The sequence below is a fragment of the Leopardus geoffroyi genome, chromosome C2 (genome assembly GCF_018350155.1).
Source record: "Leopardus geoffroyi isolate Oge1 chromosome C2, O.geoffroyi_Oge1_pat1.0, whole genome shotgun sequence".
Taxonomy (NCBI): domain Eukaryota; kingdom Metazoa; phylum Chordata; class Mammalia; order Carnivora; family Felidae; genus Leopardus; species Leopardus geoffroyi.
In genome coordinates this window covers 74,568,529-74,638,675 of record NC_059333.1, presented here as the reverse complement: position 1 = coordinate 74,638,675, position 70,147 = coordinate 74,568,529, and the positions used below count along the sequence as shown (strand labels likewise).

At 50.5% G+C, this 70,147-nt stretch overlaps 1 protein-coding gene and 3 long non-coding RNA genes across 9 annotated transcripts; 2 read left to right on the top strand and 2 right to left on the bottom strand.

Moving 5' to 3' along the window:
- Positions 1-2,428: 2,428 nt before the first annotated feature.
- LOC123611072 lies at positions 2,429-22,581 on the bottom strand. Of its 6 annotated transcripts, none has more exons than XR_006718410.1 (6): positions 20,386-22,581; positions 18,309-18,403; positions 17,189-17,313; positions 14,569-15,322; positions 5,935-6,059; positions 2,429-4,219 (listed from the first exon to the last, which is right to left on the bottom strand). It is a non-coding gene; the product is annotated as an uncharacterized LOC123611072 (long non-coding RNA). The 6 variants fall into 6 exon arrangements; XR_006718414.1 differs by lacking the exon at positions 2,429-4,219 and having other exon boundaries at positions 5,212-6,059; positions 14,569-14,838; positions 15,223-15,322; XR_006718412.1 differs by lacking the exon at positions 5,935-6,059.
- A 17,637-nt stretch (positions 22,582-40,218) lies between these two features.
- On the bottom strand, positions 40,219-52,555 carry LOC123611071. The gene is made up of 3 exons (XR_006718408.1): positions 52,423-52,555; positions 48,613-48,678; positions 40,219-40,885 (listed from the first exon to the last, which is right to left on the bottom strand). It is a non-coding gene; the product is annotated as an uncharacterized LOC123611071 (long non-coding RNA).
- A 124-nt stretch (positions 52,556-52,679) lies between these two features.
- Positions 52,680-56,158, top strand: HES1 (hes family bHLH transcription factor 1). Its single transcript, XM_045502567.1, has 4 exons — positions 52,680-53,987; positions 54,124-54,219; positions 54,485-54,572; positions 55,234-56,158. Exons 1-4 carry the CDS (start codon positions 53,880-53,882, stop codon positions 55,782-55,784), a joined length of 843 nt encoding a protein of 280 aa, XP_045358523.1. The 5' UTR covers positions 52,680-53,879; the 3' UTR covers positions 55,785-56,158.
- Positions 56,159-59,516: 3,358 nt separating this feature from the next.
- Positions 59,517-61,352, top strand: LOC123611069. Its single transcript, XR_006718407.1, has 2 exons — positions 59,517-59,760; positions 61,099-61,352. It is a non-coding gene; the product is annotated as an uncharacterized LOC123611069 (long non-coding RNA).
- Positions 61,353-70,147: the final 8,795 nt, after the last annotated feature.

The following is a 70,147-nucleotide window of genomic DNA, read 5'->3' as shown; positions in this document are numbered from 1 at the left end:
CTGCTTAACTTGCTGTGTGATCATGGGAACATTACTCAAACTCTCTGGTCTCCGTTTTCTTGTTTGAAAGATAGGGGAGTTAACGCCTACCCCAGTGGGTATAGCAGCGATACAATGAGATACTTTGTGAAAGAGTCAGCACGTTTGGGGACTTAAAGTTTGGGGTTTCTTTCTGTTTTCGTATTTCACTGTAATTAATCCTTAACTACAAACATTTTAATGATACTGTTTTAAAGAGATTGTGCAACTCTCCCGAGTCACGCACCTAACGAGGAGCAGAGGCGGGAGTCCAGCCCAGGTCTCTGCTCCTCTTCCAGCCCTCCGTGCACACGGTGCTTCTGGGCTGCAGAACCTTCTGGCTCAGGGCACAGCAGTGGACTCCACCCACTCGACCTTCCATGTCTGCAGTTTCAGGAAAATAGCATAAGAGGGCCAGGTGCAGGAAGGTGGAAAGGCTCTTGTCTCACACAAAAACAGTGAAATTCCTTTCACACCCTCCTACCTCCCACTCCTTAATGAGTCTCTTATGAGCGTAAAGTCTCCTTGACTTTTCAAAGTTTTATAAAGAGTTCCTTGTAGAACTCTTAGAAAATGAATGTGAGGCACTTGTAAAACTTCACACAATACACATGGTTTCCTTTTGCCTTTCTATATTTTATTCACACACCCTTTCCCATAACAAAATTCGCTGGTCAGTGCCTAGTATCTCCCCGCCCCTCCCACCTTCCTTAACTTCCTTCTGTCCCGCTCCCTCTACTGTAAAACGGGCTCATTCCAAAGTCCTCTTTAATTGCCTCGATGCCCAGAGTTAATGTTTCTTCAATCTTCTTGCTCATTTGACTTTCCTTCTGGCCTAGTCATTGTGCTCCAAGACAAGTACCATACTTTCCTATCTCCATGCCTTTGCTCACACATCTTTCTTCACACTTTGCCCATCCTCCAAACTCAGCTCAAATGCCAGCTCTCCGTGAAGGCTTCGCTGATGTCCTCTGCTCGAAGGGATGTCTCCCTTCATCTGAGCCCCACAACGCGTTTCCAAATCTCCTTGTTAATAACACTCGTCCCTGTGTCCCATGTAGCATGTGGATGAGTGAGATGGACAGACGGGCAGACGGGTGAGTTGGTGGGTAGATGGATATATGGATGCATGGATGCATGGAATATGTATGAATTTTTGAGCGGAGAGACAAACAGCAGGCCGGCAGCATTTCCCAGAGCTTTGGGATGTGGTCATATCTGGACGTCTGCATTGCATTAGTATATTTTCTGATTCAATGGTCATTCAACAGCTTCTGTGTCTTGTCTACCTACCCACAATCTAATTCTGATCTCAGGAAAACACATTGGGAATATTCAATTCAGACTGAACCCCAAGTCTTATGCAGTCAATATTTGCAGATGACAAAGGCCCAGATATATTTTAGTGTGTCCCTAACCTGAAGCCTGACGAGTTTTTACTGGCATTCTAAAGTGGCTGTCAATACATGCCTTGTTCCTGCTTTTTGGGCTGCAGCTGAATCTTTGGGCCCCACGGCAACCAGTGCAACTGCTCATTTTTCAGATGAGGAAACCAAGGTTTCCTCAAGGGAACATGGCTTGCACAAGATCAGATGGAAAGTAAGACCAAAACTCTGCCTTGACTCCCAGCGTCTCACTCCATTCTTTATACCTTACAAGCTAAAGCCAGTGGGCTGGCTTATCTGTTCCAGGTATGTTTCAAACCTTGATAAAAAGCATGAAGATTTGGAAAGAAAATCCAAGACTTCTCTAAAGAGTTGTAAGATTTCTCACCATGGACTCTTTCTGTGCTTAACACCATTGGATTTGGGGCCTTAGCTTTCCAAGGTTCCGTTTGTACGATGAAAAGAAAAATGCTATGCCCCTGCCTGCTTCCTAAGAGCTGCGGAGGATTCCAGATTTATGTTTGCGCAGGTCGCTCCAATGACAAGGAAAATGAAGGTTTGGAGACCTGCATGCTGTAGGCTCTGACTTTTCTTAGTCAAAAGTCTCACATCCATTAGGACATGGCAGCATTTTGAAGACCTCCTCTGTTATCAGTCCAGTAAGTGACCATTTCTCTGCTCTGGGAATATAATCCCTTTCCATAGGTTTTACTGAAGAACAAAGTATTCAGGTAAGCCTCTGTGCACCACTCATTTTTCTGAGTTATCTAGAGAAGGCTCTGGCTTCTCTAATCCCCAAATAGAAGCTGACAACCCTTTCCAGGAGTTTCTAAAACTTTGATCCAAGGTTTTCAGAAACACCAACGGTTCTACTTTGGTATTTATGATATGATTTCTTGGTGACCGTGACTCAAAGCCTCAGCTCCCCTCCTTTAAAACACACTACTATCTGCCTCAAAACTCTGCACGAAGCGCAAAGGGCACAAACTGCTCTGTGCCTCATAAATATAGCCAGTGACTACACGTGGGCATGAACATTTCTCTTTAATTGTCATTTTCTCCCGGAAAGCCCAGAGATAATAGGAAGAAAGTGGGAGAGGCGCCAGAGAATGGGGGCATCAGGAGAGAGTGTTGCTGCGGGAAGCTGACCCCCTCCCCAAGCGCGCAAGCAGCAATTATCATTGGTCAGCCAACCCGAAACGCGTCCTGCCTTTACGAATTTTCAATCAATACCCCAAATGCCAGAAGTTTCTTTTCAAATTAAAAAAAAAAAAAAAAAGTGAGGAAGGAAGAAAGGAAGAACTCCAAACAGTGGACAAAAACCAGGCGCCATGGCCCCCACTCCAGCTTGTGAAACGGCGACAATGGTGAGAAACCAATGCCCAGAAGCACAAGGCGGCTTTCAGACACCTCTTGACCTTGTCACTTCCTGGGTAATTAAGAGGCACTACAGTTCCGTGTCACTGTCAGGGGCTGAATGTATATCGATAGATAGATATATATGTTCTTAAAAAGATTCTTTTTCTACAGCCTTGGTCAGGATCCCGCCAAAGAAAAGGGGGGAAAGAAAGGCATTTTGTCCAGAGTGCAGTGAAAGGAAGCATGAAAGCAGAAAACCTAAATTTTTCAGCACAGTCTGCTCCTGACATGGGAAAATGGCGCAGACAAGAATAGATGGCTTGTTCGCTGTTGTTTTTTCCCTTCCTTCCCTTGACAGAGTATCTCTGTGAATGTGCCGCAGGCGGCAGGGCCCTCGTCCGGCTCTGTGTTCTTCTTCGGATACCTTAAAAGCAATAATGTAAACCCTTAGTTCTCCAAGATAGGCTGCATCCCTGCTTTCCTTCTTTGGGCCTCAGTTGCCACAAATGAGGGAGACTGGATTAAACCCTCTTCGGGGCCTTTTCCGGGGCTGACATTTGCCGAGACTGTGAGAAATGGTTTCTGTCTTCTGACCCTGCTAAGGATACAGAGGAACACAGAATTCTGGGAGAGCAGGCACGGGCCTCTCCCCATAAGCCTGTCAAACACCAGCTACCAAGGCCACTCAGAACCTTAGGGAGTCTTGAGGCAAGGATCCCTCAAGAAGGTTGGCCCAACCCACTGGAGAGCAAAGCTCTAAAGACACTTTGCCAGCTCTGAGTCTGATGGTTCTTCGGCACGTCTGTGCTCTTTCCCAGTGGCTCTGGTCTGGGGGGCCCCACCGAGAGGGCTGGTGACGGTCTGCTCCGTCATTGGACACGGGTGGCATCTCCATCGTGGACTGTGAGCTCCCTGGCCCTCGGCCCTCACGGATTATCTCTGGATCCCTCTCAGCACCGAGCCCGGTGCCCAGCATATGGGAGGTGCTCTGTGGATGTATTAAGCCAACATCTGGATTCAAAGACACAGGGGAAGCAGGAAGCGTGTTGATGTTGGATGCAGAGTAGTGAATCACTTCCGCGTAAAACGGAGGTTTTTATTTCAGCAAAACTGGTCACTTCGCCAAATTCTAGGCAGCTGATTTTATGGCCAGAGGACAAGAATCTGTGTCTGTCATCTCTCTATGCCCACTACTAACAGTGACCAGGTATACAAGCCACTACACTTTGAGGGATGTTGCAGGCGAATGATGTGGCCCACGGAGGCTTTCGTCTTTGGTGTCCCTTGGCATGGGGTTTGGCTATATCGTGACTGCCCTGGTGTCAGTGGGGTCCTGCAGTGAGTGACATTCTCTGCATGCTGTCCTCACGGCATTACACAAGCATGGGCTCCCAGCCGGCTAAAAAATACCGTGGAAGTTGCATTGGCTGCCCCACCAAAGATGTCCCCTTTTCTTCCTGGAATATCAAAAGGATGCACGTAGTAGTAAATGTAAAAGGAATTACATTTACCCGGAAGCAAAGTACAATACAATGTACTATGGTAATAATATGTTACGATATAACTCAGATGAAGCTTGTCTAGACGATCTCTCCAACTCATCAGGTAGGTGCTGTGTTTTAAAGCGTTCTGGCTGAAATGGAGAAAAGCGCGCCCCCAGACAACTGGTTGCCTTCGCAACCCCACCCGAGGGGAGGGCACCGGGTCAAGTGTGATCTGTCCCAAGCGAGGGCAGCCTCTCCCCAGGTACCAAAAGATCATTATCACTTTCGCTATGTGGGATCTCGGCTATGTTTTCTTCTGGCCAGCCTAAAGCCCTTTGCATTTGTTCCGACAGAGGTTTGAGAGGCAAGATGGACAATATCACCAGCCCAGGGAGAGCGGGGCACAGAAAGGCCAAGCTGATGCAACAGTGAAGGTGGGGCTGGGCCTGCAGGGTATTACCGTCAACACTAACAGCTCGAGTCCTCAAAAAATTATGTGAGGAGACACCAAAGAGGGGGGGTCATTTAAGAAGACCAGACGTAGCAACTCTTTAAAAAATAAAACGCTAAGAACAAATGGCAACAAAGCAACTTTCTGTACCAAAGCTATCCAACAGAACATTCGGGGCTGATGGGACCGTTCTATTCTGCACTGCCCAATGTGGTAGCAGCTTGCCACACGAGGTTAGCACCCACGTGAAATGCAGATGATGTGACTGAAAAACTGAAGTTAAAATTGTATTGTCTCTGGGGCACCTGGGTGGCTCAGTGGGTTAAGCGTCCGACTTCGGGTCAGATCATGATCTCACGGTCCGTGGGCTCGAGCCCCGCGTCAGGTTCTGTGCTGACAGCTGAAAGCCTACAGCCCGCTTCGGATTCTGTGTCTCCCTCTCTCTCTGCCCCTCCCCTGCTCACGCTCTGTCTCTTTCTCTCTCAAAAATAAATACACATGAAAAAAATTTAAATAGTGAAAATAAATTGCACTGCATTTAATTAACTGAAACAAATGTAAACGCGTATGTGTCTGGCAGTTACCATTTGGACATTTGGACAGCACAACTCTACACTCGCATGCATCATCTGAAAACATGACAAAACTTCAAGTTCTTGGGGACTTGTAAAGCCTCGAAAGGCCTGAATAAGACAATAAACAAACCAACCAACAGGAGGAAGAGGCTTCTCAGCTGTCACTTGGTGTCCACATGGGACTGTATCTTCTAAGCCGAGGCGGGCGGGCCAGAGTTGGTGACGGGGACGGAGCTGCCCTGAGCCCGCAGGCGGTGGCACGCCCGCCCCCGGACGCCTCTGCCCCCTTCCCGCAGCCCCCAGCCATCCTGGCGATGACAAGACACAGGTCGTCTGGGGGCAGCAGCAAGTCCATCAGTCCGGAAGCTCCCGGAGGGCAGGGACAGGGTCTCGGCCACCACTGAATACCTCTCTCTAGCTCCCCAGGCCCGTAACACGGCTGGCACTCAGAAGAGAGTTGTTTTGAACAGAATTCTCAATATTTGTTACAGAGGTTGTCACGATTACAGGATGGGCTGTGGACTGAATGTTTGTGTCCCCGCATAAATCATACGTCGAAACTCTAATCCCCAGTGTGATGGTACTCAAAGGTGGGGCCTTTGAGAGGTTAAGTAGGTTTAAATGAGGTCATGAGGGTAGAGCTCCCATGATAGGATTCATACCCTTATAAGGAGGACATCTCTCTCTGCCATGTGAGGACACAGCCTTCAAATCAAGAGGAGGGTTCCCGACGGACAGCGATCTGGATGTGCTGGCACCTTGATCTTGGTCTTCCCAGCCCTGAAGACTGTGAGAAATAGATGTTTACGGTTTAAGCCACCCGGTCAATGGCATTTTTTTATCGCAGCCCAAGGGGGGCTGAGACGGGGTTTGGGGGGAAAAGGAGCTTTTGGCATCCGTTTTTTCATAGGCACTCATTAAAAATAAAAACAAAACCAACCAGACCAAAAGAAACATTACCAGGCCCCTCCCATGGGAACTATGAAGCCAAGAAAGAAGACTCCTTGCTCTAGAAAGGACCCTGGCAATAAGAGACATGACCAAGCACAGGAGTAATTATGACCCCAGGCATAAAGCGACTGGTTTCATCTGAGCCACAGTGATGGAGACTTTGGGCCCCACCAAGGCAAGAGGGATACATTACTGCCAAAATGGGGGAGGGGAGCAGAAGGGGGCAGCTTCCTGGAGAAAGTGGTATCCGGGCCAGGTGTAGAGGGATATAACGGATGTGCTTGTGCAGGAGACTGGGATGGGAGCATAGAACAGAGGCTACAAGGCGGGGAGTGGGGGGGGGGGGACCCTAGAGACTAGTCTAGCCCTTTGTGCAGCAGTGCTATGCAGGGAGGCCCGAAACTCTGCTCTGGCAAGGTAAGGGGTCCCCTTGGAGCTCTGGCTAAAAACCGTAAGGAACTGGGGTATTTGGAATTTCTAGCTGCTAGGCTCACTACCGCTGAAATGGATCCCCCACCCCAAGCCCCACCTCTTTCGCAAGGAGAGAGGGTGGACAGCTGAACAACCAGTGTGGCCTCCCAAGTGGCTGTGGGAAGGGGCTGGGTTGTCTGCTGCCCCCACTCTCTTCCTCCTGCTGTGAAATCCGCATCAGCTGGAGATGCCCAAGAGATCCGTTTCCATCTGTTCTGGGCATGGTTGGTAGGAAAGCTGCAGATCCAAGAGGCAGCTTGGCCTATCAGCATGACAGAGGCAGCCTCCGGTGGGGGTAGGGAAGGAGCCCACTGCAGAGACATGCTCAGCCAGCCCTGGGAACAGCTGCCCAGCCGTGGGGCCGGGAGGCTCCCAGCTTCCCAGCCGCCCACAAATCCCCCATTTTGTAGCCTGCTTGCTAAGGTTGTCAGTAAGTTCATCAGAAGCACATCCGCCCGGAATGATAGCAACCGTGGGCACGTTCTAAGGGAAGCCCACGAGAGTTAGGGGACTCGGGTGACCACACCAGCAGGGCTTGTGGTATCCCCAAGAGCCTGGAAACGACCCCTGCAGATTTCATCCGTCTCTAACTGGACCAGGAAGTATCCTCAGCCAAGACCCCAGGCAGGCTCGTCTACAGCTGTGCTGCTCTCAGCATGTCCCAGGGTGCCCTACCACCCGCTACCCTGGCCCTCGCGAGCCCCTCGCGGCTCTGTGAGGCTGGGCGGGGGACATACTTCTGAGCAAATACTAGATGAACAGCTGTTCTGTTCAGCATGTGGTCTCAGCAGTTTCCTCCAAAGGCAGGGCTGGAAACAAAAGTTCCCATCCAGGTATTCATTCTGGTGATGATCCCAGGGGGCAGGAGCGAGATCCAGTTGAGAGGGAAACAAGGAAGAAGGGAGACATACAAGGATGCATTCCTGAGGCGGCTTCCACCTGGCACCCTTCCTGGGGAACTCCTGAAAAGCCTTGTGGAAAGCATCTCAGAACTGCCCACCCAAGCACTGAAAGGGGAAAGCACTTATCGCTACATTCCTGTGCCCCCGCGGTCACGGGCAGTCCCGTGCGGTTCCAGAATACACACTGGTAAATGTCAATGCTACAGAGCAGACAGTCCCGGGACAGGGAGTGAGAGGTTCGTGAGGTGGCCCAGAGGGAAGTGCAGTCAGAGCATCTCCACAACAGTGCTCAAAGCCTCTGGCACCTGCGGGCTGCACTAGAGCCGGAGCAAGAGGGGGTTTCCGGAAAGCCTGGGAGAGTTACGTCTGCCTTCACCATGTCTGTCCCTGAGTCCAAGGCACAGGCTAAACCCTTCTGAGGCCTGCTCCTGGCTAAGATGCTGTATTAGTTTCCAATTCTCTGATGGCACTGGCGCTCAGAAGTCTGACATGGGTCTCACTAGGTGAAAATCAGGGTTTTGACAAGGTTGTGTCCTTTCTGGAAGCTCTAGGAGACCATCTGTTTTCTTGCTTTTTCCAGCTTCTAGACCAGGGGGTGGGGGCGGTAGGGTCTGTTGGTCCCTTGGTCTTGGTCTGTGGTCCCTTCCTCCATCCTCAAAGCCAGCAGTGGCCAAGCAAGTTTTCCTCACATCACATCACATCACTCTGACACGGTCTCCCTTGCCTCCCTCTTCCCCATTGAAAGGATCCTTATGGGGCGCCTGGGTGGCTCAGTCGGTTGGGCGTCCGACTTCAGCTCAGGTCATGATCTCACGGTCCGTGAGTTCGAGCCCTGCGTCGGGATCTGTGCTGACAGCTCAGAGCCTGGAGCCTGCTTCGGATTCTGTGTCTCCCTCTCTCTCTGACCCTCTCCCATTCATTCTCTGTCTCTCTGTGTCTCAAAAATAAACAAACATTAAAAAAAGAAAAGGATCCCTGTGATTACACTGGGGGCCCCTTGGATAAGCCAAGACAATTTCCCCATCTCAAGGTCAGTTGATGAGCAACCTTAATTCCACCTGCAACCTTAATTCCCCTTCACATGTAACATAGCATATCCACAGATTCCAGAGATGAGGTGGTGAATGCCTTTGAGGGACCATTTTCCCACCTACCCCAGATACTATTTCATCTGTTCCTGAAAAGAAGAGTCCAGGGCACTTCTGCAGTTAATTGGGATGGACCTGTCTGGTCCACAGAGCCAGAAAGGAAGAACCTGCCTGTCCCCGAGGCTGCCCCTGTGGCCCCCACATTTTGCCGGCACAGCTGCCTACTTTGCCAACGACAACTAAACCCAACAAAGTCAGGAGACAGATGACCCAGAGGCCCCAAGGTGATCCAGACATCATAGAAAGGGCCTGAACTTCACAGACAGATGGACTCAACTCTGATCCCAACCTAGGAAAGACTGGTCAACCTTTCCAAGCTTCCAGATCCCAGAGCAGGGCCAAAGTCCCAGGGGACTGTCAGGATTGGAGATCACTTTTCCAATCTCTACAAAATAGCTGTTGAAGAATTACTATTCTTCAGACCAGCTCTCTCTAGGCCCTAGGGCTATACCAGGGACAAGACCAAGTCCTGACCCCCATCAAGCTTATGTTACACCCTAGACGATGCCTGGAACATAGTAGTTGCTCGGTAAATTGAAGGCATCATTAAGGCTTTCAAGGCAGTAATTCTCAAAGAAGTAACTCTACTCTTTAGTTATTTACTGATTTATAACATACAAAATATAATCATAACCATTCCCTCATTTGATTCTCAAAACAACCCAGAGAGGTAGATAGCAGGCCACTCCATGGTTCTTCCTGTGGCCTTGGTGAGACTTGTACCCAATCCAAGCACCCCCATCCATGCAGAGTGGGTTACCCCTGCCCTGTTTCCATAATTTCATTAGGCAAAAGGCCAGGAGAAGGAGAAACTGAAGCCTAAAAGACTTAGAATCGTTCTTCTCTAGAGCTCCGGATGCAAAAAAATATCTTAAAGCCATTTTCTCACCTGCTGTAAATGGTTGAACCATATTTGGGGGGTGGGGTGGGGAATGTTTGCACCTCTCTTCATGCATTCGGCCCAGGCTGCCTTGCGCTAACATGCATGTTTTCTTGTCTCTCTCTCCCACAGAGCTGTGAACTCATCACCTAGAGGTGGCAAGGTCTCAGTGAAGGGCTTTGCAATTATTTAGTAGCCCAGAGGAAGCATTTGCTCAATCTGCCCCCTCTCCCATCCCCCAGGTCTCAGCAGAAGCCTCAGGTGACGACTGCATGCATGACCGATTTCTATGTCTCTATGTTACACTCGGGTTGTCAGGCACGAGCTTCCGCTCCTGGAGGGAGCTAGCCTCCCACGGGCAGAGCGAAGGCAAGGATGTTCCTGAGCCTGCATCTAGCTTCGCTCTGTATCCTCACCCTCAGTTCCTGAAAGGTAAGCTTCCCCCCAACAGAACGTGAGGGGGCCAGAAGGGATAGTCTGCAGCACAGGGCATAGAACGGTTGTCCCTTGTCTTTGGCTGATCTGGCGCGTGCCTCTGCCTCCGCTGCCTGCCCTTTCCCACACTCTGCTTGCTCCCTCCTTCAGTTGTCAGATCTCCCAGGCTCAGCAGGCAGTCTGCCATAATTCTCAAGAATAAAGAAAACATTTTAGGGTTTGACAAGCCCAACATTTGCATGTCTGTTTTCAGAGAAATACCCATCTGGGGGGATTAAGCCTTTTTTTTTTTCCTCCCTCCCCATCCGACCCAAAGTATGAAAACATTCTTGACATAGTTGCCTGAAAAAGGATTTCTAAAGAGAAAAATACCTCCCATACCCTGTGATTTCAGTGACTTGGTGTGAAAAGCACCCGAAAGAAAGGGGATGAAGTGGAGAACAGAAAGGAAAAAAAAATCTCTTTAGTCAAATAGCTTGTTAATCTTAAAGTAGGCAATGCATTAGCTTTCCTCTCTAGTCTCAGGAAATACACATGTTGGTGTGTATTTCATCCCCAAGCAGCACCTCTTCACGGAGGAGCAGGGCCTGTGCACCCATAGGCCCAGGGCACCAATACTATGGGGGAAAGGCAGAAACCCAAGGCCCAGAGTCCAGAGCCACTGAGCAGAAGGGGGGGGGGGGGGCGCAGAGAGCACTTTTTGGGGTATGCACCTCCCTCTTGGGGAGGTTCTCATCTTAAAGCAAATTTGTGGGTGGGATTCCTAGAAAAAGGCCAAGTAGGGCGACTCATCCTAAATCATTAAAGATTTTAGCTGAAGATGATTTGCACAAAATCCAACTGCACTCAATCAGGTCGGGAAGCCAGTGAACTTCTGATGTGATGAACTTGGCTGCCATTGCCCCAAGGAAGGCAGAGTTGTGCCCAAGAAAGTGATGGAGGACTGAGCAGCTGGCTGGTCCAGGTAATGTAGCAAAAGGCAACTTTAAGGTTTTGGAGGTGAAGGGAACGTGACATTGCCCAAGATAAGAACCACGCACCCATCCATTCATTCAACAATGGAACGTCTGCATTGGGCACAGCACTGGTTAAATGTTGATGCCTTTCAACCTCAAGAGGGCACATGGGCCCATGAAGCCCTGGAAAGGAAATATGTTGGGAAGAAAGGAAAATTTAGAGACCCCACCCCCACCCCCCCCCACCCCCCCGCCCATCCCAATGAGTTGATTGCCTGTGAAAGGGCCAGGGCAAGTGTCCCAATACAAACCCCAGAGACAGGGCCCAGCACATGTTGCTGGAGACAGGTGGCCCAACACACACACAGGATGCTCAGAGATTTCCTGTGGCCTGAGTTCCAAATAGCACAGGCTGAGGTGGCACATCTCGTGTGCCAGTCAGGAGAGCAGTTTCTAAATGAAGCCGAAGAAGAGAGACCAGCAGGAAAGGACCCCCCACCCCTTCTCCAAGGAGTCGGGGAGCTCCAAGGGAGTGCTCAACCTGGTGGAGGAGGAGAGGAGGGGGACCCATGCCAGGACACAATGTCCAGAGTGGAGGAGCTCTGGTCAAGATTTGGGGGACAGGGCCAGGTGAGGCCAGGGCGTGAGGCCCCTTGGGGACATAGGCTGGGCAGTAATGGTCCAGGCGTGCCCTCGGGGGCCACCACAAAGGGTGGTTGCCTAACCACCACTAGAAAACAGAGGGCTGGGTGCTCCAGCCTGCAAGGGGTCAGTGAAGAAAGAAAGGGGATGGAGTGAGGTGGGCTGTGAAGCCAGACGCCTTGCTTTAGAGAAGTATTCCCTCCAGTCCCCAGAAATCCTAGAATCTGCAGCAAGCTGCCTAAGATAAGTAGGGTGAGAAGCCAGGAGGCTGTCCGTCTGGGATGCGTAGCAAAAAGAACACTCCCCACCACCATGTCATGCCTTCTCCCAGGAATAGATTAATTTCAAAACTTTTTCCTAGGTACACAGTATATCATACAAAATGATATATCCAACCATCCTGCCTCAGATTCCACTCTGGGATTTCTCCATGAGCATTTGGCTTTCCCGCTGAAGGACGGAAGAGGAGGTTGGAGAAGTTTGCTTACAGGGACAACAACCCAGGGACACGTACTCTAGGAGACACTGGAGCCTGGCATCTGGGTAGGACATCTGACCCTCTTTGCCCCCCCCCCCCTTAAAAGAAAGCATGGAGACCCAAAGGCATTTGAGCAGAGGGCAGAGAGGCTAAAGCCCCCTCCACACCCAGCCCATCTGCCTCACTGCCACCCCAGCCCCTACTCGGCCACCCAGTTCTTCTCAGTGCTGAACTGATTAGTCATTCATAACGCTCAAGTCATTAATTGAGGAAGGAAGCCACGCTACGGGCCTTGAATCACACTGGATCCAGGGGAGAGCAAGGCCAAACTTGCCTGACTGGGTTCGATATTGCATTACTGAGATCAGCGCACCAAGGGAGAGGTTCACAGGTTACCAAGCCCCACGGAGCCCACCCACAGCCGCAGCCTTGGCTGACCCTCGATGGGGAGCCCTGCTGCTTCTGGGGTGTGGGGAGACTCAAGGGTTCAGAGACAGGTTGGAAGGACACCAGATCGGCCCAGTGTCCCCCTTGACACATAGTGAAACTGAGGCCCAAGGAGGCAGGCACTTGCTGTAAATCAAATAGCAAATTTAATATAGATGGGATAGAACTCTCATATCTCAGTCCTGTAGCCCCAGCAATTTCCACTGCACCAGACTACTCCTAGGCAATCGTAATATTAAGGCTTGGATGGTAAGGGGCGATGTGAATGGCAAAATAACAAAATAACAAAAACAACCCAGTGTCCATCAGTAGGCAAGTAGCTTTAAAAAATGAAATGGGGGTGCCTGGGTGGCTCAGTCAGTTGAGCTTCCGACGTTGGCTCAGGTCATGATCTCATGGCTCGTGGGTTCGAGCCCTGCGTTGGGCTCTGTGCTGACAGCTCAGAGCCTGGAGCCTGCTTCGGATTCTGTCTCTGTCTCTCTCTGCCCCTCCCCTGCTCGTGCTCTCTCTCTCTCTCTCTCAAAAATAAATAAACATTAATTTTTTTTTTAAATGAGATGTAGGTTAGGTAAAATGAAATGTGAATCAGCCATGTAGAAAGATTGGCATGACTCTCTGTGTTCTGGTATGGATCGATCTCCCTGATAGAGTTTTATAAGCAAGAGAGTACGACCTAGTACCTATAGTATGCTGCCATTTTGGAAGAAGGGAAGCACACACACATACACACACACACACACACACACACACATACCTGTGTGTGCTCTTGCCTTTGCATAAACCACCTCAAGGATGCATGGAAAACTGACAGCAGTGGTTGTGTCTGGGAGAAGCCCTCAGGGGCAGAGTATAGAGAACAAGAGGGGACGGGCTTACTTTTTACTCTTCTTTCTTACAACTCGGATTATCTACTATTGGCCTGTGTGATCAAACTGAAATCTAAAACACGCACCTCGCCCGAGACTCAGAGTCAGCAATCCTGACTAGCTAGAGTGGGTACTAGTCTCGGAACATATAAGCATATAAGCTGAAAAGGCAATGGACTGATGACCAGAAAAATGAGTGAATGAAACAAAATGTTGTCTGAACCCCAAGGTAGTAATTAAATATATGGCGTCACGTGTTGGACGAGACAAGGAACATATCACAGTACTTAAGAGCCAGAAGAAAGTATCAAGATTATGATGGGCAGCCTCTCATTGGGCAGAGTGGTGGGAGTCTGAGAACGTGGGTTCGAGTCGTTGGTCACCTAAAATCTCAGAAACCTCAGTTTCCTCATCTGCAAAATGGGAATGGTAATATCTCCTTCCTGGAATTTTCGTGCGGATCAAATGGGATCGTGGATGGGAAAGAACTTGGCAATGTGTAATGTATAGAACGGCCCGGGGGACTATGGCGAGCCCTGTCCCCCTGTCCCCCTCCTCTCCACCTGCAGGTCTGAATGCTTTCCCCAGCCTCAGGCACTTTCAGCACCTCAGTGCCCAGTGCCTCAGTTTCTACGTGCTCAGGAAAAGCTCTAAGGGAGTCTTCTTGGGGCGTATTCTACCCTCTCCCCTCAGGCAACAAAGGCCGCAGACACAATTTGCCTGAGGTCACAAAGGGACAGCCCCAGGAAGAGAATGGCTTCATTCCTTCACATCTTAAAAGATTTCATTCTTTGTAAGTGGTCTGCTCACACGTAGAGAACTTGAGAGGAGTCACACATCTCGAGCTGAATCAGCTACCTCCTCATTATTTACCCACCAGCCTCCCCCGGGATTGAGTGACATTTCAGGGACAGCAAAGCTCTCAGGAAAAGTGCCCTCGCATGTGGCCACAGGAAGCAAATCCCCCTCCAGCTGCCCCCACTCCAGGATGAGGGAACAGGGGCTGTCTGAGCCGGATCTGGTGGGCACACGGTGAGAAGCAAACCCCTGGGTTAGGACCAAGGCTGTGGAGAAGCCAGAAGGAAAGAAGCACGCATCACAAAACCTCCCCCACAGCTACCTGGAAAAGGGGCTCCAGGCACCTCTGGTATCCTCTTCCCACCTGCCAAGGAGCTGCCGTCCACACCATCGGTGGAGCCTCGGGGAAGCCCAAACATGGTTCCCGTCTTGTGGGTGGGGAAACTGAGGCTCAGGGAGAAGAAGAGAACCTCTGTCTAGGTTTACAGCCAAAGTCTCCCCACTCCGTTCCAGCTGTTTCCATCTATCCCTGTGGAGAATGGTGCTTGGAAAGAGTGGGACACCCATCACTTGGGATGCAAATAGTTGTTGTCTGAAAGGAAGAAGAAAGCAGGGCAGTGCTGTTGGAGACATGAGGACCTGCACGGAAACACACTTGCTCGTTCCGGGCCACCGATCCGGTGCTATTTCTGGCTACTAATTATGCACAGGGGCCAGCAGAGGCCCGATTTCTGTGGCTGGCTGCACGCTGCGCCCTGGCGCTTACACCCACTCCTAATTTTCACGGCTTCGCCCCGCCCGCCCCCACCTACTGTATTTCCCCCTCCTTCGTCACCACCGCAGACTCCTTCCCCAGGCACGGGCCGGGCTCACCGCTCCTACCACCTGGGCATGTCTGTGCGAGGAAGGAGCTTTCTAGAGTCCTCCCATCTTGCGTGAATGTGCTCGCTCGTTCATTAACTCATCAAATACGCACCAAACACTGATAGGCCGGACACCCCACCAGAATCCTTGCATGACTCGACGTAATCACGCAGACTTTGGGATGTCTTTCGTAGACAGCCAGAGAGAAAACGCTGTTGCAAAAAAAAAAAAAAAAAAAAAAAAACCAACTACAATGCGATGATAACAGGATAACAGGAAAAAGCTTGAGTTTTTGTTAATGCATTATTATTTATTAATTATGTTCCTCTGTCTTAAATCTTCCCTCGGTCACCAGAGTGGGATCAATAAATGGCAACATTTTCCCATCTGATGATTTTAAATGAGATTACAAAGACATGGAGTTTTAATTTCACATGCATTAGTTTCTGGGTCTTGGGTCTCTTTTTTTTCCCCCCCTCAAAGCAGATAAATGAGGTTCTAAACTTAGGATAATAAGGCTTAACAGTGAGGCGCTTTTTAAAAAGTGAATCATTTCTCAGTTCTCCTTTGCTAATCTCTCTTGGTAACATTAATTATGAGTTTGTGCAGCGTGCCCCAAGGCGAGCTCGGCTTTCCCAGGACAATTAAAGTTACTTAATTATTAAAAACTGTGTGTGCTGCTTCCCAGAGAGAAAGAGGCAGCCGGGCCTGGCTCCCAGAGCCCCCCACAGGAGTGACCGGACACTCTGTGGGAACTCGGCTCCTTTCCCTCACCATTGTAATTCTTTCAATATAATCTATGAAAACCCCCTCGCTGACCCCTGATAGCAGTAGGACATGTCGCCCCACACCCTGAAAATGGCTAGAAGGGGAGAAGGAGGGGTGCCGCGGCCCAGCTGCATTCGCAGCAGACATTCCCAAGAGTGCTACTAATTTGTAACAGCCTTTTTGTTCTGGACGGGGCTTTGGTTGTGGTACTGGGTCTGCCACCGACACCCCAGGGAGACTTGGGGCAAGGTCACTCCTGCAATTCTGAGTCTTGGATTCATAGTCCCAGGCACCCTTCGATCTCTAGGGGGCCTCCAGGTCCTGATTCTTTGATGAGGCTAACACTTAACCTGGAAAGGGAAACTCCCAATTTTCATTCCACTTCCTATTCTCGTTCATTCATTCATTCATTCATTCACTCAGCAAGCATCTGCCCTGCGCTGGGCGCTGTTTTAGCTCAGGGATAGAGAAGAGAGGCAACATTCTCAAATCCTGCCCACCATCTTGCGCACAGAAGGAAATGGAGACTGAGAAGGCAGGAGGCTGGTTCTGGGGCTCCCCAGAAAGTCACACCGAGGCAGGCGAGAACCCAGTCCTCCTGACCCCTGCCCCGGGGAGCTTTCAACACCCTGCTGCCAGCCATCTGCTTCCACTCCTTAGCTCCCTCCCCTTCTGATCTATTTAGCTCCTTCCCACCCCCAGCCCCCTCCCCGGGGCTCCAAGTCTCCAAGGAAGCATAGCCCCTTAGAAACATCCTGGCCACCTATAAATGTGAGCCATCTATATAATTTTACATACGCTAGTAGCCACATTGTTAAAAAAAAAAAAAAAAAAAAAAACACTTAACCAAGATAATTTTTAAAAATCATATTTTAAACTTGTGATAAATATAGACATGTATTTACTGATAAGATATTCGACACTTTAAAAAAATTAAATCTTTGGGGCGCCTGGGTGGCGCAGTCGGTTAAGCGTCCGACTTCAGCCAGGTCACGATCTCGCGGTCTGTGAGTTCGAGCCCCGCGTCGGGCTCTGGGCTGATGGCTCAGAGCCTGGAGCCTGTTTCCGATTCTGTGTCTCCCTCTCTCTCTGCCCCTCCCCCGTTCATGCTCTGTCTCTCTCTGTCCCAAAAATAAATAAACGTTGAAAAAAAAAATTAAAAAAAAAAAATTAAATCTTCAAAATTCACTGAGGATTTGACAGTTACAGTACATCCCAGTCTGACTAGCCATGTTTCAAATGCCCAAGAGCCACCTGTGGCCAGTGGTTACTAGCCTGAGCAAGCAGCACAGGAGTAAGGTTCCTCTCACCTGTAACTTTCCATCAGTCCTCAATACTCAGTACAATCCAGGAAGAAAAGTGTGAGATTCATGCACACGGCATGACAGGGGAAGTCTGGAGCATGGGGTCCCCAGGACACCGACCCCGCGGAACACTACATAACCGAGAAAGTAAAATACACATCATTAAGTGCAAAGAGCAAGATAGAAACAGTGTATGTGGAATTCTGCCCCTGCAGAGCACCTGCATATCTCCTTGTATGTGCATCAACTATCTCTAGAAGGATTCCTAAGAACCAAAACCTTCCCAAAGGAGAACTGGCTGGATGGAGGACGGGGCGCAAGGGGGACGTTCGCCGCCCGTGTGTCCACACTTTTGGACTTTGAAATATGTGGATGCGTGACCCATCAAAACCTAAACTCAGAACTCTTCAGTTAGCGGGCACACTGTGGGCACAGGAGGCCTGCCAGCACAATGCTTGCTCCCAGTCCCCAGGGCAGTGCACCAGCAGGGGAGCAAATACAGGTCTCTGCTGTCCCTGCTGCTCCACAATAGGAAGAGGGAGGCTTGGCAGAGGCCCAGGGCAGGAAGACATGATATCAAGTGACTTTAAAGGGCTCTTTTGTTTCCGGAAAGGCAGCGGTTTCCCCTCTGCATCCCTGCCCCCCTCTCGGAGCCTGCTGTCTCTGGGATCCCTCCACCACCTGCTACCAGAGCATCATTTCTCCCCCCCGGAAGAGCCTCTGGGCTTGAGGTGGGGAGGGGAGGGAGGCACTGGCTGGGAAGGAGCGTCATCCTGTCTTCCCAAAGGATGTCATTCATTCCCAGATGTCATTTCCAGAGGCATGATGCCACCCTGCCAGCTGCCCTGTAAATCCTGGCATATGACACAGAGCAATGGAACAAGAGAGCAGAGCCCGAGCATGGTCGCACCTGTGCGTGTGTCCACCTGTGCACATCCGGGGCCGCGCTCTGACACTCACTCACGCACTCATTCGGCCTTTTAACAAATACTAGCTGGGCATCTACTATATCCCAGTCTCTGTGCTAGAGCCTTGGGATCTGGCAGGGACAAGGCAGATGAGGTCCTGTCCTCAAGGAGCTTACCGTCCAGCAGCAGAAACAGGCATCAAATTGAAAATAATTCACTCATAACTCTTGTGGTAAGTACATGAAATCGGGGTTCACGGTCTAGTCTGGGAGGGCAGGGAAGGCTCACTCGAGAACTGGCACTTAAGTCGAGTCTAAAAAATAAATAAATCCAGAGGTGATGTCACAGGTGAGCCTTATGTGGATAGGGGCCCCACTATCAACTTGCTATGTCCTTGAATAAACCACCTCCCCTTTTCAAAAATCTTTTTATTTGAAAATAAATTTAAAACCTCAAAATATTGTCAAAATATTCAAAACCACCTGTATGTTTTTAGCCAGGTGATTCACTATTAACATTTTACCCCATTTGCTTTATCAGTTGTTTCTTCTCTTCCTCTCTCTTTCCATCTCTCTCTCTCCCCCTCTGGCCCTCCTTCTCTCCCTCTCTTTCTTTCTCAACAACGTGACGGTACCTAACACACACTTTTGGTCCTTTAGGACCAAACACTTCGGGAGCCCACTCCCTTTCTGAGCTCAGCATGGGAAGATGGTCCCCTGTCCCCTCTCCTCCCAGGGCGTCACAGGGAACGAACCTGTGAAAGCCTGCACGAGCAAATCTCGGGCACATGGAATAAAAATCATTACTATCCATTTGCTGAGCACCTCTTGGGACTTAGAAATGAGATTTAAAATGACTTCCCAGAGAGATGTCCAACGTCTCAAATCCTCCAGAAGACAGCCTGCTCTTTAGCCAGCCCTGGAGGTTGGGATGGGGGCACGCGAGGGGAGGCGGGCAGCAGGGTCTGTCCACAGACCCTCTTCTCGGCCGGGTAGGCCTGAGCCCTGGGGAGGACATTTCTGGCTGACCAGCTCTCCCCACAGCTGAGGGGAAGCATCTCAAGGCAGCAGACAATGCTCGCCTACCCCTGGGGGAAAGCCTCCTTCTCCATGATGAAATGGAACAGAGCCAGCCCAGAAACCCTCTCCTGGCCGGTCAGCCCGGCATTCAGGAGCACAATAGCGTTGGTCCTCTCAGCGGGTTTTGAGAGCCATTCCCTTAATGAGAACGATAAATTCACAAGAAAAGGCTGGTTGCCAAGCGCAAGGAAGGAAAGTGCTGCCTGGGCCTCACCGGCCCCAGGGGACCACCCCTCCAAGCGTGGGACCTGCAGAATCAACAACCGGACAGGGATGAGACCCTGACTACTGACTCATACGTCTGGGCTCAGAGCCTGGCACCGTGTACTTTTCAAAGCTTCCCAGGTAACCATCTGTCAGTTTAGCAACCGCTGGCCTAGCTACCCTCAGATCCTTCCAGGGCCGAGGCACCCCCCCCCCCCCCATGGTGCGGCTGGGCAGGACCCGGAGCCGGCTGAAGGGCACAAGTCGGCCGAGAAACTTCAGGCCCTGTGCTGGCGGCCCCTGCATCTGCGAAGGAAGCGGATGCAAGGACGTCGTGCAGCGTCTCTCATCCTTGGTTTACCCAATCGTCTCTGATACAGGCCGCGTTCTACAAGCTCTCCCCGAGTGGGCGGCGAGAGGCAGAAGAAAATCAGTGAAGCAGCCAAGTTCTGCTCTGGCTGCCCTGATGAAAGCTGGCTGCTGGCGTGGGCCGCTCGCTGGAGCACAGCTGTGGGCAAGGCCAGGTGCGGTGGGGCGGCCTCTGGGTGAGCCAGCTGCCCGGCTCCTGACTCATTCAGCCCTCTCAGCAGCAGGCCCGGGCCTCCCCCTCTGGCTGCCCTGCAAGCTTCTCCCCTCCGCGTCCGCCCCTCCCCCAAGCACCCTCTTCCCGCCCCCCCCCTCCCCCTCCCCTGCTCTGTATGGCCAGCTTATTTTCTTTTACTCTAGTTACCCACACCCCTCAACGGGGTCACCCTGCCCCACCCTGGGGGCTTCTTGAATTTCTAGGCAAACACTGGGACCCTGGGGCCCTGCAACCTTATCCCTCCCATCATTAAACACTGAGACTACCCGGGGGCCAAAAACTGTGTCAGAGTGGGCCCCCACCTCCCCATCCCCAGCACTCAGCACTGCCCTAGGCAGAGAGCAGGCACTCAGGACACGAGGGAGGGAGGAAGGAAGGAAGGAAGGCTGCAATAAATCTGCAATAAAATCCGGTTCTTAATTGACCCACCGCATCAGACCTCTCCCCAGGGCCTGTTCCAGGAAGGTTCTTTAGTCGAACCCAGTTCGGAGTGACTTCCTCTCCCGTTCCCAGTATTCCGGGACTTCTCTTGTGCGGGGACAGTGAGAACGAGGATGAGGCTGGGGACTAAATGGATTTTGCAAAGATTCACCAGATGTGGGAAGCCAGCCACACAGCCAGCAGAAGGGACAACTGACGGGAAGAATAGACATCTCTGAATGTCCAAATCTGGCCTATTCTTCAAGACCTGGAGGCAAAAGCCACCTCCTCAATGAAGGTTTCCTGGATTTCTCCAACCGGAAGTGATCCCTCCCTCCTCTAAAACTGCACGGCACATTATCCATCCTTCTTTCACGGACCCTCTGCAGTTTTCCATCTTGTGAGACAAGCATTATTACACACGTGACAACCATTGTATCACACGTGGTGATATAAAGGAACCAGTCAAGGCTTTGCAGTCAGGCTGCCCCAAGTTCAAATGCCATATCTCCCTCTTACTAGCCGTGCAAATGTGAAGGAGGAGCTTAACCCTTCTTATCCTCGGTTTCTTCGTCTATGAAATCAGAATAATAACTATGTGCCCTTTAGGACTTTCTTTTTCCTGCCTGCGTGGGGAGGCAATGTCACGTATGCAGCACCACATGACCTCCCACAGTCTGCCTCCTCTAACAGGGCAATGACGGGAGTTGGGGTCCTCAGGTCAGGTGTTTGCCACAGGAGATCGCATCTGGAGACTTCCCGTAAAGGGACCCTTGAGCATTCCTCAAGCTTCCTCACCACCCGCAAGGCACACCCCATCTGGGAGAAAAGCCTGAGGAAAGGGATCACGTGGAATTCATCTGTTTTCCAGTCCTGGAAACTCAGGGGCCGTTGCAGGGGGCTGCTTAGCACAGCCAGGAATGACCTAGTTGAGGCTACACAGACCTCAACCCAGAATGGGGCTGAGACCTGACGTGGGCCGCCCCTGTCAGGTGCATGGGGCTGTGTCGCTTACCAAGTACTTTCACATCCAGTACCTGCTGTGGTCCAGATAGCAACCCGATGAAGTTGCCTACGCTGGAATCATTATCGTCCTCATTTTACAAAAAAAGAAACTGAGGCCCAGAGCAGAGAGAGAAACGTTTCATCTCTACAGCATTCAGAGGAGGAAGATTCAGATGTTGATGTCAGGAACTTGCTCAGGTGTTTTTTTTTTTTTCCCCCCCCTGCCTTCTGAAGGGGGGCCTGAGAGCTCCTTTGATGGCTTCACATCACTTTAAGGACATCCTTTTTCCTCCTGCTGCTTTGCACTCGTGATGAAACAGGCACATGGCGTGTTCACTCAAAAACTCCTCAAAGACTGCTCCTCCCCAGCTATAACAAAACAAAAAATAAAAGAAATAGAGAGGGAAGGAGGAAATGCCACCCCGGAAGCCAACACAGCACCCAGAAGAGGGAGGAGGCTTCTTCAGCGGCACCCAGCTGCCGGCCCCACTGACAGGGGCAGCGGGTGCACCAGGGGCCGTAAAAGTCGTGCCATGGGTGTTTGATCGGAGTTACTTTTGAGTGGGTTCAAGACAAGAGCAGGGAACTGGTAGGGGTCAAACCCAGAAGGGCAGGGCAACCGGAGCTGGGAGAGCAAGTGCCAGGTCAGGCGGAGTGAGAGTGGGTGTCGAGAATGAGTCCAGGAAACTTGAGGGCGGCGGGGCTCCCTCTTCTGTGGTGTCTGTGTGGGTCTGAGGGCAGGTGTGGTGGCCACAGGGGCCCTGCAGGGTGGGGCATTCCTGGCTGCAGTTTCCTTTTCTGGCTGCTGCAGGGCTGACGCTGGGTTCCTTTGTTTGCCCCGGCTGACACTGAAATGGCTTTCGTGAACCGAAAGCCCTCCATCTCTAGACTCTAGAGAGTCTCCATCTCTAGACCAGTGGGGCCTGGGTCACACCCAGTGGCGAGCAAACCAGCAAGCACAGCAGCTGTCTCTGCACTGTGTCCTTTGCTCCCCCTCCCCCCAGTCCAGCAAGAAGGGCAGGTCACTCCTGTGGTACTGATGGGGAAACTGAGGCGGGAAGCGGTAAATTACTTTCCCGAGTATCACAATTCATACGTGGAGGAGCCCAGATTTGAATCCAGTCCCACCTGGTTGCAAATCTCAGGCAAATTCTCCGCATGGTGCTGCTTCCCAAGCTTATGGCGAGGCTCCACCCATAGCAACAGCCCCCTAGGGTCGTCCTCTTACAAAGTTGGCCACCTATGTGTCAACGGAGAACTAAAAGGGACCAGTGGTATGGGACACTTCTATCATCTCTTTCCTTTGCCCAAAGAGAATAAACACTAATACCGAGGGCAGTGGGGCAGAAAGCCATTTGCCCAAATGTCCTTGCCAGAGACAAACAGATAAACCTTTTTGCAAGCTTGGTTATATATTAACTCAGCACCCAAGGGCGCTGTCCCATACAAGCAAGACGGTGTCCCTGCCTTTACCTCTGAGCTGAGCAAAAGGAGCCCCAGCATCCAGCCACTCTCCCGCTATACTGAGGAGCCCCCAGAGCACCCAGCGCTGAGGTCAATCCCCCTCCATCATGGAGTCGCATTCAGGCGACGCAGACGCACACAGCCAGTCCGGACGAGCAAGAGTCAAGCCTCATGTCAAAGCTGAGAGTCTCCTGACCCAGGAGAGCTCAGTCCACACCCTGTACCTGCTCTGCTCTGTGCCTACTTCTTTCTGCACGCATCCATATGGCGTCACCCACTCACTTCTGGTCTCACCCACCGTGAGCAGGCAGAGCCCAGCGGCATCATTGGCTGCTTCGGGTGAGAGCCGCCTCTTCCGTATGTACCAGAGTCTCTGCTATCTCTACTCTGTCATCCGCTGGTGGCTGAGAGCCACATATGTCGTCCTGAGCCCGTGACTGCTGTTGCTGTGGACGCAGTGGGGTGGCAGCAGGGGAGCAGGGCAGTGATACGTGTCACTGGTGCTGCAGGAGGGCTTTGGCCATTTCCTAAACTGCTGACATCTCAATTCTTAGCATAGGTGCCAGCTCGCCCTCCCAACTGGGTCATAAAAAGAAAAGGCATATATCTGGAACCTACTTCCGTTCCTTAACTAATCCCCCACTACTCCACGTGATGTTAAAATCTTAAGATGTAGGGGCCCCTGGGTGGCTCAGTAGGTTAAGCGACCGACTTCAACTCAGGTCATGATCTCATGGTTCGTGAGTTCGAGCCCTGCATTGGGCTCTGCTCTGACAGTGCAGAGCCTGCTTGGGACGCTCAATCTCTCTCTGTCTCTCTCTCCATCTCGAAATAAATAAAACTTACAAAACAAAAAGATTTTAAAATCTTCAGAAGTAGAACATGGGTGTTGGCAGTAAGCCATCACCTCTTAGAGCAGGTGAGGAATAAAAAGAAAAACAAATAAACAGACCAAAAAAAAAAAAAAAAAAAAAACCCAAAACGATGTCTTCCTCTTAGGCAGTTAACAGTGTAGGCCAGACAATAACTTTCAGGCTGATAACCCCAACACAGGACTGGAACCTAAAATAAACCAGACAATGGGCCCCAAAGAAACCAAACAGGCAGCAAGACTCCCCCCATCCCCACCCCGTCCATACTTACCAGTCAAGTCACGGGACCCTCTGCAAATACATTCTCACTCTGGTCACTCTCACTAGACCTCAAGACTAAAGGCCACCCCCAATCCCCTCTGCTCTTTCATATATCAAAGCCTCCATCTAGAAGGACCCTCTCCTCCTTCACCTGGTTCATGCCTACCTAAGCTTCATGCTACCCCCTCTGCGAAGCCTCTCCTAACCCACCCAACAATCATAATAGACTGTTGCCCACTCTTACCCTCTCCTGTATTGAGCATAGCTATTTGATAGCACTCGTCACATTTTGTTGTAGTTATTCCTCATAAAATTCAGGCTTGTAGGGGGTGCCTGGGTGGCTCAGTCGGTGAAGCGTCTAACTCTTGATTTCGGCTCAGGTCACGATCTCACGGGTTTGTGAGTTTGAGCCCCGTGCTGGGCTCTGTGCTGACAGCACAGAACCTGCTTGGGATCCTCTCTCCTTCTCCCTCTGCCCCTCTCCCACTTGTGCCCGCGCGCTCTCTCAAAGTAAGTAAGTAAAATTTAAAAAATCAGACTTTGAGAATACTTCAAATTGTTCTCAAACAGGAATGATATTGTACAAACCCCAAGCCCGCCTTATAGTAGCTTCTCGGCAAATGTTTACTGAATGGACCCATGAGTGACCAGATAAAATATCTTTATAATTACAAACTTCAGTTGACCTTTGAACAATGCAGGGTTTAGGGGCACTGACCACCCCCCTCAAAGTTGAAAATCTGAGTGTAATTTTTGATTCCCCAAAATCTTAACTACTAATACCCTACTGTTGACCAGAAGCCTTATGGGCAACATAGTCGATGTATCGATATTTTGTATGTTATATGTGTTACATACTGTATTCTTACAATAAAGTAAGCTGAAGGAAAGAAAATGTTATTAAGAAAGGAGGAAGAGAAAATACATTGACAGTGCAACACTGTATATTTACTTAAAAAAATCTGCGTATAAGTGGATTCAAACCCATGTTGTTCCAGAGTCCACTGTATTTCTTTATGTGATCTCCCACCACCCGTCATATAGGAAAGAACAAATATCATCATCCCCATTTTGTAGATGAGGGCAAGGCCACAAGGTTCACTCTCGTCCACTCACTCAACTAATGCTTATTGTATGCAAGCTTCGGTCTAGAGCTGAGCTTCTCAAACTTTTTTTTTATTATTACTATTTTAACATTTACTCATTTTTGAGACACAGAGAAAGACAGAGAATGAGCATGGGAGGGGCAGAGAAAGGGGGAGACACAGATTCCGGAGCAGACTCCAGGCTCTGGGCTGTCAGCACAGAACCCGACGTGGGGTTCGAACCCATGAACCGTGAGATCATGACCTGAGCTGAAGTGGGGCATTTAACCCACTGAGCCATCCAGGCGCCCCTGAGCTTCTCAAACTGTAATGTGCACTCGAATTTCCTGGGGAGTTTGGTAAAAAAATGCAGATTTGGATTCAGCCTGGCTGGGGTGAAGCCTAAACTTCTGCATTTCTAACAGGCTCCCAGGTCACGGCCATGCCCTTAGTGCCGGAGACTCACTTGAGTCTTGCCTACCTGACAGGGTGGTTGAGAGAAAAAAAAAACAAACATCCAGTTAGCTTGAGTATGTAGCCGGAACCAGTCTGCTTTAAAATGTTTGGAAGGAGAAAGGATAGAAAGCATCATGCCCATTTTTTAGAGAGGGAAACCAAGGGTCAGAGAGCCTGCATGACGCCTCCAAGCCCTCATCCCACCCTCGGATGCCAATTCAGTGCGGCCTGGACTGGGGCCCACTGCACTGCATGCTGGGAAGCGTCAGAGATGAAGGTGCCAGGTTCCACCCTCAGGAAGACGACAGGGGAGATGCACGTGTACGGGGAACTATAACACAAAGTCGACCGAGACAAGAGCCAGAAGTCCAGAGGCGGGTGAACACGTGCCAGCCACATTTTACCCCCAAAATGTGCCACATCTTTGTTTTCTGCCCACAGCCCAATTAGACTGCAGATGGGGGTCTTCTTCCATCGACCCAATCCCTTTAAAAGAGAGAGAGAGAGAGAGAGAGGGAGAGAGAGAAACAACAAAAAAACAGTGGCTTTAGGATTTTTCTTTTAAGCCCTGAACCTCTTCAGTGGAAAGTGCTGCCCTTCCGACCTGTTGATGTAATTGCCATAATTGAAGATTCCAGGCCCCCATGTGGGTGGACAGGGCCCCATTCATCCATCGGGTCAGCGAAGTGTAAACCTGCTGAGTCCTTCAGATGCCCCGGCCCTCAGCCTCCCCCTCCCACCCCCCTTCAGCCCTGCAGGCTGGGCTCCCCGCGACGCCAGGCAGCCAGGCCCAGGCTGGTCCCTCTCTCGCTCTGGGAACAGTGCCTAATTAAGGGGTCTGTTCTCATCTCCATGGGGCCCGACTTAAGGCCTCCTGACAGTAATGAGAGCCACACGTGTGGGGGTGGGGGACAGAAAGGCCAGCCCCCCTGCTGTCTTAGCACCCTATTAAACAGCAAGTCACACGCACGCACGCACGTACATTGCAATTCTGCAGTAAATCACCATCATATCTTTACAGCCGCTCCAATTCTGAAAGAGGAAGGAACCAAAGAGAAGAAAAAACTTGCCCAAGGGCACACAGTGACGCTGGACTCAGGCGTCCTGTTGCACCTCGAAGCACAGACTTCCCCTTAGAGGGTGGGGCTCTCCATGCAGCCCCCGGGGAGCAGATCTGAGGGAGGAGGGGCGGGAGACAGGCTCCCAACTCGATATTCTGGAGAAGCCAGTTTCAGAGGGCTGGCCACCTCAGAGCAGAAAGGAGCAGTTCGCTGGGGCTGGGGCTGTTGGGGCTCCGAGACAACCTTTGATCAGACGACAAAGGCAACCTCAGAGTGGGACATTCACTGCCGCAGGTGGATCCATGCCTAATCCTGGTCCTCGTGGTGTGAAAAGGAGCCAGCCTTGGTAGTCCCCTCTGGCGTTCTTTGTGTCCCTGTCTAACCTCCCCCCCTTCCCCTCCCCCACACCCTCCCTCCCCGCCTCCTCTCCCACCTGAGACAGGGAGCACCTGAACAAGCTTCTCTGCCACCGCTTCCTCGGGTCTCCCCAACAGAGGGACTTTGCACAGCACCCAGAGCATAGTTGGTTCTCAGTAAACATTCATTAGCTATAATAAAAGTCAAGTCGATGTTTGCTCCAACTCTAAATCATGTTAGCGCATGGTTTTAATCACAGCTTTGCTTAGAGATGGGGCCCTGAGGTGACATACAACAGAAATGCCGAAAATCACATGCGCCAAACATCAGAGATACTGGCTCATTAATAAAGACAGTGAATGAAAGGGACAGAATAGTTCCGTTGTGTCTAATTCCAACTCCAGGGCCCAGTGGTGAATCCCAAGAAGGAAGTCAACAACATCCTGCGTACTAACAATAAATCGGGAGACCCAGGGTTCTTCCAGAAGCCACCTCGCAGCCTCTCTACTCCCATATTCCTCCTTTCTACCTCCCAAGCCCCTGTGCACACCAGTTATAGACTGGTGGATCCTACCACTTGTATCATATGACACTCCTGCTCAAAAGCCTTCAATGGCTCCCTATTTCCTCCGCATGAAATCTTCACTGGACCTCCTCAGTCTGGCTCAGCCTTAATTCAACACCATAATTTTCCATTGCTCTCTAGAGTACTTCTTCCCTTTTAGTTGGATTGGTCCCCTCATGCAGCCCAGAGTGTGGAGGACAGAGGGTGGGGTGAAGACGAAACTTAGAGCCAGAAGACACGTATGTCCCAGATCTACCATTGGAACTCTCTAAGCCTAGTTTCCCATGGGCAAAATGGGAATGATAATATCCACTCATGGGCTTGGCGGGAGGATTAAGGGGTATAATGGATGTTAAAGTACTTTACAAACTGTAAAGGGCTAAAGGAATGGCATTTGTTCATATCTAGTCATGATTATTCGTGCCTTCAACACCGCCTGTGATCTCACAACTCTTACACCCAAACCCAACTTGAGCCCTGCCACCTGTAGAGAAATCTTGATAACTTGAGTTGCGGCTGACCCTAGCTTTTAAGCCCTTGCCCACAAAGTGTCTTTTTTTTTTTTTTTAACATTTTTTAATGTTTATTTATTTTAGAGGGAGAGAGAATGCGCGGGGGGAGAGCAGAGAGAGGGAGACACAGAATCCAAAGCACACATCAGGCTCTGAGCTGGCTTGAACCCGCGAACCGTGAGATCACGACCTGAGCTGAAGTCAGACGCCCAACCGATTGAGCCACCCAGGCTCCCCAAAGTGTCTTGATTTGATCACGATTTCTTACACACGTTAGCCTTAGAACTCTAAGCTGGTGGTTATTTACTTGTATGTAATATAATACAGAAATTTATGTTGCTTACAATTAAAAAACAAACACACTTACAATAGCAAAGCTCAAGAAACAAATGGAGGGAAAATTCAGAAAGATCCCTGGGGGAAGAAAGGGACAATTATGTTAGACATCCAGGTTAGCTGGCTACTGCAGTTAAGCACCCCAGGGGTAAACCTCGTTTTCTCTCCTCCTCCTTCCTATGGAGGAGGGACTTGTACACTGCAGCCCACACAAAGGGAGGGTTGGAGCGGAACCTTCCCGTCTCTCTTCTCCTGGGGAAGAGAGTAACTAATGAGATTGGTGAGGACCACCAGGAGGTAGCCACGGAATCGGGGGCACGGTGATGCAGTCCCTGCCTTTTGCTCCCCGGTCTCTTCGCAGCAGAACAGGCTCCTGTTCTCTGCCCCCTCCCAGATTTCTGCCGTTGGCCACCCGCACAGGGATTCACCCCTCACTGCCCACCACCACCACTGCCACCAAGCAGGACGGTCGCCCTTCTCCTGTTGCTACCACTCTCCCGGCTTTCTAGCGACAAGCCCACCATCTTTCCTTATAGCAGCTTAACTACACGGACTTGGGGTCTGCTTGGCAGAATATGCAAGCCCCAAAGTCTAGTGCAGGGAAGAGGGAGGGGGTCCCACCTCACTCCCCAATACAGGGGTTAAAAGAGAACCTGCAGTTTGAAAGCTTACCTCCTCATCAGTTACGCTGATACTTGATGTGCATTTGGCTAGTGGTCCCGGAGCCCATTCTCCAGCTCCCCGAAAGAGGGGAAGAGATGGCTTTGGAGGGCTTTACTTCCCACAAGCACGGATGTGAACTCTGAGCTCTTGAGAGCTAAGGTATCATCATTTGATTAAAAAAAAAAGAAAAATGGAAACAAGGCTGAAGTGAAAAGAGTTAATATATCCTGATACAAGGGACCTTGAGTAGCCCAGTGGTTGGGGTTCTCAATGATGGTTTAGCAGGTGATGCAAAAAGCACCTTTTTTGTTTTGTAATGACACATAAGAAAAGTTAAAGTCACGTCTGACTTAGAGTTCAAAGGGAAGGAATGAAACTAACGTAATTCAAACCTATTTCTTTGTGTTGACTCTATCAGATACAAGGATGGGGTTGAATTCATTCTCAGTCACGTTTTGGGCAAGAGACAAATAGCACATAATTTAGAATTAAACTCATTTATTCCCACATACTATGGAAATGAAAACTGGCATGACCTTTTGATAAACAATTTGGCAATAAGTATTGAGAGTCTTAATAATGTTCTTCTCCCTATAACTAGCAAGTCTACTTTGGGGAATTTATCTTCAGGAAAATAAGTGTTTAAAAAGTTATGTGCTCAGGGACGCCTGGGTGGCTCAGTCAGTTAAGCATCTGGCTCTTGATTTTGGCTCAGGTCGGGATCGTGCGGTTCGTGAGTTCAAGCCCCATGTCTGGCACTGTGCTGACAGTGCAGAACCTGCTTAGGATTCTCTCTCCCTCGCTTTCTGCCCCTCCCCTGCTTGTTCTCTATCTGTCTCTCAAAATAAATAAAAATAGGGGTGCCTGGGTGGCTCAGTTGGTTGAGCGTCCGACTTTGGCTCAGGTCACCATCTCTCAGGGACAGTCAGGGGAACTCTCTCCACACTCCCCTATAATCCACCATTGACTTGGTTCTCTTGCCATACAGATCAGGAATGCCATGAGGCCAGGGGCTGCATTGTTCTCGTTCACCCAAAGCTCCTACAACTCACGCAGTGCCATGGAAGGGACTCCATAGATTTCTGTTGAAGAATTAAGTGGATGGACAGGGAACCCAGCGTTCAGCTGAGATCCCCACCAGCAGTGACTACTCACTGAGCCAAATGGCACATTACGTGTAGTGGTGTTCAGCCTGCCCCTTCACTGCCCTTTCCCCTGGTTTTTATGGAGAGCTAAGGAAAGCCGTCGTGAACCGGCGGGGCTCTCTCTCCTGGGCTGAAGATTACCCGGACACTTAAGCGAGAGCCCTAACAGGTGCTCCACAAAAGGAGCCCCAGAAGGGAGTGTCAGTCCTCCTCAAGCAGGCAGCCCAGCAACAGGCAACAGAAACCATTCACCCCAGCGGTCCCCTCGGAATGGTCATGTGCCTTCCGATCTCCTTATACAAACAGTGTCCTCAGGAAAGACAGGGAGAGAAATCGAAAAAAGGCAGATGTTCAAACATTTTGAGACAAAATCGGTTATGGTACACTGAGACTCTCTCCTTGCATGTTGCAAAAAGACGTCACAGGCTGTCCTTTGGTCAGCGCTAGGTCTCAGTTATGAATGAATTTACAAGTACATGGAGCTCTGGGCTTCTCTCCCAACGCCAGACTTACTGGCTTGTACATACCCTGGCTCCAGATCTCACAGGAGCCATCCTGTTTGATGTACTAGTCCGATACATCCTAGAGCAGACATTCTCCAACTTAGTACCTAAAAATCGACGTGCAGATTCCGGGGACCCATTGCAGAGATTGCAGAGACTCTGGCTCCGTAGGTCTGGGGCCAGAGTCTGGAATCTGCATGTTAGCAAACTCCTCCAGGTAATTCTGATGTCCAGCCCCCTTCTGCAGGCCACTGGCTGATCTCTCTCCTTCTCCAGAACTTTCTCAGCCCCCCGGATGGACATCTCCTCAGGCACAAGTCATACACCGGCATCACTGAACTATGCATGACACTGTCTTTATTTCCCCAACACATCACACCGTGCATGGCCTATAACTGACACTCGTCTGTCGAATCAATGAATGAATAAGTGGATGCATGAGTGAACAAACTCATGAATGGAACATCGCCGCAGAATAATTGCCTCCCCTTCAGTTTCCCCCAGTTCTTCCACCTCTTGGAGATCATCCCTGGTTCTCCTCATCTTTGTGGTCATCTCTCAGAGACATTGCCTGGGAAGCCAGGGGCAGTGTTGAAAAGTGATTCCACAGAGACAACCTAAGGGAGGTCCTCTGGTCATCCACTGAAACGCAGCAAAAACTGTTTTCCACACCAAAGATGTGAGGAGCAAAGATACCCATAGTGTTGCTACTATGGTACCTATGCTGGAAAAATGGCACCAGAACCTTCCCTTTCCTGCAGGAAAGCCCGGGCCAGCCAAGTCAGATGTGGGGAAGGGTTGGGGGGTGGGAGGTGGTGGGGCGGGCTTCTCCACACCTACTAGGGCTGGAAACCCAGGTTGGGAGGTTAATGGTGAATTTTGAATTAAAATACAAAATGCTGTGCATTCCTTCTATTCACATCTTTGGTTCTTAAGGCTGAAAAAAAGACACCCCCCCCCCCTTGCCCATGCAAGACTGCCCTAGGCTTAATCAGAACCTTAAGCTGCCGACATTCACCTGAGCACAGTGACAATAATCAGGTTAGGTGCTTACAAGAGTGTGATGTAGGTGGGGCTTGGGATGAGGGTGTCACTGACAGATGCCAGCCCACACCAGGGGATCCGCTGGGGCTGTGAGGTCATTTGGCCCCGCAGGTGGGCAGCTCTGTTTGCTTAGTCCTGACATTCAATGCCCTGCCAGTTAAAAGTCAGGGGGGGGGGTCCTGTAGATTCCTGAATCTCCTCAGGAGGCACCCGAGGAGAAGCCAGAACTGGCAACCTGCGCCCAGGAAGATGGTCAACGAGACAAAATTCAAGGAAAACATGCAGAGGCAAGTGGTATCATTTCTGCGGAGGAGTGAACGAGTGACTCCCCATCCAGACAGCCCTGCCTGGAGAGGAAAGTGAAACTCATCCCCAGACCAAACTAGTGTTCAAGTTCTCACGTCGAGCCGAAGCAGCCAATTCTCAGCAAATATGCCTTCGAAAAGATGAGGGCTGGGGGTGGAGCTTTTCGCTCTGTTTGGAGGGAAGCCATTTGCTTTTTTGATCTGTTTATTTGACAGCACCGTATACGCACACACATGACCCAATATGCAAAGCCTTTAGAGCTTAAAATACACGAAGTATTTTGATAAGAGACTGTAATTAATTCTTCAAAACAGTAAATGCAAGCCACACCTATTTTCCCGTGAACACTTCATAGAGGGCAAAGGAAAAAGAAGCCATAGATTTTCCTTTTAAGCATAATATTGGGGGGGGGGGGTAGGGTGATGTTATTCATTTTCTGGGGCTGCCATAACAAAGGACCACGAACTGGTCGCTTAAGACAACGGAAATTTATTGTCTCGCAGCTCTGGAGGCGGAAAGTCTGAAATCCAGGAGCCAGCGGAGTCCTGCTCTCTCTGAAACCTATAGGGGAGAACCCTGGCTTGCCTCTCCCAGCTTCCGGAGCTTGCTTGGCATTCCTTAGCATTCCTGGCTTCTACGCGCATCATTTCCATCTCTGCCTCCATTGTCACGTGGCCGTCTTCTCCCTGCACGTCTGTGTGTCTTCTCCTCTTCTTACAAGGCCACCAGTCACACTGGATGAAGGGCCCTCCCCACCCCATCCAGCACGAGCTCCTTTTGGCTTAATGACACCTGCAACAACCCTTCACAAACCTCTAACAACCCCTATTTCCAAATAAAGTCACATTCTGAAGTAGCGGGGGTTAGGACTTCAACATCTTTTTTAAGGGGACACAATGTGACCCATAACACGGGCTGACCCCCGAGAGCTGTCACCAGCTCAGCACCTCCAAGGAGCACACAGAGCTCACAGCGGCCACATAGCTCCGGTCAGTCCTGGGAAGGCCCTCACTGCGGGGACATCTGTGATTCCTCCCAAGGAGGGGGACAAGCCATTCGTCCATCAGTACTTTTAGCAAATAGTTACAAGACACCTACTAAGTGTCCTACACATGCTGGCTACGGTTGAGAGACATACGACAAGGCCCCCCGTTCCCGGGAAAGAATATTAGAAGTAAGGCACAGTGTAGTATCGTGATATTTTATTCAACTATCTCCAGCCCACTCCACTGCAGTGTAAGCAGTTTGAGGGCTGGGTACCCTGTCCCAGGCAACCTTTGCAACAGGCCCCACACGCTCATAATTATCTGTGGAATTGGCTTACGAGGAGCCTTCGGAAAGAGGGAAACAAGGATACAAGTAGTTGACACATAACGCACTACAAGGTAGAAGAGACAGAGTCCAAAAGTTAGGGAGGCATACGGGAAGAATCATAAGATTCTAGTGCTGGACAGGGTTTTCGAACGCCTCCAAGTTGGTGGTTTCCAAGCTGAAACACAAAAAGCGACGGAACGCTTTCTTTGAACAAAATCGTGTGAGGACGCGAAACGAATGAACAAGCGAAAGCCAAGTCGTTCTGGTAGAAGGATCAGAGGGCTTGCCAAAGCCCCTCCAGCTTGGCATCCCCCGCCCACGTTCAGACTCTTTACTCCGTGGGGAGGAGACTCCTCCGAAGGCATTGGTTGAAAACCATTAGACTGCTGATGGGGAAAATGAAGCCCAAGAGGCAGTGATGGCTGCCATCTTGAGGGACATACACCATGAGTCTACAAGAGACAGGACTAGAACCCGGATTCTTCTCCAACTCCGAGGACAAAGCTTTCTGTACTGTCTCGTGTTCTTAGCGTAGAGTAGACCACAAGATGAACTTTCACGTTCTGATCTCTGTTCTCATCCAGACAGACCCTCCTTTCCTACAGCCTCCCCCTGTCCCCACGCTGCATTTTTTTGGCAGGGACATAACCAGAGCCAGCTTCTGGGCATGTGCTCTGACTCTCTTCCCCCGGAGGCAGGGGAAGGGGCTCAAAGTACTTGGGACTTACCTCACTCCCAACACGGTCCTTCTCTCCCTCCTTGGAGGAGAAAAAAAATCAAGGTTCCCAAGACACAAATGGGGAGAAATTTCTTCACAAGTTTGCTCTGAACTCAGCTTCTTCTTCTTTTTTTTTTTTTTTTAATTTTTTTTTTCAACGTTTATTTATTTTTGGGACAGAGAGAGAGACAGAGCATGAACGGGGGAGGGGCAGAGAGAGAGAGGGAGACACAGAATCGGAAACAGGCTCCAGGCTCTGAGCCATCATGAGCCATCAGCCCAGAGCCTGACGCGGGGCTCGAACTCACGGACCGTGAGATCGTGACCTGGCTGAAATCGGACGCTTAACCGACTGCGCCACCCAGGCGCCCCTGAACTCAGCTTCTTCTGTTCCACATAATTGACAGAGACAGGGAATTGGAGAGCTGTGTAGACTTCCACAAGCGTATTTCCCACCCAGTTTGGGACCACTTAGAAATCCACACCTGAAGAACAACCCTAGGAGAACCTTCCCATGAAGTAGATTCTCCTCATGAGGTGTCCCGTCCACGTCTGAAGCCAGCTTGGCCTCCATCCACTCACGTGACTCCAAAGACTCACCACAACCCTCAAGGAGGTGGCCTCCAGAGTCACCTTCCTGCCGGTCAAAGGAAGGACAGTAGTTGACTCTCCAGAGACGGTGCCTCTAGAACTGAGTGCTAATGAGCCTCGATGTGTGAACTCAAGACCTCTAAGTTCAAGTCTTGACTCTCCCACTTCCTACCAAGTGACTTGCGACCAACCTCTTGATTACTTTTGAACCTGTTTGACCTCTGGGAACTGGGGGTTTACTCCACATTTGCTCAACAAACCCTGAATGAGCACCTGCCAGGGGCCAGGTGTGGTATAGACCTGTGGTAAAGTTTGCCCCCACCCCCTACTTCTTCACAGGCTGTGGGGAGGAACACACCGGTAGGAATTGAACGTGGCCGGTCAGTGGTGGTAATACGTACATGTTGCTTCTATTTTAAGACTCCCGTAAAGTGGGAGGCATGTATTATTTCTTCTGCACATCCTTTCCTCTTCCACACCTCATTCTCTCATTTTCCACCCCCAAAATGTGATGGGATCCCGGGTTTTCCCGTGGTTGATTTTCCACCACGCCACCCATTTTGAAGGCTGAGTCGGCACCCGAAAAACGACGATTCGTGCCCATCAGCATTCTTCAATTTTCCTCAAAAAGCAGTGAAGGTACTTTCCCTTACTCACAGCATATCTGCGGCAGAGCCAGGCACATAGTAGATGCTCAGTCAACACACTGAACCGATGTATGAATGGGAAATCTGGCCTCCCAAGATGAGACTTGGTAAAATTAGAAGTAAGAGGGAAAAGTTCTTCGTAATGTCTGTTTTACCCCATAGTCGCCCAAAGGACCAGGATCCTAACACCCTCCTGGCTCCCGTGAGTGACCCGAGGTGGCCCTCTCTTCCCTTTTCTGGCATGAAATCCTGCAGGCGAGTAGATGCTGTGTGTTACCCAGCAGCCAGGTCCAACGCCAGCCTTCTGACATCTCCCTGTTACACCAGTTACACAAAAGGGTGTGGGCGATGCGGGTGTCCCCCACCACCCTCATGCCAACAGCCCGGGCCAAAGGCAATATGTTCACTCAGCCTTCCTCCCCCTGCCTTTTTTCTGTTAAGCTTCTTCTAGTGATAAAAGCTGAAGAAAATTGGAATTGGCAGCTCTGTGGTCTTCACTCAATAGGAAAAGTACTAGAGATCATGTGAACCACACTTTTCAAAACTGAAAAAAAAAATCTAATCTTGCCTCAATAAAAATGACATCATGTCACTATAATCGGCGGGGGGGCTGGGGGGCTTGGGGGGGGGAGGCTTGAAGGTTGCTGGCAGAGGCCCAGCAGAGTTCAGGGGTTCTGTTGGCTGCGCTGAATTCCCACGGGAAAGGTAGCTGAGAACACTGCCTCTCAGGTGAGCCTCCGAGGCACAGGAGGAGGGAGGACAATCGATAAAGCCCCCCAAAACCTCACTGTCATCACTCACGTTGCTGTAAGCACCGCTCCCACCTGCGTTTCTTCCTAATGTAGCTTTGGGCCCTGCTCCTCCCCTCGGGCTGGCTGACTTTTCTGGAGAGACAACAGCCAACCTGGGAAATCCACAGACCCAGAGCCCCACATGATAGGGCTGAATGCCCCAATGCCACTTGAGTGTGCAGTCTTTGCAAACTCCACTTTGGGGGGTCTGAACCAAAGACAAGAAGAAAAATGGCAGGTTAGCTGACCCTGCCGCACAGAAGCTGCTTCAACCCTGGGAAGTGTGTTGCTGGGGGCTGGGTTTCACCATGCCTCAGTTTACCTTCCATCGGTCATTACTTTCGGCTACCAGCCACGGAAGCCATGAAGCCATGACTGAAGCCATGACTTCAGCTCAGGTCATGATCTCATGGTTCATGAGTTCGAGTCCCGCGTCGGGCTCTGTGCTGACAGCTCAGAGCCTGGAGCCTGCTTTGGATTCTGTGTCTTCCCTTCCCCTCTCGTGCTCTCTCTCTCTCAAACATAAATAAACATTTAAAAAAAAGAGTGACTGCTCCTGGGACAGGGCTTGGGGTGTGGGGGTCACAGAGGGAAGGGTTACTTTTCACGCTGTACCGTTTTGTACTGCTAGAAGTTTTTAACCATATGCATTTTTTAAAACATTTATTCATTTTTGAGAGACAGAGCACGAGTAGGGGACGGGCAGAGAGAGAGGGAGATACAGAATCCAAAGCAGGTTCCAGGCTCTGAGCTGTCAGCACAGAGCCCGACGCGGGGCTCGAACTCACGAATCGAGAGATCATGACCTGAGCCACAGTCGGACGCTTAACCATCTGAGCCACCAGGTGCCCCACCATATGCATTTTTTAAAGGTAAGCCAATCGGGGCACCTGGGTGGTTCAGTCGGTTAAGCGTCCGACTTCAGCTCAGGTCATGATCTCACGGTCTGTGAGTTCAAGCCCCGCGTCGGGCTCTGTGCTGACAGCTCGGAGCCTGGAGCCTGCTTCGGATTCTGTGTCTCCCTCTCTCTCTGCCCCTCCCCCATTCATGCTCTGTCTCTCTCTGTCTCAAAAATAAATAAACATTAAAAAAATTTTTTTAAATAAAAAAAAATAAAGTTAAGTCAATCAATAGATAAACTCCTTAGCAGCAAACGAACCCTCAGGGATGTCTACCTCTCCCTGCACCCCTCACCTGACTTGCCAAACTATTTTTTACAGCACCCCTCCTTGGGGACAGAGTGGCCCGGTCTGAAGAAACCTGGAATTTCAATTGTACTTGAAGGGTTAGGCAGAGGGAGAGGCAGAAACATTTTTTTTTTTTTTTATTTGAGAGAGAGAGAGAAGGAGAGAAAGAGAGAGAGAGAGCAGGGGAGGGGCAGAGGGAGAGAAAGAGAGAGTCCCAAGCCGGCTCCGTGCTCATCTCGGACCCTGGGATCATGACCTGAGCCAAAAATCACGAGTCCGATGCTCAACCGACCGAGCCCCCCAGGTGCCCCATACGTTATTTTTATACTAAAAGAAATATGAATATGTGTGGAGTATAACGCAACAGGTACTTACATGATTAATGGGAGACGGAATAGTTTCGTTCGTAAGATACACCATATACCACCCAAACCAGCTACAGACTGATGAAGCCCTTGGTGCCAGTGCTTGTGTTTAAGGGGCACCGAGGCCCGGATGCACTTGTGGCGTCTGTCTCCAGGGGCTGCACGTGGGAAGCAGGTCTGGCTAGTGTCCTAGACCAAGGTGGGGGGGGGGGTGTTCAGAGGGCAGGGGCGGGGGTTCAGAGGGCAGGGAGGGGGGTGGCAGAGCAGAATCCGTGGAAGGATTGATTGGCAAGGATCTTGACTGGCAGAGGGCGCTGACAGGTGGGAGACTGTGAGCGGGTGGTGGTGGACTGGCCCTGGGGCAGAGAGAGCGTGTGGGGCAGGGAGACGGAAGGGGGACCCGGATGACAGAAGGCTCCTATGAGAGGCCGCAGAGCCTAGACTCAGGGTGCCAGACCGCACTTCTCAAACTTGTACCTGAAGCCCCACTTCAAGGCCTGGGGGATTGGGGGGGGGGAGGCGGGGGCGGGGGGGAGAGGATACCCACCCCAGGGGGGTTCTGGAGGTCACCTGCACAAGGGAGCCTCTTCTTTGCAGTGGTAGTTCTACCTTCAAACTATATCCAAAATGCAGCCGCCTGCTGGATAGAAGTCACAGTTTCCTACCCGTGGTCCCCTTGCCTCCACCCTTGCCTACCACAGGGCAGCCAAAGTGATCCTTCAGTAACGCGAAGCACATTCTGTGACCCCTCTGCTCAAAACCTCGCAATGGCTCCTGTCTCCCTCAGAGCGACAGCCAGGCCATTGGAACGGCCTCAAGTCCTCAGCATCGGGCCTGCCAATCTCTGCTTCCTCTCCCCTCTCTCCCCTTTGCATTTTGCTCACTTTGCACCAGCAAACCAGAGCACGTTGGCTAGGCGTGGTCCTGCCCCAGAGCCTTTGCACTTGCTGTTTCTCCTCTTTAGAAAGCTTCCCCCAGAGAGTCACAAGCTGGCTCCCTCCCCTGCTTCAAGTCCCCCTCTAAGGCCTTCCCTTAGAGGAAGACCGTGCAATTTCAACCTGCGGCTCCCAGTACTTCCCCTCCCCCCCCTCCCTACTTGATTTGTCGCCTATTAATATACTTGTCACCTATTAATATATTATCTAACCCACTCAAGTTATTTTGCTTGTCTATTTCTCTAAGACGTAGGCTCCAAAAGAGTATGAATTTTTTTTAATGATTATTTATTATTTTGAGGGATACAAAGGGGGTAGGGGGAGGGGCACAGAGAGAGGGAGAGAGAGAATCCCAAGCAGGCTCCCTGCTGTCAGCACAGAGTCCAACACGGGCTTGAACCATGAGATCATGACCTGAGCTGAAATCAATAGCTGAAATCAAATCACTTGACCGACTGAGCCACCCAGGTGCCCCAAGAGTATGGATTTCTTATTTCTGCTTTATTACAGTATAACATCATGCAATTCCTCCTTAAAGAGCATTCCAATTAATAAATGTAGAAAGAATGAGGGAAATCACAAATCACTATTAGATTACTACAGCAATAATTGCCACAGGCAAGACCCTTTGATAGATTCTAAATCTGCTGGGCAGAAGCATTAGCAGAAACAGCATATTTGCAGAATCTTGAAATGTTACCCCCAAAATATGTGGAGAATAGAGAGGGGGAAATTGTAATGTTACAGTGGGTAATCCTGGCAGAAACCATCTTAATCTCGTAATCATGGTCAACAGCAGCAGGGAAATAGAGCAACGTCATGCAGCCCCCCGCCCCGCTGTCCTGGGAAGGGCACACCGTCTCTGAGACCTTCTCCCCGCAAAAGACAGCTCCCTGACATAATTGTGAGATAACATCAGACAGAGCCCATGGGCTGGGTGCTCATCCCAGCATCAGGAAAACAAGGAAAGACTTCAGAACTGTCACGGAGGGAAGAAAACATAAGGACACCAGACAATTCAATGCGCGTGGAATCCTGGATCGGATCCTGGCAAAAAAAGAAAAAACTAACAGGAAAAAATACTGAGATGAAGTCTGTAGTTTACAACGTTGTACCATGATCATCTGCTTAGTTTTGATAATCGCTCCATGGTGATAGAAGATGGTTAACAGACGGGAAGCTGGTTAAAGGGTATAAGAGAGCTTTCCTACTATTGATGCAACTCTTCTGTAAGTCTGAAATTATCTCGGGGCGCCTGGGTGGCTCAGTGGGTAAGGGTCCGACTCTTGGTTTCAGCTCAGGTCATGATCTCACGGTTCATGAGTTCGAGCCCTGCATTGGGCTCTGTGCTGACAGCTGCAGAGCCTGCTTGGGATTCTCTCTCTCCCTCTCTCTCTGCCCCTTCCTGGCTTGCTCTCTAGCTCTCTCTCTCTCAAAATAAATAACTAAACACGTAAAAAAAAAAATCATTTCAAAATTAAAAAAAATGTAAAGGGTCATCAGGGGCAAATTTAACAGTCTGTTTTCACTGGACCCTAGATTTGGGGGCAGAAAGAAGGGAGGAAGGAAGGAAGGAAGGAAGAAAATAAGGCGGAAAGTTGCCTCAACCCTATCAGTAAGTGAAAAAAAAAATGTATAAAACTCAAAAGCGCCCTCTTGGTCATTCTACACCATCTTTATTCTGTGAAAGAAAACAGTGGGCCCCACACAGGGTATCAAAGACTATTACCTCCAGTTTTTGCTCAAAGAACTCAGCATATTTGGGTGTTTTTTTTCAATCTCCCCCTTTCATTTATTGTCTCAGGGTAAACACTTGTGATTCATAAATGCCTTGAGAGTGAATCAGTATTCTCCTGTTCAAACCAGCAGAGGCCACATCAAACAATAGCCCACAAGGTGTTATTAATCATTAAATAGGCACATAGGAGAACATTCAGGCTAGGGACCCAATTTTCTTTTCTTTCTTGAATTTTTTTAAGGAAATAACAAACAGCAAACCTTGACTTTGAAGTATTCAGAAAAAAAGTTTTGTGTGTTTTTGTTTTGTTTTGTTGTTGTTTTCCATAAAAGAACACGGTCAAATTCAAGACCAAAGGGGCGAGTATTTGGGGTGGGAAAAAGCTCCTTCCTTTGGGGTCTTCCTTCTGCCATTAAACAATGGCCTGGATTTCAGATTACAGCACTTGCTTTCTTTGCATTCACAAGTCCAAGGGAGATGGATGTTCTCGGCCATGCTTGGCAGGTGCAAAGTCCCCTGGTCGCATCGCCATATTAGCACACAACCTAGTGCAAACCAGAAGGTGGGGAAGCTCCAGGCCCATCTGCTCTATGAGAGAAGAAACAAGTCCCGTCAAACATACCTTAAGCAACCATCCAACCATTGTGGGGCTTCCCTCTGTCCCTCCCTTCTCCTGTATACACTAAGGCTCTCTAGTGTATACAACACTGGCCTCATTGGTAGATCGAAGGCATCACCTTCCATAGGCATAGAAGTGCTAAAACATTAGTGAGTTAAAAATAATATTTCTTCTGGGTGACTCAGTCATTTGAGCATCCGACTCTTGATTTTGGCTGGGGTTATGATCTTGCGGTTCATGGGATCGAGCCCTGCATCTGGCTCTGTGCTGGTGATGCGGGTTGTGCTTGGGATTCTCTCTCCCCCTCCTCTCTCTCTGTCCCTCCTCTGCTCACGTGCGTGTTCTCTCTCACAAAATAAATAAACTTAAAAAAATTTTTTTTAATTAAAAAATTAAAAAAAAATTTTTTTTATGTTGATTCATTTTTGAAAGACAGAGAGAGACAGAGCACAAGCAGGGGTGGGGCAGAGAAAGAGGGGGACACAGAACCTGAAGCAGGCTCCAGGCTCTGAGCTGTCAGCACAGAGCCCGATGCGGGGCTCGAACTCACCAACCACAAGATCGTGACCTGAGCCGAAGCCGGATGCTCAACCGACTGAGCCACCCAGGTGCCCCTTAATTAAAAAAAATTTTTAAAGGAGCCCCTGGGTGGCTCAGTCGGTTGAACGTCCGACTTCGGCTCAGGTCACAATCTCGCGGTCCTGAGTTCAAGTCCGACATCAGGCTCACTGCTGTCAGCACGAAGCCCACTTCTGATCCTCTGGTGCTCTCTCTCAAAAATAAACAGACATACTAAACAAACATAATAAAATAAAATTTTTTTAAAATAAAATTTCTTCTTAGGAAGCATCTCTGATAAAAAGACAGCTGAAGAGACAGATAAACAATGGAGCATGTGTCACCACAGAACTAGGATGGCCACGAGTCCCGGGTTATGCCAGGCGTCCTGCCATGACTGTTACCAGCACGACCTTTCACTCTCAAAAGTGACCCAGTCGGGACCATAAACTCTAAGGTCTTCTACAAGAACCCACTGGAGCAGGCCTCAGACATGCATCTTTCCACCAACTGTAACGCATGTAAGTGTGACCGGATCCGGGGAGGGCCGGCCCACGTCTGCTCCTGTGGATGAAGTGTCCCTTCCAGCCCTTCCCGTTCCTGCCTGGAGGGCAGGGGCTGGGGCCAGCTGGGCCCGAGGAAGAGGGGGGAGCCCACACATGCTGTATGCCAGGCCCACACTGATGCCCTTACCTGCCTCCAGAACTCTCCCTTCTGTGGGCCTGAGGCTCAGTTCACTAATGCAAAGCAGACCTACCCGAAAGTCTACAGCCCATAGAGCCATAACTGTAGTACACGGGTGGTAGAGACCCACTTCCCTGGCAAAGGAGAAGGAGCCAGATAGTTTTTTCAGGTTTCTCCTGGTTCCACAGCCTGTGATTCATAAAAGACTGGCTGAAGCCTTTGGCTTTGTCAAATACGCATGGACCCATTTACGACAGTGGTGGTCCATCCATTTCTTTGAAATCTTAACACCTGTGAATTTTTGCAGAGAAAGGAGGCTACCTATCTTATATGCCAAAGATACGTAGAGAGCAATGATAAAACAGCTGAAAACTTACATTGTATTTGTAATACGTCAGGCACTGTTCTAGGCACGTTATATACCTTGTCCTCACAACAATCCTAGAAGCACTGGCGATCTCCCCATTTAACCGGTAAGTAAATTGAGGTACAGAATAGCTATGGCACGTAGCTAGAAAGCGAACAAGCTGGAACACGAACCCAGGCAGCCGGGCTCCAGAGCCTTTGCTTCATAACCAACACTGCTATAGTTTTCCCTGAACATATAGAGAGATCTGCGTTCCACATTCCTAACAGAAATAATCACCAGGGCAGTCGAGTCTCAGCTGTAAAACACTTGAAGTTCACAGAGGAAGCTGCTATTTAAATATAAGAGGCCATTTCACCCTCAACTTTATAGCCCCCTTTATCAATACCATCAGCATCGTAAAACAACAGGTGTGTTGGGGTGCTCTATAAAGACTGGTGTTTTTGTGCACCGTATTTATACTTACGTAACCCAGTGTGTCTGCACACAGTCACTCCATCTTTCTGGGTCACCCAGAATCTTCCACGAGGGGCTGGCATGAACAGAGCATGAGGGCCGGAGAAGAGGTCAGCAGCGGTCCTTCCTCGGGACGGTTTGTGGCCTCCTGGGTGGGACAGCCCACCAGACTCTCCTTGCCCAGGTGGCCTCCCTCTCGTTTTCTTTCCCAGTTTTCCAGGAGGAACAGTGATCTCCCCCCACCCTGCTCCCCCCCCCCCCCCAGCCTCTTCCCCCTTTCTATCTGCTGCCCGGTGGTGGAACCTGCCTGCCTGAATCTTACTGATTAACTATACATCGATTTGGCAGACCGTGATTACAGTAGAATGGTTTGGGAGCTCAGTATCTCACTTCTTCCCACGCACCTTACCCTGGGAATTGCTTTGTACTTTCATATTGCCATGTGGTGGTGTGCCTTTAATCACCATCAATAAAGATAGGCCTGGGAAAGTACGGACAGCCGCAGAGTCCCCGAAATCCACCTGACTGCCACAGAGTAGAGCCGTCTGTGGGGGACAGCCCGGCTGTCTGGGGGTGGCCGATGGGACTGGTCAAAATAAACCCACCCCTTTGATCCAGCGACCGAGGAAAATTTGGAAAACTATGCTGACCCTCTGAGGGTTCCACTGAATTGCCAGGAAAACCTGTGTTCCTAAGTCAAAGTTCATTCGTGCACTTACGCTCCAAATATTTGAAGGTGTCAGACGCCGTAAGGAGGTTCATAGCTTTTTTTTTTTTTTTTTTGTAATCAGAGAAGCAATCGACATGAAGAATGTGGGAAGCGAAGGGGACATTTTTATGACGGAAACCTGGGTTCTCACCACGCGGCGCAGATGACCAGCATTTGAGTAGCAGCAGAGATGGAAGTCAACGGTCAAAACAGGCGTGGAGTTGCGCCCGACACATGGGAGGTGCTCAAAAAGAGTCACAGAACTGAATTAAGTTAAACGGGCAACTGGGAACTGGACGGTTTGCATCCTTGACCCAGCTGCCTCACCACCATCAACACACATCCACCCGATTCAAAGAAAACGAGCTGGGACTCTGTCCTTCCGTGCAGCTAACAAGTAGCTCTAGACACCAAGTCTAGGTCTGTCCCAAGGACCAGGACTTTGAGGACAGGTTGAAGAGGGGGTGGGGGGGTTGACCAGACCCTGAGGACAAGGAGATCAAGCACTGGAACGTGAGTGTTGGGTCCCTGCGTGGGTATGGCAAGACCAGCGAGGTAAAGGCCACAGCGGGAGGGGGGTGTGTCTGACGCACGTACAGCCTGACAACCTCCTCCAGAAGCTGGCAACGCTCTGGGACTTTATCAAGAGCCCTCCAAGGGCCAGCCTGCCACACACCAGCGTGTTCCAACAGAGCTGGCCTTCCCCGCCTCCTGCCAGATTTCAGTCAAGGCTGGCCTGTGGAAGTCCACTCCTGCAAAAGGAGAGGTTCCTTTTCCCCATCCCACAAGTGCCTCGCACAGGGCGGGGCTGAGGGGACCCCCAAATGCGCCGCATCATGTGGGCGCTTGCCCACGGTGGTCAGGGCGATGGAGGTGAACACTTGGTCCTTCCTTGGTCCTTTCCCTGGCGCTAGAAGGATTCAAGGAGCTTGCCTCCCCCTTAGTCTGAGCTACCCAGCCACCTCCTCTCTGAGGCCGCCACCCTCAGACTAACCACAGAGCAGGATGCAGTCTCCCCATGGCCCTCGTTCCCTGCCATCACCCCCAAACAATCCCGCTGCTTCTTCCAGCCTGTGGGATTTTATGGTGCTGCTCAGCGATACAGACAGCACAGAACAAACTAGTTCCTGAGGAAAAGTGATGTGGGTAGCAGGGGTCCACAGGGCCCTCACTCACAGGCCCTGTTTCCCTTTCGGAAGGCACTGGATGCTGAACTAATAAGAAGCTTCAGCCTCAGCCCCGGGGGAGGCCATGGTCATCGCTTTTGCTTCATCCTTTCCAGAACCTGCTCAGTCATCTTCTCCCTAAGTGGGATTCCTTCCCCTCCCTTCTCCCCGTACCCCCTCCCCCAGCTTCCCACCATAAGAAAGGACACTTCCTCCATGCTTCCCCCACATACGTGTCCTCTGGATTACTGATATTCTATACCAAGTTGACAGACATCTTTCTTCTCCCTTCTGTTCCATTTTCTGGAAATTTTATTTTTGCCCATGGCTGAGAAAGAAAAGTTGGTTCTCCCCCCGGCTGCTATGCTCCCTGCCCTGCCTTGTATCTCTAGAGGCACTTTTTTTAAAAAAATTTTTTTAAATCATTGATTTATTTTTGAGAGACAGAGAGAGACAGAGCATGAGCAGGGAAGGGACAGAGAGGGAGACACAGAATCAGAAGCAGGGTCCAGGCTCTGAGCTGTCAGCACAGAGCCCAAAGCGGGGCTTGAACCCATGAGCCATGAGATCATGAGCTGAGCTGAAGTCGGAGGCTTACCCAACTGAGACACCCAGGCACCCCTAGAGGTACTATTTTCTAGAAAGCTTGCATATCCTATATCCTGTGCCCCTTAGAGCCCATGACCTAGCCAAATGTCTCCTGCACTGACCGCTTGAATTTTCTCTTCCTCCCTGGGCCTCCTATCAAAATCATGCTAGTCTAGATCATAAAACCATATATGAGGACAAATTGCTGTAATGGACTAGACAGTACCCTGTCAACTTTCACCCCAACCATGCTGGAAACCACCCGTCTTAAGCTACAGCCATGGCAGCTGCCTAAACCGTTTTCTCGTTCCCTAAGCCTGATCTCTAAAAGGAAAATGTATATTTCACGTGCAAATGCCATCTATCATCCACTTGGAAAACCCACGATTTTTCTCACCTTTCCCTCTGCTAAGTGTGACGTCAGCCAGCCGTTCAATGTCTCCCTGCTCCAACATCACCACAATATTCCTAGCATCACATCTTCTCTGGTCCGGATAAAAGCCCAGTGTTGACGAAGCACAGATTCAGGGGTTAGACATATCCTCCCCTGCCCCCCATCTTCCTTTTAGGGTGCAAATAAGGGGACAAGGTTGGCAATGAGAAGAAAAGAGCAATGGTGTATGGCTGGGCTTGGCTGACTGAGAGACAAGAGGACTGTTCTGTGTGACCCCTGCATGGGGCCTCCTGTCTTCTGGAACTCAGATCCTTGGAAATCAGGATCCTTTCTCTTCCAGAGGTTGGGGGGGGGGGGGGGGTAGTTGAATCCAAGAAAGCATCCCAGTGCAGCAATCCTGGGATTTACCCACGCTCTGTGCTGGGCACAGCCTGTCACACTACCAAAAATCACTCACCAGCCATGGTCGGATTGATTAGAAAATCCATCTTGGGTGGTAATGCTGTAGATTTGCTGTAGATGACCTTTCAAAACGTTCTTATAGAGATAGAGTGAGGTAGGTTTCTGGGTGGGTGGGCAGAAAATCGAGGAGACTCTTGGGGAGGCGTTGAACCTTGGGCAAGTCACTTCTTCTTGGGTTCCATTACACCACCTCTTGGGTCCCTTCCCTTGCCTCCCCCAGCCCTTTTCCTACAAGCGGCGGGGGCGGGGCGGGGGAGATGATATGAGGATAATAATGATGGAGATTTTAATGAAAAACATGTTGCATACGTTCATACTGTATCACTTTCAGGCGCTAAGTTTTACCTACATGGTTTTCCTGGCTAGCTGAGTTTTTTGTTGCTGTTGTTTATCTTTTGAGCAATTGGATCCGAAGTCACAATTTGAGCAGCTATCAGCAAGCCAAACAATGCAGGTCCTGGGTTTAAAGGGGCCAGGCTTCACCCTGCCTTCCTGAGCTTTCCAGAGACCCCCTCGGGCACCAGCCCTGGTGCAGTTCTGAGCCTTTAACTGCAAGTTAACATCCCTGTGGCCCCTGGGGAATGCGCTCTTTCGCTCTTTTGTCTCTGGGCTTGCAGGTCGCCTCACCACAGCCCTGCTCAGGGGGCAAAGGTGAGCGGCGGTGTTTAGAGCCTTCCCACCTCACTGCTGCTACTGGGGCTGCTGCTGCTGAGGCGGCTGGAGCCTAATGTGGGAGTGGAGTCATTCTGGAGTGCCCTGCCCCCAACCCCATTGGAAAAGGCTTTCTTGGTAACCATCCTTTTTCAGGGCCCATTGGAAAAGTGCACATTCTCACTGGCTCACTCAAGTTTTTCCAAGGCGGGTGGGGGGCAGAGAGCATTACAGGCTGCTATTAGCCAATGTCCGTTTTCCGCCTCCACCTCCTTTGCAGTTCGAGGTCCCAGCCCGGCTGGAGACCGACCGACCCGGCAGTTTTGTTCAGAAGTAGCAACTTATTTTTATCAAAGATGGAATGCAGACGCAGTTGTTTCTAATGCCTCTTCATGGCAACCAGGACTCTTGTTCCAAGCATTCCTGAATCATCTTCTCTTAAAAAACACTTGGCTTTCTTGCCTGTCCCTTTCTCCAAGCAAAAATTGGGGGCAGAGCAGCACTAGCGTCTCAGAATTAAAAAAAAAAAAAAAAAAAAAAATGTTCTGGAAATTCAAAGCACTTTATTAATGTGTCTATTTTTTTTCTTCAAAATCTTCTGAATGTTTATTTTTGAGAGAGAGAGAGAGAGAGAGAGAGAGACAGAGCATGAGCGGGGGGAGGGGCAGAGAGGGAGACACAGAATCCGAAGCAGGCTCCAGGACGGAGCTGTCGGCACAGCCAGACATGGGGCTCGAACCCATGAACCAAGAGATCATGAGTCAAAGTCAGACACCCAACCCGCTGAGCCACCCAGGTGCCCCTAATCACTTTAAATCCAGGCTTTGGTGGTTGGTGATCGCAACTCCATAAACCCCACCCCAGATTTCCCATGGACCACAGCACTGTGGTGTGGTAAAGGCTTCTGAGTCAGCTTCTGGCCCCCACTCTGGTCATACGTTGCTGTAGGCCCTTAAGCCAGTCCCATGCCCTCTCTGGGCTTAGGTACAGACTTGTAAGTGGAGATCGTCTAGATCAGTTTCCTCCGCCTTTCAGGGTCACCAGAAGCTTTGAAATTTTGCTGAAAGCTATGGACCCTCCCCTGAGGAAGAAATCATGCACTCGTTCATTGATCCATTCATTCAAAAAAGTATATATTAAGCTACTGCCAAAGGTGCATGTAGGCTTCATTCGGAATTCCAGTTCGGGCATTGTTTTAGGTTCAGCGTAGGGGGTTCTTCTTAAGGTAAGAAATCCTGGTTGTGAATTTTGCTGTGATGGGCATATATGGCCGCTTATCTAGTAGAAGGACCACACAATAATGATTCTAGTAAAGGATCATGAAACTGCCCGTCAGGCAGATGCCAGAACACGCAGGCAGCGAGGCAGTCATCAGGCAGGTGATCCCTGGCTTCCCTCCCGCCCCTCCCCACCGGGCACGCGCGCCGGCAAACACGCGTGCACCGCCGCACAATCGGCGGGGAATGTGCTGTTTCTGGGACGCAGACCGCAGGGAGCTGGCTGCAGCTCCAGAGAGACAACAAACATCTCTTCTATCCTGGGCTTTATTTTTCTCACGGTCTCTGAAAAGCCTGCGATCAGGTGATATGTGTGGGACTGTTCCCTGTACAGGTGCGGAGCAGGTACTGAGGGGAGGAGAAATCCGCCCCGTGTGTACTTACTCAAGGCTCTTTCAATAGCTCTCCCAGGATAGCTCTTGGCAGGGCAGCTACCTCGGCTCTGGCAGGCTGCAGGGAATCCGAGTGTGAGAAAGTCAGTCAAGCGGAGGAAAATGAAGGGGTGGGGGGGGGGGAAGCTTCAAGTCCTCAGGCAAAATACCTTTTTTCTTCTCTCACTCTCTGTGTTTTCTGTAGCTTTAAACCAAACCCACAAACCAGGCTGCTACCTAGGGACAAAGGGGAGTCTCACTGGAGGCGCAGTTATTTGTTTTATGGTTTAGAGCAAACAGGTGATGTAGTAAGACAGAAAATCACCCTTCGTGGGCCAGAAAGGGGAAGGGGGATAAACAGAGCGGCCCCTGGTCGTATTTATCCGACATGATACAGTGGGAAAGATTCCTTGTGTTTTGCTGGTCTCACAGTGGGATCAAAGCAGTGACCTCTGTTGATGAACAGGGTTCAATTTTCCCTTTGCTTTGGGGAGGGGGGGGGGTTGGAGAGGAGGACTGAAATATAAAGGCTGTTCTATCTAAGAGGAGGCTTCCAATTCCAAAAGTCTTTTCTTGAGTTTAGGAGCTTAGGTCCCCATTTGAGAAGGGCTGGAAAGAGTGTCATCTTGGCCCTATTTTCCCTGCCCCAAATCAGGATACTGAAAAATAACATGTAAGTACATTTGCAAAGAAACTTTCTTCTTGAATCATGAGGGTGGAGGGCCAGAGATTTCATGGGTTGGGTTTTTTTGTTTGTTTGGCCCAGAGACAAATTCACGGCAAATTTCTGGTTGCTTGACTGACCCCTCTGTCTCTCAAAAAATGTGAGTGTGTGTGTGTGTGTGTGTGTGTGTGTGTAAGTTATTTGCTCATCCTACCAGTCTAAGCACTCCTAAAGTGGCAATAAAAGAGTTGCTGATTAACTATTTAACCCATGAGGCTGCTTCAGGCCCTGCAGTGAGACCTTAACTTGACTATATTCAGCATTCTCCACGCACCTTCAGGGTGCCAAATCCAGAGGAGAGGACAGTCGGGGACAAAAAAGACTCTTAGGCTAGAAGGGACAGGGGGTGGTTTACCCAGCTAGTTAATGAGGGCCCAATGTCAATGTCATAGCAGCACTTGGTGGAGGAAGTCACTGGCTCTCACTGATTTGGGGGGAACCTGGAAAGGGTTAACATGCTTCCCTGGGAAGGGTTTAGTTCCTTGGAAGAATCTGGGTCAGAGTATTTATGCAGTTTTTAAAAGTCAGATGCTGAGTAGAGCATTTTAAGGAGCCTGCGAAGTCTGCATGGCAGAAAGGAGGGGAACTTCACAGGCTCCTCACCTTTCACCAAGAGCACTGCAAACACCCGGGAAAACGCCACTTTTTTCCCAAAGCAACAGACAATTTTCTGTCATCACCACCTTTCCATCTGCTTAAAATAAGAAAGTCCTGTCCCATTGGGCCAGGTTGCAGGTCAACAAAGGAGACATTGTTCACCCGTTTCTTCAGAACATGATAGGGCACAGCCCACTCTGCAGTGTGGCAAGAAAACACACAAAAATCCCAGAGAGTCGCCTGAGGGGCAAGAGTGAGTAAACCAAGCCTGCAATGAGGTAAAGGCTTGGCTGCAGACTTGAGGGTTGTCCTGGAAGATGGAAATGAGGCTTGGAAGATAGATTCAGTCAGAGTCACAATGACTCTTTAGTTGGACTCCAGGTCGCGGGGGAACATTGCGCGAAAGGGTAGGCAGGTTTCTGCTGAACCTGGATCACTGGACAGTGTACAGTCAACGCCCAGGTGAGCTGGTTCTAGGCAGGTGCTTCCAGGTGAGTGTCAGTCTACACCTGTCACTTAGGAACCTCCTTTACCAGCCTGAACCTCCTCACTGGGCTCTCTGCCTCTAATCTACTCTCCACACTTTTCCTAGAGCCAACGTCCTAAAGGAGAATCTTGATATCCCTTCTCCATTCAAGAGCGTTTCATAGCTCTCCAATGTCTAAAGATAAGGCTAAAGTCCTTTAGCAAGATATTTAAGGGTCTTGTGACTTGGCCTCAAGCCTCCTCCTTCAGTCCCTTCTTATAATCCTGCCTGTCAGACACCCTGGACTCCAGACCATGATGCCCAAATAAGGACTTCATGTTCCAGAGTGTAGGCCTTTCATGCCATGGGTACTTCCATCCTCCCCAGCCCCATGACTCACATTTCCAGTGCCCCAATCCTCCCTGTTTTCCAAGATACAAAGCGCAGGCCATTTCCTCCAGGAAGCTTTCCAGGATGCCCCCAACTTATTAATAATTTAACTATCCGAAACCTCCACAGCATTTTACTTCTATCGAGACACATAAATGTCTCTCTCGAACCTACCAGAGAAAGAGCCTGGGAAACAGAGGTCAGCTGCACCTAATGAGTATCTCCAGGCGGCACACTTCCTGACGGTAATAAACATTTTGTTCATCCCTGTATCCCCGGGTAGGCCAGCAACACTGTTGCCCATATAGGTGTGGTTTAGTGTTTCCTTCAGGGTCTGATCTCTCAGGCCATCATCTAAGCCCGAAGAGAAAGGAATATAAGAGGCACGCCTGGCCATCAATCAGAAAATCAGGGTCCGTCTGCCTCCAGTTGACTGTAAACTCCTTGCAGACTGCCACTGTGTCTCTCATCCTGGTAATCCCAGGGTTTAACACGGTGTCTGGCACAGAGCGCGCGCCACAGAATGAAAGAACTCAGAGGGGCTCGCCCAAGGTCACCCCGAGTCAGGAACCGCTGATTCTCATCCGGACGAGATCTGGTGGAACCGTTTACACCATTATCTCAGTGGGGAGCTCGGAGGAAGGAAGGAATGAAGTGTCTGAGAAATGTGTGCCAGGCCCCTGGCGGCCTCCAAGCCTGCAGAACGGCTGGGAGGGCGGGGAGAGCGCGACATCAAACAAGATGCTGGGCTCCCGGGCTGCCCCGAGCTTCCCGAGCAGCGCGCCGAGCTCCCGGGCGGCGGGAAGGGTGGAGGGGGTGGGGGCGCGGGGGCCCGCTACCCGCGCGGGCGGGCGGGACGGCGGGAGGCGGCGGTGGTGGCGGCCGGCCGGGGCAGTGCGCGTCGCCCGCCCCGCGCGGCAAATCCCCCAGGGAGGCCGCCGCCAGAGCCCTGGCGCTCCCGGCCCGGCGCCCGCCACGTGGCACCCGGCGGCGGCGGCGGCGGCTCCTCCCGGCGCGCGGCCCGGCCAGCCGGCAGCACGCAGCCGCCCGCGCCGCCCGCCTCCTCCCGGCCGCCCGCCGGCGGCCTCCCGGGCGCAGCGAGGGGGAGCTGCCCGGCCGCCCTGGACCCAGGGAAGGGGCGGGCGGCGCGAAGCCGCTTTAACCGCAGCCGCCGAGCGGAGGCAGGAGGCTGACCCGGCCGCTTCCTAAGTGCGGTCAGGCATCTCGTGACCGCGGCGGGCGCCGGGGGCCCCGCGGGGGAAGGGAGGGAGGGCCGGGGCAAGGAGCAAACAAGAATGCCCCCACTCCTCCCCCGGGCTGTTGCTAGCGAGGCCTTCGGCGGAGTTAAAACCCCAAGCCCGAAATCGGGTGGAGTGGGGGGTTGGAATAATTCCCCACTATCCACCCCGGGGCGTGCGCTCCCCGCCCGGAAGGGCTGACCTTGGCCGGGGAAAGGCGGGGGGCGGTGGTAAGCGCCGGGGCTCGGCTCCCAGCCCGCCGCCCCCTCGGATTCCTGGCGCGGCGGGGGCCGGAGGAGGGGGCCCCGGACACACACACACACCCCACACGCAGCGCGCGCCAATGAGCCCCGGCCAGGCGCAGGGGGCGGGGTTTTCCCAGGCTCGAGCACAGCAGCTGCTATTTACCTTCTTGGCTTCTCCCGGGGACCGAGAACCAGCCCCCGCGCTCCGCCGCCCGCCGCCGCCCCCCGCCTCCCTGCCCCCGGGGCGCGCGCACACACACTCACACACGCACGCACACACACATCCTCCCGGCCCGGCCGCAGCCGCGGCGGCAATAAAACATCCTGGCACGTGCTCCGGCTCCAGGCGCGCCCTCGCCGGCCGGCTGATGTCAAACTGCATCTCGGCTGGTGTAGCTCTTAAAGGGCCCGCGCGCGCCGGGTGGCGAGGCTGCCCCGGCCGCCCGCGGGCGAGAAGGAGGGGAGAAGCTGCCGCCCGGCCCGCCACCTCAACGTGCTGAGAGTCTGTGGGTGGAAAGGAAAAGGGTGGCGAGGGCGCGCGCGCGTCCCTGAGGCCTTGCCATCAAAGCCCCCTTGTTCATCTTTCATTTGAAATTCCATTTCCTTTCTGCCCAGTTGGAAATTATTCTGATTGTTTCCTGGGGAAGCGCGGGATCCAAGACCCCAACTCCAGAAGAGGAATGAGGGGCGGGGGTGGGGTGGGGGATTAAAAAAAGAACACCTTGCTCTGAAAAATCGCAAGTGTAAGGTAGGCATTTTTTTCCTTATTCTGCATGCGAAAGGTTTTTTTTGTGTGTGGGGGGGGTGTTGTGGTTTTTTTTTTTTTTTTTTGCCCTTTTTCTGCATGATCGATTTTCATTATCTTCCTTACCCCAATGTATAGAGTCTGAGCGGGAAATCACTTAGATGTATCGGTAACTCACGCCCTTGCACAGTTCTCCTCTTTTATCCTTGTCCTTCTAAATCTTTTTTTAGAATATATTTCAAATGAACTTCTTATTAGTATCAAAGCAGCTCTATTACACACGTGAAAGGAAATAAAGAGCAAAGACCCTGGCCCCAAAAGAAATAAACTAGACTGGAGCAAAACCTGCGGAAAAATCCCCTGTAAAGCAAAGCCCAGCAGGGAGAATAGCAAAGGGTTAAAATCCTTTTGATTGACGTTGTAGCCTCCGGTGCCCCGGGCTCAGGCGCGCGCCATTGGCCGCCAGGCACAAGGCCTGGCGGCCAATGGGGGGGCGCGGTCCACGAGCGGTGCCGCGTGTCTCCTCCTCCCATTGGCTGAAAGTTACTGTGGGAAAGAAAGTTTGGGAAGTTTCACACGAGCCGTTCGCGTGCAGTCCCAGATATATATAGAGGCCGCCAGGGCCTGGGGATCACACAGGATCCGGAGCTGGTGCAGATAACAGTGGAATCCCCCGTCTACCTCTCTCCTTGGTCCTGGAATAGCGCTACCGGTCACCAAGTAGCCATAAGATATTATAATAAACCCTCAGCACTTGCTCAGTAGTTTTGTGAAAGTCTCCAGTGAAAGGGACATAAACAAAACAATTTTTTGTGTGAAGGACTCCAAAAATAAAATTCTCTAGGGATTAAAAAAAAAAAAAAAAGCAACAGAAAATGCCAGCAGATATAATGGAGAAAAATTCCTCGTCCCCGGTGGCTGCTACCCCAGCCAGTGTCAACACGACACCGGATAAACCAAAGACAGCATCTGAGCACAGAAAGGTAAGGGCAGTACCACTATCTCTCTGCAGCCCTAAGAAATTAAGTCGGGGTTGGGGGGCTCCTTTCTTCCTTTAAACTCCGGGGTGAAATGGCAGATCCCATGGGAACTCAGGGCTCTATTTTTATTTATTTCCAGTCATCCAAGCCTATCATGGAGAAAAGACGACGAGCAAGAATAAATGAAAGTCTGAGCCAGCTGAAAACACTGATTTTGGATGCTCTTAAGAAAGATGTAAGTGGGCAATGCTGATTTTTTTTTTTATTATTATTAAAACAAAATACTATTTCTTAGATATTGAACGTGAAACCCCCTCGCTGACGGGATCGTCCTCGCTGGCACTGCATTCCCTGAGGCGGGAGGGCCGGGCCCCTCCCGGGTCTACGGATGTCGGCGCCGGGGCCGGGGGGCGGAGGGGGGGTGGTGTGTGGGAAGGAACCACGGCACACCGAGGCGGCTGGCGGGGCTCTCACTTCACTGCCTTGCCTCTTCTGTGCAGAGCTCGCGACATTCCAAGCTGGAGAAGGCGGACATTCTGGAAATGACAGTGAAGCACCTCCGGAACCTGCAGCGGGCGCAGATGACGGGTGAGGGCGGCTTGCCGCGAGTCCCCCTCTGCGGGCGTCCCTTTCGCCCCGCGGTGATTTCTTCCAGACTTCCGCCCGTGGTTGTGAGAGGCATTCAGCTACATTTTACTGCCTTGGCTCACTCTTGCGTTCCCACGGTCTGGGGCTTATTTATAGCCACAACTCCAAGTTGTTACTGTTCCGGAAAGGGAGGGAGGGAGGTTGTAGCGGCGAGGGTGGCGGGCGGCTTGGCAGTGGGGGAAGCTGGTGCCGACGAAAAGACTCAGAACCGTGGCGGGTCTGGGGGTCATCTGGTTTAGCACTCCCCGCTTTCCTATTACAGAAGGGGAAATGAGGCCCGGTTGGCGGGGCCGGGGTGGTGGGGGAGGTGGTGGTGGAGGGCATTGCCCAAGGTCACATCGCGCGCACGGAGGATAGGGGGAAGATGTGAGGCTGTATGGGTTAAAATGGAGCGACCAGGAATGGAGAGGCACCGCCTCGGTTTCGGTCGCCAAGCTGGTGTGGAGAGGTGGACGATTTTTCTAAACAGCCTCCCTCTAGCCGGGGGCAGTTCCGCGGGCGGGTGGTCAGGGAGGAGCACCGCGGGGACCTCCCAGGGCGGAGGCGGGGGCCTCGGGGCCAGGGCCATTGGGTGACCCGTCTGTCTCCTTCTGGCCCGCAGCCGCGCTAAGCACAGACCCGAGCGTGCTGGGGAAGTACCGCGCCGGCTTCAGCGAGTGCATGAACGAGGTGACCCGCTTCCTGTCCACGTGCGAGGGCGTTAACACTGAGGTGCGCACCCGGTTGCTCGGCCACCTGGCCAACTGCATGACCCAGATCAACGCCATGACCTACCCCGGGCAGCCGCACCCCGCCTTGCAGGCGCCGCCGCCGCCCCCGCCGGGACCCGGCGGCCCGCAGCACGCGCCGTTCGCGCCGCCACCGCCGCTCGTGCCCATCCCCGGGGGCGCGGCGCCCCCTCCCGGCGGCGCGCCCTGCAAGCTGGGCAGCCCGGCTGGAGAGGCGGCTAAGGTGTTCGGCGGCTTCCAGGTGGTGCCGGCTCCGGACGGCCAGTTTGCCTTCCTCATCCCCAACGGGGCCTTCGCTCACAGCGGCCCCGTCATCCCAGTCTACACCAGCAGCAGTGGGACCTCCGTGGGCCCGAACGCAGTGTCGCCTTCCAGCGGCCCCTCGCTCACGGCAGACTCCATGTGGAGGCCGTGGCGGAACTGAGGGGCTCAGGTCACCCCTCCACCTAAACTCCCAACCCACCTCTCTTCCCTCAGGATTCACAACAGGAACTTGGACACTGGGAGAGAAGAGGACTTTTGTGATTAAGTGGTTACTTTGGTTTTTTTTAATTTCTAAAAAGTTACTTTTTTGTAGAGAGCTGTATTAAGTGACTGACCATGCACTATATTTGTATATATTTTATATGTTCATATTGGATTGCGCCTTTGTATTATAAAAGTTCAGATGACATTTCGTTTTTTACACGAGATTTCTTTTTTATGTGATGCCAAAGATGTTTGAAAATGCTCTTAAAATATCTTCCTTTTGGGAAGTTTATTTGAGAAAATATAATAAAAGAAAAAAGCGTGAAGGCTTTTATGTCTTAGAACTGATTATTTCAGAATATGTGTAAAAAAAAAAAAAAAGGTTCTTGGCAGAATTTGGATTACGCGCAACCTGAGAATTCAGTCATTGGCCCTTTTGTTTTTAAAAGAACATTTTTAACAGTCCATCAAGCCTTTACCAACCCTCCACGAACTAAATTCCACTAAATTTGCAAGAACTCCTCTATTATGGCTACTCTAATCAATTTGTGGTCAATCTCCTCAAGGATTTCAGCATTTTTTTAGTTGCAGTTCAGTCCCGGTTCTCACACTAGCTCCTCTGAAGAAGATAGAACCGGACTGAAGTCATGAAGTTAATCAGTCGAGTAACGTGTGCCCCCAGCACCTTGAGAGAGACCCCTGCAGCACTACTATCCTGGGAAACACATGGACACCCAATGTAAATGGATGCAGCCTCAGCCTTCTAGTGTTGGAGCCTGTTTAATTAGGCAATACTTAGGTGCAGCTACACATTCCCTTGTACCAGCCTCTAAAAGTTTGAAACGCCTCTCTGCACCCTCTTCAAGCAAGCTGAGAAGGTCAACAGATTCCTTCTGCCAAGGGACAGCTAGTTAGACTCCCAAGTGGAGCCCAAGTCCAGATGATTAACACCAGACATATGTTTTTGATAAGTTTCTGCGCTTGGCTCTAATAGAGAAAGCATGTGGAGGCCGCTCTGGCAGGCACACAGGCCATCTTCCCTTTAATACAAACAGCAAGCGACCCCTTCGCTTGGTCATGCCCCATTTCCAGGCAAGATGTGGGCTCCAGATAGAAGCAAAAGGGTTGTCTCGGGTTTCAGCTCACATAACCCTCCTTAACAAGTCCTAACTCAAAGCGGACAGCTTTAAACTGTGCCAGGATCTGCAGGGAATTTCTTCCAAATCCCATCACAAAGGCTTGTCAGATTTTGTCAGATTTGGCCAGGTGTTTGACTGCATCCAGGTGTTGGGGAAATGAAAACCACGAGCCCTGCGAGACCAGACACATCAGCCGCGCTGTGGGTCTGGCGGGCGCGCCCTCCTCCCCCACTGCCGGCCAGTCCTCCCGGCCCGGCCCCTCCCGCCGGCCTCCCCTCATGCCCCTTCTTTCAGAACTGCTTCTGGGAGGAGAAGGATGAGGCGGGAGAAATCAATCTTTGAAGCCTTCCTAACAAAGATAAAGCCAACGATTTTCTGTCTTGTTTCAAAAGCTTTACCTCTCCCCCGCCTTGCTCTGGCCTTTCCCACAGGCCAGTGTGGAGAGCCGCTCTATCACAGGAATGATCTAGCAGACAGCAGTTTTCCACCCAAATACCTTCGATCCAGCTTCGGACCCACAGGGAAAGTTTTCAAAGATAGTTCGTAAAATTTGGCTCCTACTTGCCTCCTTATGTGAAAGGTATCCGACACCCACCCCCCAGAATACACACACATACACACACTCCTCTTTAGCATACCATTTTCCCATGATTTCCCTCTTGTTTAAACACAAACATAATAACAATTGCTCTATTAAGACACTCAACACAAGCCTAAATGCTTCATTTGGCAAATCTGTCCAGCCCCACTAGAAGTCCTTAACTGTCCTGACATAAATAATGGAGACATCAGGGTCTCATTTTTACAAAAATACATTTATATTCTTTAAAAAGTCACACACACACACACACACACACACACACACACACGTGCAATCTCTACACCAACTTAAAACTAAACCTGTCTTTCCCTGTGCTGAAGGGGAACGACTGAAATAAATGAATTTTTATTAATATCAAAAATGCAAAGATCTTGGAGGTGCGAATTAACAAATTTAAGGCAAAGCAGTAAACAATTGTTCATTTGATAATTTGATAGTCTTGTTTCCCGGATTTGGGGAACTCAGATGAGGCATTTGTTCCTGTATAATATGGGCAGAAGGGGGACACCCAGGCCTCTATGGGAATTTCAGTCTCCTCTGGCAGCTACACAACTAAATTGACTGTGTCACTTTGGATGAGTCATTTCCCTTATCTGGGACATTTCCAAGTCCAGTGAGTGGGTTTATTTCCAAGACCTTGTGCCCTCCCGCACCCAGGTTGTTTCTGGAGTAAGTAGTTTGGGGATTAGGGAGAATGAAGCTTCAAAGACGATTGCAATCTTGCTCACCCCCCACCGTCCTACCCGGATCCCTGGGGCCTGGCCTAGTTTACGGCCTGAGACACACCCAGCAGCCCCTCTCTGCCGCCCCGGGCAGTGCCGATGGCTCCCGGAGATAAGGCCCAGCTCCAAGCTCCACGTCCGGATGCGGGCCGCCGGCCTCCGCCGCAGTGCGATTATCGTCTCAATGGAGACCCTCCAGGGTCCCGGCCCCCCGCGGTCTCTGGCAGCATCCGGAGCGGGAAAGGCGCTGAACTGGAAGGGGAGCTCTCCCGGTCAAGACGCGAGCCTTCTCTAGTGAATAAACGCGACTCCGAGGCGCGCCCCCTTCTCGCGCCCCATTTCACCCTCACGTGTTTCTGGAGCGGGGACCCAGGGGTTAAACTGGACCCCCTCATCGTCACCACCGTCCCGGGAAACCTGTCATTAAAGTCAATTAACTTTTCCCACACCCCTTGGCCGGTAACAACCCGCTGCTAGCTTCCTCCTCGGCTCCTAAGTGCAACCAGATGGGCCGCCGAGCTGCCCCCGCCGCGCGCCCGCCGGGGCGGCCCGGGGGTTCCAGGGAGGCCGCCGGGGCCCGCGGCCCGGGCGGGAGCAGGCCAGGGCGGCCACGCCGGGCCAGCCCCGGCGGCCCTGCGGCCAAGGTGGTTTGCTTAGCAGGCCTGGCTGCTTTCTGGCAGGAAATGAATAGCTCCCAGATGAGCTCAGGCAACCTGAGAGGTCGTGAGAACGGCGCGAACCCCCGCCTGTGCAGCCGGCAACCTGCCAGGCCGCGGGGGGAGCGGGCGGCGGCGGCGGCGGCGGGAGGCCGGGAGGCCCGGCGGGCGGGCGGGCGGGCGCGCGGGCGGGCGTCGGCAGGGGGAGAGGGAGGAGGGAGCCGCTGACACACGAGCCCGCGCCCGCTCCCGCTGACAGGCAGGCAGCCGCCCGCGCCCGGCCGCCTCCCCCGCTTCCCCCGCCCCAGGCCCCAGCGCCTCCCAAGCAGCAGGCCTTAGCCGCAGAAATGCGGCCGCCCGGCCCCGCCAGGGCCTGGGGGTGGGGCGGCCTGCCAGTGTTTTTCCAGTTCCCCCGGTAGCTCCGGGCCGCATTTAGAAGCCAGGGAAACTGGGCCGAGGCCAGTGTCAGGGCACCAGAGGCCCTCGCGGCCTGCCGAGCACTGCCAAGCGTCAGGCCAAGCCAGGCCAAGAGTGGGCAGGGAGGGGGGCAGGGGGGCGGAAGGGGGAAGGGCATCTCAGCCCACACCGGCGTCCCAAAAAAGAAGGAGCCACCAGACAGGGACTCTAGACTCTTAAAAAAAAAAAAAAAAAATCTCATTTCTAAAAACCCTGAGCACCTACTAAGTGTCTAGCAGGCCCGAGGCAAGCGCTACAAAGATAGGACTAATCCCCACACAGCCCCTGCCCTCTGAGAGCTCTGGTTTAGCTAGGAAGATAGACAAACATTCAAGTGACTCATCCCGGGGATGATGAGGTAAGTGCCAAAAATGAACTTTAAACAAAGGGCACCTAAGAACAGAGAGATTAATTCTGATTTGAGAGGAAACCAGGTAAGTTTTGCAGGGAGTTGGCACTTGAAGCAGAGAGGTGAAAGATGAGCTCAACGGGAAGAAAAAGGAGGAATAGGAAGGTGAAAGAAAAGGCAGAGATAGGTAAATATTTAGGTCCAGTTTGGGGAAATTTCAGGAAGGATGCCATGGTTGTCCTATTTCAATTTGCAAATATATAAATTGGCTTAGAGGTCAAAAAAAAAAAGAGGACCAAGCTGTCTGCTTTAGTCCTTGGTTTATTGCAGAATAGCCTGGGGGTTAAGTGCACATGATCTGGCTTCAGATTGCTTAGGTTGTAAGTCCAAGGCAGATTAACTTCTCTGAGCATCCTCTGTAACAGGGGGCTCATGGGGTAGTATTTCATAGGGTGGTGAGGATAAAATAAGTATAAATGCATGTAAAGCATTGAGAGTGGTGCTTGGCACTGAGGCCTCCATGCACGTCAGCTAGTAAGATTCCTGAGCAACCATAGTGAGGCAAGGGTGTTCGCCAAACTAGCAAGCCAAGCCTGGACTTTGCCCAGTGATTTCAGGGACTGCTTTTAATTACACCAGGCCCCAGGTGAAAGGACCACTGCCTCTTCCTTAGTTTCTGAATTTCATGTACTCATTCAGTAATTACTGAGCCAGGCACTATGAGAATAAAGGGAGAAGAAAGGCGTGATCACTACAGTTATAAAGCTCTCAGTCTGGTAGGCGAGACAAACCAGTAAAAAAAAAAAAAATGAATAATAATAATAATAATTGCTCTGTGTTAAGTGCCATCAAAGTGGGGTAGTATGCACTGGTGGTACAAAAGAAGGGTACATGTCTTAGCAGGTACATTGTTGGTCCTCCAAATTAGAATTAATCTGTGAATTTTTGTGACCACAGACATTGCCGGCACAGTAGATAACTATCAAATTCCACCTAAGAAAAGTGATTGTCAAATGGTTAATTTCAAGATTAATCATTTTATGATACTAATATCTTCTGAATGAGCACAATCACCTTGATGTGGTCAAGGAACTGGTTCCAAAGTGGCCCTTACCCGTGAAATGCTGAGCATGTCCCCTTGAGTCTCTGGGCTTCGGTTTCCTCCCTGATAAGGTGAGAAGGTTAGACCGGAAGTCTCTAAGATCCTTCTCAACTCCCTGGTCTGTGCTTCTCTTTCCTCAGCATTTTGACACACGCTCTGTGGCTGTAAGAACCTTTATCAGGCATATTTCAAAACTTTTGACCAAGGCGTGGGACGATTTTACAACCAAGTATTTTCATCTGCAGTTAAAGACATGGAAGCAAACTCAAATAGACGCGCATTGTATTTCCACTGTTGTAAGCAAGTGGGCCACATGTTAGTTTCTGGAGACCGGCCATGGGATCGAGAGTCGCATTCACTGCGTGGCACATCAGAGGAAGACTGCATCTGACAGGATTTACTCACATACCTGCTCCTAAGACCCCATCCTTTACTGTAATATCTTGTCATCTTCCTGGGAAAACAGAGTAACAAGAATTAAAAATACCACCACATTCCCTCTTGATCCTAAAAACTCGCTTCCCATCCTTCTCACTTGCCCACTTCTTTTCTGGTGGAAAAAAAAAAAAAAAAAAGAATGTGATCTGTTGTTTATCAGGACTCCTTCCATTTAGGAAACATAGTTCCCTAACTGGCTAGAATTTTTCCACTAATACACTTACTGAATTAAATAAACTTACTGAATTAGTCTCGTTAAACAAGAATGTCAGTCTGAATTAGTGAAAAGTCTGAATTTTAAATATCCAATAGGGAGAGCAGTAAACTTTGCAAATCCTTGTAGTGAGTCTGAATTCATAGTTTACAAAAGCACTTGCTCTCCTAAAACTAATGCATTAAAGTCATTTAAAGAATGTATTCTCCCAAACAGGTTAAACATGAGTCTTGCAAAATTATAGTTGAGCCTTGAACAACTCAGGCTTGAACTGAGCAGATCCACTTATATGTGGATTTTTTTTTAATAAATACAGTAGAGTACTATAAATGTATTTTATGTTTCTTATGATTTTCTTAATAGCATTTTTTTCTCTACTTTACCATAGGAATACAGTATATAATACACATAACAAACAAATATGTGTTAAGCAATGGTTTATGTTATGACTAAGGCTTCTGGTCAACACTAGGCTATTAGTATTAATAGTTAAGCTTCCAGAAGGCAAAAGTTATATGCAGATTTTAGAATGGGGGGGGGGGTGCTACCACTCCTGCATTGTTCAAGGGTAAACTATATAAATCTTTCTTTATAGTAAGAAAAAGAGCTAGGATTGCAACCCAAGTAAGTACTTGTAGCCTAAATTAATAATAAGGCTTTACTGTAGCTACTCTATGTCTGGATATGCTTCCAGTCATAATTTGCCTTTAGTCAAGCAGAGATCAATGTATTTTCCCCTCTAAAATTGCAAGTATCACTTAATGACAGCAATGTTATTTACGGAATACTATTTGTAACTTACTATTTTATTATTCACAAAGGTGATCTGATTTCATGTTAATTTTCCTTGTTTAGTCACCCAGGTGAGACATGACATTTGTAAGTCCTGCTTACAGAAAACTCCAGCCTAGTGAAAAACTCCTGGGGTCCACAAATGCCAGCATCCAAATTGTTATGTTTCCTCCTACATAGTTTCTCTTCTCTCAGCTTTTCCCCCTTAGCTATAAAATCTATCCTTATGGCATCAAAATGTGTAACAGGAATACGATTCCTTAACAGGGGCAGGGGAGGGCAAAGACAATGTCAAATTAGTTTCAGAAGCAACTGCCACGTATGACATTGAGGAGTAAAAGTTAAATGGAAAAGTGCTGAAGGCATTTCTTCATTTTAGTGAATGCCAACAGATAGACGGGCTCAGGGATGGGATACAAAATGTAAAGGAAGGCTTCCCACATACCAGATTTGTGAAGAAGAAATACTCTTCAACACTCAAACTTATTCTTTCCTGTGTTCTGTTCCATAATTAGGGCCCCTATGATTATTTTTATACAAATAAAGTCTTGCAGAATCAAACAGCTATTTCCCTTAAAACTCTGCATAACAAAGTAATTGTGGACTTGGCCATAATGCTTGCAGAGGAGAACAAGCCTCTAAAAAACTCTGAAACTAGGGGCACCTGGGTGCCTCAGTTGATTAAGCAGCCGACTCCTGGTTTTAGCTGGGCTCATGATCTCATGGTTCGTGAGATCGGGCCCTGCATCCAGCCCCACGCGGAGCTCTGAGCTAAGATCACGGAGCCTGCTTGGGATTTTCTCTCTCTCTCTCTCTCTCTCAAAATAAATAAATAAACATGAAAAAAATACTGACGTCTCATTTGTGTTATCTTTGTTTTCTTGTTTGGGGTAGGGGTAGGGGCAAGATGGGTTGCTCAGGTTGGAGGGGCAGTATGATACATGGTCCTCTAGAGAACTCTGAAACTACTTTAGTGTGATGTCTTTGAGATTTCATGGTAAGCTCAAAACAGAAAGTATCCACACAAAGAAGAGATGTTTTGAAACAGTTCAATGCCGGGAGCCTTTCAAAAAGGCTAACAAAGTTTTCTTGCCACAGGACTCCCTTATCAAAGACCTAAGGCCATAGCCATATTTACACATGCACATTGGTTTAAAAAGAGAAGTTGGATTTCAAAACAATCCATTTGATAGCCATCCAATCTAGCAATCAGTTTCTAACCCGATGGTGGGCTGAATTCAACTTACTTTTTAAAAGCCAGCTTTTTATGTTTAGCACACAGCCTCTGGCGTGGCTCCAGACCCCAGCTTTGTGCTTTCCCTGCTTTGCTGGGACCCCCCCACTCCCACCCCCACCCCAGCCTCTCCACTGTACTCCCTGGAAATCTGTTCCGTTTGCAGTAAATGCCCCTCTACCTGCAGTCTGGGTGTGAACCCGCTCGTTGCCTGGTTCTGTCTTTCTTTTGAGCCTGCTGGATTAATGACTCTTCATTTTCCCCACCCAGGGTGCCTGGGCAGGAGGCGAGGTTGGTGAGGAGTGTGCACTCCTGGGCTCGGGAGTGGGGTGCCCAAAGTCAGGGTTTGTACCTGGGCAGGGAGCATGAATGATCCCATGGGCTGTGAGTGAGGACACAATCTCTGACTCCCTAGACCCTTGGTAAACCACGTTTCCTCCTTCGGGTAGAAGTCTGTCCTTGGTGGCATCCAGCTCTCTTTGATATCTGTTCCTCCTCCTCTCTACTGACTTCTTCCCTCAAGCTTGCCTTCACCTGGCTGGTCCTCCCTCCTTTCTCAGGGACCGGCTCTGATGCTTCCCTCCCCGCTTCGTGGAAGATGATGGTCCACAAAACTATCTGCTTTTATTCCTGACTTTTTTTTTTTTTTTTTTTTTTTTTTAATATCATGCTTGGTACACTATGGCAACTCTTTCTATTTATTTATTTTTGATTTTTTTTTAATGTTTATTTTTGAGAGGGGGGTGGGGGGGGAGAGGGAGGGAGACAGAGGATCTGAACTGGCTCTGTGCTGACAGTGGAAAATCCCTTGTGGTTCTCCAGCTCGGGAACTGTGGGATCATGACCTGAGCCAAAGTCGGACACTTAACCTTAACCGACTGAGCCACCCAGGTGCCCCTTACTCCTGACTTTCAACCTCCCTTGCCCTTTTTACTTTTTTTTTTTTCCCTCAGCGTATCAGCACATTTATTTTTCCACAGAGCCAACTTCAAGCTTAAACCTCTCTCCACCTGCCACTTCTCTCTCCCTTCTCACCACGGACCCCCGAAACCTCCCTCATGGTCTCAGCTGTCTTGCTCCTCTCAGGGCCACCTTTCTCAGCCAGACTTTTGTGTCCCCCTCTCCACAGAATGCTCCAGCGGGGACAACTCAGTGAACAGACCAGATGGTCAACTTTTCTGTCTTTTCCTCTGTCCAACAGTTTGTGAGGTTTTGACCGGGTACAGACTCCATCCATCCTTGAAACTCCCTCCTCTCTTAGCTCCTGGGGCACCTCTTCCTCCTGACTTCTTCCAACCCGTCTGGCAACTTCTCAGCACCCATCATTGCATTCTTTCCTTCCACCTGCCCCATGAAGGTCGCGGGCCCTGACAATTCTATCCATGTCCTGCTTCTCTTGTGGCTCAGCCACCCATGGCAGTGATTAGCATCTGCATGAAAACCATCACATCTGCTGTCTCCAATCCAGATTTCTTTCCTGAGCTCCAAACCATCGACCCCACTGCCTACTGGACGTCTCCACATGGAAGTCAGTATGTCTCAAACCCTGTGCCTGGGAGATGCCCAACCCTGTCTCCCCAGGCTCAATGTGACTTCCACCGTCCCACCCACCTATCTCCTCCCTGAGCATCAGGGGTCACCAGGAACTTCCCCTCAGGCCTCCCTGTCTTGGGAATTTCAACCCCCATTGTCAACGCTTTTGTGCAGGAGTTAGGGGGCTTTTGCTTTCCCCTCGTCCAGACTGATCTCCTTGCCCTCAGTCACACCCGCCTCCAACCCATCAGCATACCCCGTCATACAGCCAAGCAATCACGTCTCTGTGAGAAAACTTCCAAAGGCTCCCTATTGCCTCCACAACTGAGAAACTTGTGTGATTTGCTCCCAGGCAACTCACCTGCCTGAGTCTCTCTAGGAAAGCTGCATCCTGCCCACGCACCACTCGCATGCGAATCAACTTTAGTGCCTCAAGCTCTCCATGCTCTCTCTGCCTTCTATCCCTTCACACACACTGTCCTGTGCTGGGAGTGTCCCACCTCCACTTCTCCATCTAGGGACCTCCTACCCCATGTGTCCTGCAAGACTTTGCTCAATTCACCTGCTTCTAGAAGGTCATCCAGATGCCTCTAGTTCCTGGCCCTGGCCCTGACCCCTCTGGCGCTGTCCTGGGGCCTCTCACACAGCACTGATGATACTGGATTATAGTGTCTGTTTCTCTGTCTCCCCAGCCCAGACTGGGCACATTTTGGAGGCAGAAACAACATATATTTCTGTACTTCCAGCCTGTGGCACAGTGCCTGCCATATGGAAGACATCCAGAAAGTTATATGCTAGCATAGTAAGACGCAGGAGATGAATACAAATAAAAACCAACGTTTGAACAATACTTCAAGGTTCACAAAGTGTTTTCAGAAACACCTTCTCATTTGATCCCCAAAGCAAGTAAGACTGGTCATGTTAACCTGATAGCAAATGTGGATAATTAGTCTCAAAGATAGTAGTTGGTCTGGCTAAGGAGGCAGCTAGAAAGTAACAGAGGTGGGTCTCTGGAACCCACATCTTCTGGCTAGAGGGCTATACTTGTCTCATTCTCTGCAGCAATGGACAAGACTGAGCCCCACTGTCTAAAGCCTGTCTCTGTGGTTGCATGAGTACCCCTTCCCTGCCAGCTTCCAAGGGAAGCCTAAACTCAATCTCCACGGTGCCTGCACTTTTGCTACATATGTAACCAGAACCAATTTGGAGCAGCTGGAAATCGGTTCTCCTCACTCCTGCTTTGCTGCCTTAATACGCATAACTAAAATCTCTCAGAGCTTGAGAACTGGAGGTTCCTTCCTTCCTCTGGTCTCCCAAGTGTCAGAGAATTAATGCAATTGAAGGCAAGTTTTTGTAAACATAAAAATTAAGGATTCTCAGCACAAATGAATTACCAGGAATTTTTCAGAATCAAAAATTCTAAGGGCACCTGGGTGGCTCAGTCGGTTAAGCATCCAACTCTTGCTTTCCACTCAGGTCATGATCTCACCGGGTTTGTGAGTTCGAGCCATGTGTCTGGCCCTGTGCTGACAGCGAGGTGCACCTGCTTGGGATTCTCTCTCCCTCTCTCTCTGCCTCTCGTTCGCCCGTGTGTGTGTGTGTCTGTGTGTCTGTGTGTGTGTCTCTCTCTCTGCTCCTCGCTCACCCATGTGTGTATGTGTGTGTCTTTCAAAATAAATAAATAAACTTTTTTAAAAACTCCATAGGGGGAATTGGAAAGTAAATCCTAAACTTTAAGAAGTAAGGAGAGCATCAGATTTTGAAGATCGAATTTGTGTGGCTGGTTTGAAAACGAGCTATGCTTTAATAGGTGAATGAGTCACACTGTGACCCAGAGGAACCAGTGGGGGAGAAGCACAGAAGGGTGTAACAAGTGATTCCAAAGTGCCAGCTACGGCTGAGGCCACCCCCAGAAAAGTCCCCGATTCAAAGCAGTTGTTTGCTACAAGATCGATCCGGGTGCCTGTAAGCAGAACGTCCCAAAGAAGCAGTTGCTGCCTTTCTAGATATAATATGTTTGGGCTTTTCTTTCCCATGTGTGGCCACCGGTGTTCTGCATTCAGTTTTGTGGTAGACTAAAATGAGCACGTATTACCAGAGGGGCTTCTTTAGAGGAGACGCTGGCGTCCATTCAGGTTGCCTGGAGCTCCGGACACAGCACCTGCCATGAGCAGCATCCCACACCAGTGCGGGGCACTGGCCCACAAAGCAGCTCCCGGTTGGGACTGGCTTAGTCAGTCATTCATCAGGCATTACTGCACTGCCTCCTCTGTGTCAGGCACTGTTCCAGGCACCAGGGTTTCTGCAAGGAACAAGATAGGCGAGGTCACGCCACATATTCCCTTCCTTTGATGAGAAGACAATAAAAAATTAAATAAATAAATAAATAAATAAATAAATAAATAAAGGAGAGATTGTCAGCTCACGGTAGATACTGAGAGGAAAGCTAAAATAGGATGCAGTGCCCAAAGGAGACCAAAGTGGGGCTAGGGTCTAATTCAGAATGGATAATCAGGGAAGGCGTCACTTTAGAGGTGACCCCCGAAGCCCTGAAGGCCAGTAAAATAAAAAGCCCGACCCGATTTCGTGGGCCTAGTCAGGGAAGACAGAAGATGTTACTCTGGCTGGCCTGGGCAAGGTCTATAAATGGCTGATCACGGCGCCCAGGGCCACAAATAAGGGCCAGGCTGCCCCACCTTGCACCCCGAGGCAGCCTTTGTCTTTGCTTGTCTTCCCTTCGTCCTTGCCTCCCAGCACCCCCTCCCTCCTTTTCCTACCTCCAGGCACAGCCTCGGACCCCAGCACACCTGCTTGCCCTACCAGGGGTCCACCAACACCTGCCCAGTTCCCAGGACACTGTTAATACCTGTTAATATCTGGTTTGATGAGTGACAAGAGACCCAGGCCGTGACTGAGTCATTTCTCCCAGTGGGATCCCTTTGTAAAGGACTGGGAAGTCCTCTCTGTAACCCTGTGAATAAGCCGCACAAAGCTACCCATTCCTTAACAGGTTCCTCAGTGCACCCACGGCACCCACTCACAGAACTAGGCTGGGAGGGGAACACACTGCCATTGTCAGAGTGGCTGTGTTAGGGAAGGAGAATGTGGGTGGGTTTTTTTTTTCCTTTCCCCGTTTTCCAAACACTCTGTAAAGTGGTTATGCCACTTTGATAGCTGAAACGTTCATATTTTTAGACAACAGCTTAGAGAAAATATTTTTCTTTTCTGAATGCCGGCTATCCTAGTAATTGGAACAGTTCAGCTCAGCATTTAGTTAGTATCTTCCTGAGTCCTGAGAGTCTTTGTTGGGTCTCTCAGTGCTAGACTGGCGCACAGAGAATATCAGGTGCTTTTCTCTGCATCCTCCGCTAAGATCAGCCCAGGGCCCACCTGGCAAGTGGTGCTGCTCAGAAAACATTGCTGGGCCCCTTTGGTCATGCAACAGGATTGAGTCAGCCCCGGGGCTTCAGCCTGAGGACCGAGGAGAAGGCTCCCCACCTTCTCAGCCCTGCCTGACCAGTGTCGGGGTCTGTGCTGACAGCTCAGAGCCTGGAGTCTGCTTCGGGTTCTGTGTCTCCTCCTCTCTCTGCCCCTCCCCAGCTCACCCTCTGTCTCTCTCTGTCTCTCAAAAATAAGTAAACGTTAAAAAAAAATTTTTTTTTTTTTAAAGACTACACGTAGAGAGAGAGGTCCTGCCCTCCCAGCATCCTAGCTGAGGCCAGCCTCCCAGCCATCACCACCAAGGCACCACACGTTCGAGGGCACCATCTTGGATGTTGCAGCTGGTGGAGTCCCAAGAGGCCTGCCACATGGCCAACAGTATGTGGAACAGAAGAGCTGCCCAGCTGAGCCCAGTCACCTCACACGATGATGGGAGATAGAGAATGTTGTTCTCTTAAGCCTATAAAGCTGGCCCCAAGTAAAATGAACCCAATCTATTGATAAGACAAAGCTGAATTCATTGCTTCTTGTAGTAAGAGAGAACACCTACCAAAGCTTTGTCCCACCAAGGGGGGAGGTAAGGTCAGAATTTATTGAAAACTGGGAGCCTGGTTTAAGGCAGTCTGTCTGTGTGGAGGTGTAACTGGGATTGGGCAAGGATCACCACGTGACAATCGAAAATTGGTGGAAACAGCAAAGCAAGGATTTCCGGCCAAGCAACTCAGAGAATTTCAGGGCACAGACCATCTGTCGATATTTCCCATTGAAGAGTTGATGGGACGTTCCTTTAATGAACAGATGAACCGTTTCCCTGGGCAAAAGACTCTTGGAGAAATACAGTCATATGAATGAAGCAGAGGAAAACTAAAGTTCTGCTAACGAAGGCAGAGAAATAGCATGAAGTCAGGTTAAGACAGACGATAAAATGTGGTTTATGTTCTCAGTGTCTAGGCTGGCCAGTGTCAGTTCTCAAGCCACTCAATTTGGGGGTGGTTTTTACATGGCAAATAACAATCGAGACAACTCCCCAACCCCTCCTCCTCTGAATGTTTCTGTATTTCTCATCATCAATATTTATGGCACACGCGTCATGTCCGAGGAACAGCCCTAGACACTGGAGATACAAAGGAGAATAAGACAGGGTCCCTGTTTTCTCGGAGCTTAAATAGTAGTCAGGAAGAGATAGACAGAAAAACATTCAACAAAACAGTTAGCAAGGTCAATCCCATACAGATGAAGGGCTCTGAGGAAAATAGAAGGGCAAGGAGATCGAGGGCTGCTTCAGGAAGGAGGTAAAGCGGCTTCAGAAACAGCGGTCAAAAGAAGCTCTCTTGAGAAGGTGGCATCTGAGCTGGATGACGTGTGAAGGGTCAAAGGATCCAACAGGTCAAGGGCTCGGGAGAGAACGTTACCGGCAGGGGCACGGTCAGGACCAGGTCCTCGAGGCAGGGAAGAGACTGGCGTGTTGGGAGACCAGAAAGGCTGGCGTGCCCGAAGCGTGCAGAGCAAAGGGAGTGTGCCCCACATTGAGGCCAGAAAGGCTGGCAGAGGTCAGATCGCATAGGGCCTTGATGATCACAGTGAGGAATCTGGATCTGAATCGAAGTCTAATGGGAAACCACTGGAGCGGCACTGCCCGAGA

Bases quoted from the DNA above. Each gene is read 5' to 3' on its own strand.
- HES1 (XM_045502567.1), top strand. From the start codon at position 53,880: ATGCCAGCAGATATAATGGAGAAAAATTCCTCGTCCCCGGTGGCTGCT. The intron at 53,988-54,123 runs GTAAGGGCAGTA...ATTTATTTCCAG, and splicing joins CAGCATCTGAGCACAGAAAG to TCATCCAAGCCTATCATGGA. The intron at 54,220-54,484 runs GTAAGTGGGCAA...TCTTCTGTGCAG, and splicing joins TGGATGCTCTTAAGAAAGAT to AGCTCGCGACATTCCAAGCT.